The following is a 50,719-nucleotide window of genomic DNA, read 5'->3' on the forward strand; positions in this document are numbered from 1 at the left end:
TACGATCAACTAAAGAGCATGTTCCACAGCACTGTAACACGTACTGTTGTTGAACTTAATGTTGTTGCTGTATGGTTGGACATTTATATGGTTAAGTATTAAATGAGTTCTAATGAAGGCTGTAATTCAGTCTGTTTACAATGAGTAGTGTATATGTTACACCCCTAACATTCAAGCTGACTCAAGGGGTGAAATATTTTATAAATAATTTTTTTCTGAAAGAATATATGAAAAACACAATAGTGAGTCAGCTGATCCTCAGTGGCTTTATTGGTTCAGGTGTTAACTACCAACTACACTTTGTTGGGACAATACAAATGACTATAAAACAATAACAATATAACATCACAATCATAGTATTATATCAAATTATCTCAATATTTCAAAATATGCTAATAGACATACATTCACTAGATATTTCCATTTAAAATAGGCTAATAGAAATAAACACAATAAACATAAAATAGGCTATATATAACAGTAGGCTATTAAAAATGATCAGTTCTATATAAGGGTATTGAAAGTGACTAAATTTTTAATTTGACAACAACTACTCATCGTAAACAGCAAGCTAGTGCCATCTCATCCCAGTTTAGGATACCAAGCTAGCGCAAATAGCGCTAACAAACTACAAACTACATATGCTACAATGCATAACGCTTAATAGGAAGCCTCCGTTACTGACAAACTGTAGAAATGCTTATGTGACATTTACCCACGTAAAAGAATAAATGAAAAACACAGTTGTGAGTCGGCTGAACTTCACTGGTTCAGGTGTTACGTGCCAACTGAAGAACGCAGCACAAGTGAAGGTGATCTCATGCCTTTTATACTCAAAATAGAAATGTCTGAAATTGAATGGGGGGTGTCTGTAAACATGCAAGATAAAGTGCATACGTATAAAAAAACACATTTATGTAAGCAGAATGGGAGAAAATAGCCAGCAATAAATGAAATTAAATAAAAATGTGAAATGATGTGATAAATGTTATTACCAGTGGTGGAAGAAGTATGAAAGGCCCTAAAAACTTAATTTCTCAAATTGTTATGAATAATAGGATCCTACATGAAGACACAAATTTTCTGCAAAGTTAGAGCAGTTTGGTTATTTTACATGAGATATTTCTGCATTTCTTTATCTCCCTGTGCTTATCTCACTGGTTTGAAGTGGGTCTAATGACACTTATTGGGCTATTTGTTCACTGTCAATCAAATCTGATCAAACACAGTTCTGATGAAGGTGAGTTTCAGAGATGTTTCTCTTACTTGACTGCTGCTGATTAATCATAATGCTATAAAAAACTTTTATTTTTAAGTTTTCAGAAGCCTTAAGAGGTCTTACTTAAGCAGAGTTACAATACCACAGTGTAAAAGTACCCCATTACATTTACTTAGAGTCAAAATGTAAAATAATTCATTATCCAGAACAGCCTCTTGCAGTTGGAGTTTAGTTAACTAAAATTCTATTAGAAGCATATTCTGAAGTTACAAGTTGTCACCCTTCGTGGACAGAGGAGCTGCCTATCTGTCCAATGAAGTGAAAAATGAACTCAAACCAGGACTGTTTTCTCTCTGTGTGTCACAGCCATCATGGCTATGGTAATCGAGGCAGTTGCAGGACTGCTGCCCACACATCGTCAGTGCACAGTCTAGATTGAAAATGGATGTTCTACCTACACTCTCTGTAACCCCAGGTGATTGTATGTTTTCTGTCTTATATTTAATAAGTTCTCCTGAAATATATTCAGATCATAAGATTTTTTTCTGTTGCTCCTATGAACAGGTTTTACACTTCAAGTGGAAGCTGTACCGTACCTTTCCCACCTACTATTGCCTCTTGCACGTCTGGGAGTGCAATGTTCTCCAAGACTCCTCATGCAGCATGCGGAGCTGTTGGCGTCTTCACTTACGATCTCCTCAACAAATGTACAGAGAACTCCTCTAAGAAATTAGCTGTCATGTTCTCTGTGCCCTATGACTTCAACCTGTATTCCAACTGGTACGCAGTGGGGATCTTTGATAAGTACAAAGAGTGTAATTATGATCTTTATTGTCAGATGTATTATGACTCAGACAGAGCATTTGTTAGAGGGAAAGCAAATGGCCCCAGCCTCAATTATAGGGGTAATGAAGTTACCATCATGGCTACAATGTCAGACACTTACCAACCTGTCATCAAGGTGCAAGTGAGCAAAAACTGAAGTGAGTGAGTCAGGACTAGCTGTCAATAACAGCTCAGTAGGAGTGGAAGTGACAATTTAAAAGGATATATCTAACGCTACTCTCCTTACTGTAACAAAGGATTTGTGCTTTTTTGAGAACTTTAAAAGTCAGTAATCTTACTTATACAGGTTTTTTCTTCTAGTATTGTACTTTGCAGAGCTTTATGTTACAGAGTATGGAAATGTCACATGAAAAAGTTTGCTCAACTGTGAGAGAACGAAACAAAAGAAAGGTACTGTTGTGGCCTGCAGGAGGACAGCGTGTGCACATCCTGGCACTGAGCTGTCTTTCTGTTAAAAAATGGAGGAAACCCACTCTGTGGTAGGGATGAAACAATATACCAATATCATATAATCATTGCAAAGACTGGTTTTCCACTGAAAAGTCTCTAGCTTATTCTACTATGATATTTCGCCTTGGCTTCAATTACTTTTAGGGGTATTACTGTTGCAAAATGAGCTGCTAGATTGTGAAGCGGTTGGCATGGCATGAACACACATGCATGCAATAAATGACAAATAAATAATTGACAGGGATCTGATGCCTCACTGTGTGTGCCTGGATTACTTTAGAGGGAAACTGCACATGTGATTTGTAAATACAGACATATGATCAAGGCGTTGCTTGACGGCGTTCCTGTCGACTTCCACAAAAAAAACCCAAACAATCTTCCACAATCAACTAGAAATACCCTTTAGGCTTTATGTACAAATGGGGAACTACCAACCTTGCATCAGAGCAATGAGCAAAGTGACGACTGCTAGACTAACAGAGTTTAAACCATCAGACATTTGAAATAAAAATTAGGCTGAAGAATAAATTCTAGGAAGCAAATACAATTCAACATACAGTATATAGTACATTTTATAGTTGGTGTTATCTAATGTAACTTACAACAGTCTACCGAGGAATTGAAACTCTAACTCTACTTCTGCAAACAAGCTAGAAGTAGAGGTCACACTGCTGATAATGAGAAAAATGTAAGAAACATCTGTTACCCAAACTCAACATCTTGACTCAATTAACAGACATTAAAGTTTAGAGTACCAAGGAAATCTAAAAATGAAACATGATGCTAAGGAAAACCTGATTACCACATTTTTAAAATTCTTTTATACAAAATCCGCTCTGTGATTCAAGACAACACACATGCACACATTCATACGTGTGCGCGTGTGTGTGTGTGCATGAATGACAGAGGAATGAACCTTAAAAAAGGAAGTGTTGGAACTTTACTTGTTGTGTAAAAGCAATGATGTTGAATGTGTGGTAAAATTTGGACTGTGCCTGTTTGCTGCTTTGTTGTAATAAACATGTGAGAGCATGTGTGAATATGTGTGTGTGTATACACATATACTGTACAGTATATACAGTGCCTCTAGAAAATCATTATAAACCATCAAAATCCTTACCTTTTGTTATATTAGGAAATTAAAATAAATCAAATATAACTTTTACCAGCTGTATTTAGACATTAAAACCCTCAACATCAAAGTGAGAATAGCGTTTTTAAAAATTAGTGAAATAACTGGTTTGGATGAGTGACCCCTTATGGAGTTACTGTAATTAACAGTTTGTAAATAACCTTCATGTTGACCTCCAAGTTGTAATGATGACTCTGATATATCCGACTTGGCACTTAACAATATGGAAACGCCAGAAAACCAAGCGAATATGGACGCCTCTCGTCAGCCGAAGTCTGTCGTTCAATGTAATTAAACCCAAAGTTAATGAATATAGTGTCTTTTTGTCAATGTACAGTATTTCAAATCCTCATACAACCAATTCAGTTATCATACAACCTTCCCGGGTTGTCAGATGACATGAACGCTCGCAAGTCCTTAAGATAGGAATCTTTCCAATCCATCCGTCATAGGATGAATGCAGCATTACCATTATAAACTTGCTCAGGTACAACCAATCACCTTCCTGATCACACATTAGGCTAATTTCCCCCTTCTTACATCAGTTGTGGTAGTTTTGATTACTTCAGAATAAAACCAGCTGTTCCTTAAGGACTAGTAGTCCATGGCAATGTAAATAATTCACTATGGTTGGAAAGGTGCTTTCAAAAAGGCTCTGGGATGAAATTGTGGAAAAGCACAAGTTAGGACAAGAATAAGATTTCAAAGGCTTTAACTATTCCTCTGAGAACCGTTCAGAACATTATTAAGAAATGGACCAGCAGTGCCTTGCCTAGATCGCGCTGTCCCTCAAAACTGGATGACCGAGCCAGGAGGATATTGATCAGGGATCAAGAGGCCAATGGCAACTTTGAAGGACTCATAAGTATTTATGGCTGAGATTGGTTGGTCTGTGGATGTGACAACAATCTCACAAAGCTGGCCTGTATGGCAGGGTGGAAAAAAGAAGGCTTTTGTGAATAAATGTTACATTTAGGCTATGTTCACATTACACGCTGAGGTGGCCCAAATCTGGTAATCTGATCATTCAAATCTGAATGGGAGTTAATATCCACTAACAGAGCAGCAGCTATGTCTTTTGCCTTTTGTTGCCTTCTCGTTTTTCATTCTCATCCTCATCATCTGTATTGTCTGCCGACTGTTGCATGTGGCTCACATTTCAGTTAAATCTACACATGCATGGCATTTAGGATCTCAATGATTTTCACACCAGAGCTGGATTCATGTCACTTACAAACATGAATGTGAACCATCAGCACAAAAAGACCAGATCTGAAAAAATGAGAATTGAACATTAAGGCCTGTAATGTGAACATAGCCTGAGTTTCATTTGCACTTTGCAAAGAAACCCCAAAAACTTGAAGATTCTCTTGCCATGTGGAAAAAGATTTTATGGTCAAATGAAACTAAGATTGAACTTTTTGCATTGAACTCCAAGTGCTGTTTGACAAAAAGAGCGCTGAAGCTTGGTGGCGGCAACATGTTGTGGCGGTGTTTCTCTTCAGGGGGGACTTGGCAATACACGCTTTTCACAGCAGACAATTTGAAGTGTCAAAACAGGACAATTAATGGACTGGCGCCATCATTCATTTTATTATTTACAGCTGTGCTTTGACAAGTAAAAATATAATATAGTTAAAAGGGTCTGGTCAGGATCAGGATTGAAGGAAAAATACAAAAACACACAGCCAACAAAACAGCACGAGGAGAAGAAGGTGAATGTCCTTGAGGGGCCAAGTCAGAGCCCTGACCTAAATCTGATTGAAAATCTGAGGGTGGACCTGAGGAGAGCAGTCCATCGCTGCTCACCACAAGATTTTGACTGAACAGCAACAATTCTGCAAGGAAGAATGGACAAATCCACCCCTGATCTGCACAAAACTGGTAGAGAAACAGACCGATGACTGTAATAAAAGCAAAAGGAAGTGTTAAATCAGGGGACTAATCACTTTTCCAACCCTGTTGTTCTAGTTTTTCATTTTTTTCAATTAATTTTCAGAAATGTTGCCTTTTTTGTTATTTGAATGCTGTAAATCACAATGTGTAAATAAAGCTGGAAAAATATTTATTTTAATGGGTTTTGATACCAGGCTGTAAGATAAAAAAGTGACTATTTCAAAGTGGCATAATGATTTCCTGTAGACACTGTATATACTGTGTATGTGTGTGTGTGTGTGTGTGTGTTTGTATGCGTGTGTGTGTGTGTGTATGAAACTTCATGGCTCTGGACTTTTTTCTACACTGAGAAAGATTTTAGTAAAGCTTGAAAATCTGATAAATCACAATGAAGCAACTTCGCTTCTTGCCAGCAGAGGGCAGTGTTAGCAGGAGAATCAGACACACACACACACACACACACACACATACACACGCATACACAAACACTTTTGCAAACATATCTATTTAATATTAGGAGAGATACTGGCTGCTGGAATCTATATTTCTATGTAACCCCAACTATAATATCTGTACTGATGTACTTGTCAGGGCTTTCACTGACATTCATTTGTCCTTAACATTATACTTTAACCATCATTATTAAATGCTTTATCCTCAACTTAATCAAAACTTTAATCTAACCTTACCCTTAAAACAGGTAAAAAGTATAACCACGCACATGCACTATAAACATGCACATGCTGCAAAGTGTATAATTTAACAAACAGTAATATTAAGTTAATATATTCCCTAGTGGTTGATTTCAAATTTTTAGTATCAGGAATTTACTTTTACAATTACTTGGGATTTAACCACAAATCTTAAAATATGAGACGCTTAAAAGTTTGGTGCTTTGGTTTGTCAGACAGATGTCTTTTCTCAGTGACTTCTGTCTGTGCGATGATGACATTTCTGTCATGACCTATTGCAACACCAGGAGGTCATGTTTACTGCTTCCTGACTGACCGAGGGGACAGCAAAAGAGAAAGAAGAAGGCAAAAGGAAGTGATCGCACACATTTGAATGTTTCTCAGAAACATTCAAAGAACAACAGTAAATCACCTGCTAAAGGTCGCAGTGACGATGTTGAAACAAACTTTTGGTTACACATAATACACTTGTAGAGTTGTAAATTTTTGTTTTCTTTCGTCATTTATTTGTGCAATTTTTCAGTCCAGAGTGTCATCAGATGCTCAGTGGCTCTTTTGCAGCTGCTTTCACTTTCAGTCTTTGCTCTCTATTGAAAGCCTTTCTGTGTCAACAGTGTTTCCCGTAAACAGCAGTTAACAGTTTACAATGTGTGATAAAATAAAATCACAGAAGTTTAAACCACTTTAACTTAGTTACATCTTTGTATTTTAAGTGATATTTTTGGTGGGAATAATATTTAAAAAAATGGAACCGTGAGACTAAACTGTGTAACAGAAATGTTTATTCAATGTGCATCAAGATGCGTCACTTGGACATGTTCTCCTTGTGGAATACAAAGTTATTCGTTGTACTAACACAAGGTCATCGGCCCCCTTTGGAGGAATCTGATTGGTTGAGGACACTGAGGATGAACGTTATAATGATAATGTTTGATTAAGACAAGATGGCCGTTCACTCTGTTTGTTTGTTTGTTTGTGTGTGTGTGTGTGTTAAATACAATGGCAGGGAAGCAAAGTGAGTGCAGCTGTGTGAGAAAAAGAGAAGAAGCCAGAAAGGAAGACAGAACCAGACACACATGACATAAAAAGAGTTTGAAAGAGGAAGGGTCTATGTGTGTGCGTGTTAGTGTGAGTGTGTGTGTGTTAGTTTCTGTGGGAGAGAGGACACACACACACACACACACATTCAGCTTTTGGCAATAAAACACTTGAAGTAACAGTGACACAGAGGAACTTCACTTTGCATGAACACACACACACACACACACACACACACACACACACACACACACACACACACACAGCTCATGAAGCGACTTCATTTCTGCCTCTGACCACCGAGACTGAAGCAGCTGACCTCATCGCTGCGATATCAGATAAACATCTGCAGGTAAGGATATTCACAGTTTTTTTGTTAGCATTTACTAACCTCTTATTTCTACACTTAGTGTGATTACACTGAGTTTTGCTACACATTTGGTGATGGTATTATGCACTTCTGTTGCTTTATATCTCCTACTTATATGTGAAACTGTTAGAGTAACTAAAATAACAGGTTTAAGTGTTTGTTTTCCAACCTTGTGTCCCAGAATTATGTATATACTTTTTATAAGGCAGGGATAGCGTAAAGGTCAGAAAAGCAAGCTTGTGACTGGAAGGTCGTCAGTTTAATCCCTGGACTGGCAGGATAAATCTGGGTGGAGTAAGTTAAAAAGCAGTGCTTGCCCCTCCTCATTACCACTAACTGGTTGTGCCCCTGACTATTTGAAAATTGCTTGCATACAACCACTCTTTAAAAAACCTGGTTTAGACCAATTCAATTTCAGCAACTATAGACTAATTTCTAAGCAGCCCTTTATAGCAAAACTCCTTGAAGTGACAGTGGCTCTACAACTCAAGGAGGCTCTGAAAGATAACCACATATATGAAAAAAATCAGTCATGTTTCAGAAAACACAATAGAACTGAGACTGCACTTGTTAGAGTAGCAAAATATCTATTAAGGACTGCTGATTCAGGTGATTTTTCAGTTATTATTTTACTAGACTTGCCGGCAGCCTTTGATCCAACTGATCACAACATTCTCATCAGTAGACTACAACACTGGGTTGGTTTATCTGGGACAGTCTTGGAGTGGTTCGCCTCCTTTTTGTCAAATTGCAAATGTTTTGTTTCTATCGGCAACTACTATATGTTTTATTCTCTTCCTTAGTACATTTTGGGGTGCCCCAGGGCTCTGTTTTGGGACCTATTCTTTTTTCATTATATATGCTACCACTAGGCAATATAATTGTAGTCATGGCATTGCCTACCATTTTTATGCAGATGATATGCAGCTATATGTCCTGGTGAAGCCTGAAAACCCCACTAGCTTGTCCACCATAAAATAGTGTCTAATTATGACATAATAATAATAATGACATTAAAAACTGGATCTGAAGTCTGCTAACTTTCCTCAGTTAAATCCAGATACAAGTGAGATCCTTATCATTGGCCCTGACAATCTGCATATGGCTTTAAAATCCTCACAATAACACTAAGTCCTCTGTCAGAAACCTAGACACCTTATTTGATTTCAACCTTAATTTTGAAATTCATGTCAGTAAGGTTGTCCAGTCCTGCTTTTATCATCTAAAGAACATGCCTGAGACACAGAAACCATTATACATGCTTTAATTTCCTCATGTTTAGATTATTGTAATGGTCTCCTAATTGGCATAAATCAGAGAACAATTCATAGACTCCAAATAGTAAAGAATGCAGCAGCCAGATTACTAACAAAAAACAAGAAAAGAGATCATATTACTTCCCTCTTAATGTCTCTACATTGGTTGCCGATTTATTACAGAATCGATTTTAAGATTATGACTTTTAAAGCACTTTATGGCCTAGACTACATTTCTGAATTACTTGCCCCTTATCAACTTGCATGTAGTTTGATACAGGAAATTGTTAGCAGTTCCTATGTCAAGATATAAGACTAAAGGGGACAGAGATTTTTTCGCTTTTAGGGCACCTCAACTTTTGAACAACCTGTCCGATAAAGTCATACTTTCAAAATCAGTGTCTTCTGTCTTTCAAAAGGCTTTTAAATAATCTCTTTTAAATACTCAAATTATTTTTACATATCTTATTTTTCATTTGTATTTTTATTGTTTTGCTTCTGAAGTTATATTTTCTTTACCATGTGAATTGTGCCCATCCAACTTGAGGGGACAAGTTGCTTTTCTATGTTTTATTTGTATTTAACTCTGCTTGCTACTCAAAGTCCCCCCTTCTCTGTTTAGGCTACTTGGTTCCTTCCATCTGGAGAGCATAATTACCAATCTCAGCTTAGGCCATGAAAACAATATGACTTGAATAAATTGTACATTTTTGGAAGAGTACATAGTGTGTGAGTAAAACAGTAGCTACATGTTGAGAATGTGAGCTTTCTTTACTTAACGTTGGCTGACGTTACCCCTGAGTTTGAAGCCTTTTCGCTAACATTTTCCTATTCAATGTTGCTATTAAATGCAATATTGAACAGAAATAATAATTGCAGTGTTAATAATTAAATTGTTATTCAATTATAGTTGTAGATAGCTACTGACAGGGGGGCAGTTTGATGATAAACATAGCAGCCATTGCAGATGATAACAATTTGATTTGATGTGAACATTAACATATGCTTTATACAACTGTGCCCCGTCAATAGAATCTAATGCACGACGCCCCTGCATTTCATGTATAGCCTACACCTAAAAACTTTCAAATTTCAAAGTTTTAACTTAGATGCCTTAATGTTCTTTTTTTTTTTTTTTTTTTTTTTAACCTGTAAATCACCAGATCAGGACATACTGTGTAGCCAGAATGGTTAAAATTCACTTATTTAAAACACGTGAGGAGCACTGTTTGGAGCTGTATTTGTGTGTACTGTAGTTAAACGTTTTTCTCTGTGGTGCATTGAAAGAGTGAAAGTTTGTACCTTTTTGGCTAAAGCTGTGACCTGTGGAGAACAAAAATCTGTGGCTCACTACAGTGAACAAAGTTAAAATTGTTCAGTACAGGAAAGCTTAAATAGGTTCAAGTTATTGTTGTCTACCACAAGACTGATGCTTCCGTATGCTGGGTTGTTTTCAGACTTTCAGAAGAATCTAAAAACTTGACTGTGAACTAACAGTGGGTAAGTTCAACTGTGGCACTTATATAGTTCACTTAGTGGTTTGCTTTGTGGTTGTATGACACAGAGCAAGACTTGTGTCGAAACTGTGTCTGTGGTGAACGAGCAGCAGTGGGCTCATGAATGTTTTTCTTCTGTAGCATTTTGATGTACTGACAAATGCCCACTTTGCCACAATCTAGTCCAACAATAACAGCAACTTTATTCAGCTCTTTAAAGCTTTTAAAATCCTGCTCTAAAAACTTAAATTTATGGTTTTTCATTTCTTCATACGGACAATCCTCTGCTACACAGGAGAGGATGTGTTAACAGTGTTTTAAATAGTAATTTGTCTCACACCAGATGAGCTGCTTGAGTAGTGAAAAGAGCACAAGGTCAAGTCTCCACCAGTTATTGGCTGAATATAGATTCATGAAACATTGATTGATTGTACCCTGAGAGCACAGAACATCAGCAAAAAGATTTGACACATTCTTACAAACGTTTAACTTGGAAGAGAAACAACAAATTATAAAATTGTTACTCAAGTAATCAGCTGTAAACATTCATTTCATTATGCAGAGAGACATCCCGGTTTAACATATACAGCAAATGTGCACCCACGTGTTATTCTACACAGGAGATGATGATAATCAAAATTTTGCATGGGTTCTTTTGGTAGAGGCTCACTGTTTAGACTACCAGCACGTCCTCTTTCGGTACATGACCAGGATTTTTTTTATTCCATACACACTAAAGAATTTACACACAACAAGCTTTAGCTAAAAACTGTCAGGCAAGTTTTAGTTTAGGTAAATAAGCCAACAGTGAAATAAAAAAATAACACTATAACTGGATCAAAACAACTGTTTGTCCTGAGTGGCGGTATTTTGTTGGTGTTATATTGACCCAAACTGAATCAAATTTTAACCCAGTGACTTTTAGTGAGTAGTGTATCACCTGGTGAACACTGGTAAAGTCTCTCTCTAGAAACAGAAGCACCTAAAAATGACCCTGTTGAAATGTCAAATGAAAAAAAAAACCCCAGAACTTCAATATTCGCTTAATCCGTTTGCAGTATCTGTACTGCAAATCACACCAAGACTGCAGGTGGTACTACCTTCATACACACACCAGATGACATTTCATTTGCCCGTACTGTTGTAAACAAAACCCTTTACTGGCAGTCTTTGTCATTGCAATAACTCTTTAGGCCACTTAATGATATATATCAGTACTGTTGGTTAGTCATGTTGAAGCCTGCTTGCAAAAATGTATTTGTGCACACTGGACCACTACATAAATCCTTATTGCACACTCCTGCAGCTGTGAAGGATTATTATTTCAAAAACAACAATCTTACACATGTATTACTGAAAGAGATTTCACATGGGATGTACAGTAGTCATATGTTATCGCAGATAAAAGCCACATGCCTTGCAGCTGCTGGTTGAAACACCTTTTTAGTTCCAATTCAAGCACTGGTTAGACAATCATACAGGTTGTAGACAAACCAGTTTTATTAAATTATTTGGAAGAGGAAACAAAGACAAACCATTAAATTACTGTTCAAACATTCCATAAATGTTAATTAGATTTGGCAGAATGGTGTCCTGGTTTAAATTTGATCTACTTCCTGCAGTTGTGCACGCACAATTATTTTATATAATGAATTATTATTAAGAGTCTGGGTGTATTCCCTCTCAGTTACAACCTGTTTGATCATCGTGCAAGTTCCCATGTTTATGTATAGGTCATGGTGAGTGAAATGTCTCACAACCAAGAGACATGTCGGCCAAAACAATGAAAAAAGACTCTTCCACACAACAATATGTTTTTGACTGCACGTTACTGAAATGGGAAATATCTGTGGCTAATGGCTGTAAGGGAAATGACAACTGTTTTCTGATCTGTGTTCAGAAGTTGAGCTTGTGGCTTGTGGTGTTTACCACATCACGTGTGCCAGGTGTGGAAACAAAGGGCTTGATTCAAAACAAATTGAAGTTAATTTTTAGGTTCTGTTTTTTTTCAACACAGACACACAATGGTGGCAGTTACTTGGATCGGCTTTTTTCTTTCTCACCTGTTTATGACCAATCTGATGGAAAATTTTCACCAAACTGAATGCATTAGCACAAGACAAAACTATAAGGAGGTTTTTTTTCACACGTTCCACTTTGAGAAATAAAAAAGGGCAAGATTTAAAGGGGACATATCATGCACATTTCTAGGTCTATTTTTTCATTCTAGGGCTCTACTGGAATATCTTGGGATGATTTACAGTTTAAAACTCCTTATTTTATACTGGTCCTTTATGCAGTACCTCAGTTCAGCCTATGTCTGAAACAAGTTTGCAAATGGAGAGTTCAGAGCAGGCTGAAGCCCTGATTTTTTTCAGGGAGCATTTTTACATACACTCATCTCAAGTTTTGGAACTTTGACTACGTTTAACATTGACATCTGACATAACAGTATATAAATGACAGAAAATCACAAACAGTATGTCCCCTTTAAAAAGTTGGACCTGTCAGTTATCATTAAACAGTGAAACGTGACAAATCACTTGGCCCTGCAATGGATATCAGAGTGTGCCATCATATATCTTCTGGGCCATGTGGATACTATTCTCTAACCCTGACCTAACATACCTTATATCTACATTGAACCAACTTAGGCAAAACTGGCCCAACTGGCCTGATATAATCAAATCAGCCTATTAGCATATAATACAAATGCCATAGCCCGCTCAGTAGTTCCAGTTCTACTAATCTTACCCACAGCCACTAGTTAACAACCCCTCTGGTTTGAGAAACTCCCATAAATCATGTCCCTTCACTTGTCTTTTCAAAGACAAGAGAAAGCTCAACAGTGTGTTAAAGCATCTTAAAACCATCCCCCAGCAGCATGTTGCTCAAACCACTACATAAATTGAGTACTGAGAGCTGGGCATCATTTCTGTTTTTCTGTCGAGTTAATGCAGAAGTTCGAACAGATTAACTTTCTGTTTAGCACTCTGAAACTCATGAACAGCACCCAGTCAGAGAGAAGACACGCTATTACTATTTGTTTGTTCTGCAGACACTGTTAGCTTGAATTCTGCAGATATAATGTGTCTCACAGACTTGTGCCTGATGGATGTAAAGTACCTAAGTACATTTACTTTAGTACTGGACTTAAGTGCTTACATGCTAATACTTAAATAATAATGATTCAATAATCAAATATACCACTGACAGGGGCCAATCTGCATAAAGAGTACTTTTGATACTTTAAGTACATTTCATAGGTAATACTTCTGTACTTTTACTTAAGTAAAGTGTTGAACACATGCCTTTTACTCAAATGGTGTATTTTAGAGTGGTATTGATACTGGTGGTGCCGCTAACGTGCTGCAGTAAGCATATTGTCTTATTTCCGGTTGCTGGCTGTGTTACTGATAGCATTTTTGCTGTTCTCAACTCAGTTAATTTCGCTATATTCTTCGTTACTGTGGATAATTACCCGCTATACGTATAAACTTACACTAGTTCTGCTCAAGCACTCTTAGATCTCTCTTTCTTTTAGTGACTTTATCACTAATCCCACAGTTGTTAGTTATTTTAGCTCAGCACGTAGCATAGCAGCTAACTTAGCTTAGCAGTTTCTTTGGATGGAGCTTCTCTCATATCTAGAAATATGGCTGAGTTTATTAGTAGACCAAAACCATGACAACCCAGAGTTGAGACCAGGAGGCAGAGTTCCAGTCCTACACGCTTCTCTGCGTTTCCATTAGCGCAATTACTCACCCAAAACTACATAGAAACTGTTTGCCCCCGACCACTTAAATCAATTAAATCTAAAGTAAACAAAAGAGGAATTCTACATAAAAATCTAATAAAAATGAATACCACCACTGCAATAGTACAACAAAATAGGAGAATTAAATGTGGATTCCTAAACATTAGATCTATGTCTGAAGCTGTATTAGTAAACTAATCTCAGATTATCATATTGATTTATTTTGTCTCACTGACACCTGACTGTGTCATGGAGAATATGTTAGGCTAAATGAATCCACTACCCCAATCACATTGATACTCATATTCCTTGAGTTGATTTGTCACATCACAGCAAGTCGTGTAGATAGTTAAGAAAATGTTTGAATATACAGATTTCTCTTGTTTGCTATTGTGTCATCATCCTGCACTTCTTGTAGTTCCTTCTTTAGTGCTGGAGCTGACCACTGTCCATACCTGTCATATCAGAAATTTACCAAATCCTGGAAACTTTTCAAAATACTCTTCATCATGCATCTACAGTTTGTGTTCTTTTTGTTTAAGGGATTCTTATCTGTTGCCCCCAGAAGTTCATGACACCTTACATTTTTGTTTGTCACATGATCTCTTGGGTTTATCACATTAGGGGGCAGTTGGGGCCATCTATGCTCTAAGCTGCTGCGGGGCACATAAGTTTTCTTTTCTGAGATTAAAGGAAGCAGTGCTGTTGCTGCACTGTCTTCTTCATTTCCCCTTTGAGGGCAGCAGCTTCCCCCTGCACCAATCCTTTTCTGCTTGCCTGCTGGATTCTTCTCCTTTCCTTTGAAGCCCAGCTGCATTTGCTACCAGTGGTAAGGTTGCTTTTAAATTATGAAATATGACATACTTGTTTTGTCAGCCTTTAACAGAATTTCTATACCTCGTTTGGCCAGCTAAGGCTTTCTTTGCCATGTTCATGCTTTAAAACACACTCCACTGTGGTGGTTTTTGGCTCAAAATGTTTTAGGTTTACATGTCAGATTTCACTATATGTGATTCTGTGTCTCTAGATCTGATACATATCCAATCTGTTACCACTGACCACAGTGTGATCTGTTATATTCATGGTTTTTGTAGGTCACACTTCACTGTACTTCTCTCTTACACCCATATAGCTTTAGCTAATAATACATCTACAACTTTGGAATTTGTTACCTTGTTGCTCTCATGCTCAACAGATGGTTTCCACAGCCCACAATCCTCGGCCTCACTGTTATTTAACTTATTTTCCATTATGAGCTTTTTAGCAAATCTGCCTTTTTTCATTTATGTGAGAATTCAGGGCATGGTTGTGACATTATTCACTCTTGCAGGGGCAAATCCGAAATCAGGGGCAAAGCAGATATGAGGAGAAATGTACAAAACAATGTTATGGTTGCTTGATGATATGGTGGACAGTACACTATACAAGCAAGCTACCTCAGAGATGATCTAACGTTAGCTGTTAGCTAGTTAATAAAGTTAACGTCTGAAACTACAGTTAACATTGTGGCTTGTTCTGAAATGCCAGTATCTGATAAAGTCTTCACTTATAAGCCTTATGTGAAAACGTTGCCAAATGCATCAAATCAACTGCACAGTAACAACGACCAATTTGACTCAACGTTCTCTGTCAGAACATTCAGCGAGTTTATTTGCAACTTGCTTGTTTTTCTGCACCATGAAATCCTAAAATCACTACCTAGCTACATCTTGAATGCTCAGTTTGAAACTAGGGGCGTGTAGCAAGTGAAGAACAGTGCTGATTTTCAATTTACAAGCATTTAAGCCTTCAGACAAGTTAGCAAAAATTAACGTTACAGGGCTAAAAATGATTTTACAAAATAATGGGGGGGTGAGATGAAATCTAGGTGTGCTTGAACACTGCAAAATAGTCTAAAATCACAAATGTGCTCTTGTAAATGTACACATGCAGTTCTTTCTCTTGGTTATGAATCACTTCCAAACATATGTGTAGGATCAAGATCTAAAGTCAAGATCTGAGCGTTACAAGAATAACCTGCAAATTGAGGAAATGTTGCTTATTTGCTGATTTATCAGGAGTAAAATAATGAGACAGATAAAGATTTAACCTCTAGAGGTACAGCTCTAGATAGCTTGATTTGCTAGCCTGTCAGTATAATTTCTGAGATGATGACTGCTCTTGGTCAAGAGATAACTGCAATGTTTAAGCTAACAGCAAGTTACACCATGTTTTGGTTTTCTTTCTACTCACATTTAAATATGTGCCTATAGTTTCATATTCAGATTAAGATTCATTCTTTATTGAGGAAATTTGCTTTCACAGTCTGTACATAAGTAACACTCAAAACATGCTATAAACAAACAAAGAACATCGCAATAACACAAGTCTCTTACAGTGTGTCCAGGCTAATTAAGGCTGTGATGACTGAGGGCACAAAACTCCTCCGTTTTTTGGAAGAGTGGTTGTTTGTGTCTGCAGACAGAGGGGAGGAAGGTGAAACCTCCTACTTCCACTTCTTGTGTTAAACTGGGTTAAACATGTCACAAAGATTAGTGGATAGATTTAGAAAGAGGAATAAAAACAGAATAAGGCCTATACATCTTTACTGAACAAAGAGAGAAGAAACTGATATTGATCTCATCTCTATGCTGGCCCCTAAGGACAAAACACATACGAAAATAAAAGCAAAAACATTAAGGCTCCAAATGTCTCAAAAATAAATGCAACACATACTAAACATATACAAAAGAAAAAACACAAACATTAAGACAAATGGAATTCACTTGGGTATGTGTTTTACAATTTGTTCCATTTCTTTTTTTTGTATTTACTTAATGTTTGTGCCTTTTTCTTTGTATGTGTTTTGTCCTAAAGAGGTTCCGTACAGTACCTCTAACTCTCACTAAGACAGAAAATTAGTAAATTTAAGACATATAATATGAACATAGATACACATTTTATACATGTCTGTGGTGATTTTTCATTGGCAGCCGTGTTTATCTACTGTCAGTTGTTGAAGGCAGGATTGTATGAATTTTTGAAATTTTCTTTTTTGATAATTTTGACATTTTCTCCAGGGATTCAAATCTCACACAGAAACACACACACACACACACACACACACACTCAAGCTTCTAGTTGTATTTTAAAGACAGCACACATACTGGACAGACATGCAAATACATATGTATACAGACACCTGGCACATTCTCAGACACTGAGGCACAATGACTCAGCTGGCTGCATCTGACTTGTCAACATCATGCACCTCACACACACACACACACACACACACACACACACACACACATACACACTCCAAATACGTCCTCCTTTTATCTTTATTCACAATCTCGTGTTCATTCATACAATATCTATTTTCATGGCATCATATGCCAATTGAGGCTTGTGATCAGAAAAGATTACTCCTTTGAGAGACACTTTTTATAACTCACAACTTATTTTCCTCGATCATGACTGTCTGGCTACAGATTTTTATTCATTTATTTACTTATTTTTGGCACAGTATGTCTCAGTATGAGCAGTGTTTTTACTTTTAGGATGAATTGTTTTTAGCATGAAAGTAAAAGAGGAAGTAACCCAAAACCACACAGCATTCATGAGTTTAAAGACCAGTGTCTAATTTAGAAACCATCTTTTGTTGAACAAACTTTAGTCTCTTCAGTTGCTGCTGTGCTGAAAAATAAAAGAAAACAGAAAACAGGAAGGAAGCTGTCTTTGTTATCACCATGTATTACATTTGCTGTTAAGGAATTAAGAAGTAGAGTATTTTACCACACAAATAGGATGTTTTGAATAAAGTAGATCCTTTAAGTGATGTTTGTCTACCTGCCTGCAGACAAATGGACCTGCATTCTCTACAGCTGTTTTCACTTTTGAGAAACAAAATTCACTTTAAAACAGGAGCAGCTGGGCAAAACAAGCTTTTTGGGTGCAACATGTGAAGTTGTGGTTGAAAGTATTTGTTTCAGCTGACACAACTTACACAAGTGACTGCTCAGTTAATGTAAGCCATTCTGGGCAAAAGAAAACCTCTTCCAGCACTGCATTACCTGCAGAGAGCCAATGTCGCTGCAGTCAGCTGCTTTACTTCTTTATATTTTAGCTGCATTTCTGAGGAGTACCACACCTTTTTCTATACCATCATTGGGTGAATGCTGCATTGAACAAACATAAGTGTTTTGGTCAAGGTTGGCCGTGTGTTATCTTTGAAATTCAGTTGCATATTAGACATGAGCATCTTTGTATAGCCGCTATATTGGATGGTCAGCTTTTATGCCTGGTGTTTTCTCATTTTTTGTATGTTTGGAACAGGTGTAAAATGAAGGGTTACATTTTGATTTTCTCGTATTCTCTCTTTTCCAGCTGCATCATGTCTCCCAATGCCTCTTTGCCTCTCCACGACCTCAAATCTTCCAAGAATGAACAGGCGACAACGGTGGACATCGACGCCATCATGGACAACGTCAGCATCGTCCTCTACACGCTGACTGTTGTGCTTGGCATCACGGGGAACTCCATGGTGATCTGGGTGGCTGGATTCAAACTCAAGGTGGATAATGAATGTGTTAGAAAAATGCACAGTATTCTGTAATATTTTTTATTAGCTAAAGCAAAAAATAATCCAAATGCTTCATAAGTACATTGCTGTACAGTATACACACGTTGTCTTTTTAAATAGAAATAACTCAGTTATACTGTACAACAACATATTGATGTTAATTAATGTGTGATGCCCCTCATAAAGCAAAGTCTCTCCATTTCCTGATTTATATTTGAAATGTTGTCGACCAGTCTATGGTCCATTTGTATATGTAGTACTTGTAGTAGGAAGTTTGGACATGCTGGTTTGAAAATAACTGTCAAACTATTTGTTTTCAGAAAAAGAAGAAGAAAGATTTTTAGAAGGAGTGTGGTGCTCAAAACGTAACAGACAGAATACAGATTATTTCCATTTCTGTATTTTGAAAACAACACTTGTATTATATTAAGAGCACAGAATCTCCTTTGTATCTAAGTGATAAAGGATGAAGTCTATTAATTCAAGCAATCTGCTTTCATGTATGTTGCTGATGGAAGAATAAACACACTGATGGTCTCATGTTTACTGCTAAATTGTGGATAATTCATCTTGTAGAAACTGTTCATAAAATAGCAGGACTACTGTGTACAGATATAAAATATACCAGATATGTTACGGCTGCTGTTCTTTGATAGCCAGTGTGTTTTACTGTAGACTTTTTTGGCCAAAACATATTTATTTCTATGTACATGTACATATGAGAGTTAACTGCTAATATAAAACAAGTCTACCTTATTCTCTCCCCATGTCTTCTTCTCTTTTCTTAATTTATTTTCTTCTTCTCTTCTTCCTCCTCAGCCAAAGGTTACCAACGTGTGGCTGGTGAATCTGGCAATCGCAGACCTGATCTTCTGCTTCACACGGGCCTTCTCACTCATTAAGAAGCTCTTCTTTGACTACTGGCCCTTTGGCATCTTCCTCTGCAAGTTCAATGGCTTTTTCAAATATGCCAACATGTTCTGCTCCGTGTTCCTGTTAGCTGTGATCAGCCTGGACCGAGCACTGTGCGTCTGGCTACCAGTCTTCGCCAAGCGCCGGCGCACCCTATGGGCTGCAAGGGTGGTGGCTGTCTGCGTCTGGACTGTTGCGACTGCCTTCAGCACTCCGTATTTCGTCTACCGCCATGTCTACCTAGGGAAGAACAACTTAAGTAAGTGCTCTGTGGATTCAAAGGATGCGACGGTGGGGGATAACAGTGCCAAAGTGGCTCTCTACTTCATCCGCTTCCTGTGTGGCTTTATGTTGCCCTTCATGGTCATCCTCATCTGTTACATTCTGGCCGGACTTGGCATCCGACGCACCCGCCTTTCAGGCAAGTCCCGCCCCCTACGCATATTAGCATCACTGGTCATCGCTTTCTTCCTGTGCTGGGCGCCATATCACTGCCTCCTGCTGGTGAAGATGGTGGACAGTAAGAACAAGGTGGTGAAGATCTGGCACCCTCTGGCAAAGGGCATGGCCTATTTCAACAGCTGTGTTAACCCACTGCTGTACTTCTGCATGGGGCTGGACGTGAGGGGGAGGTTCAGGCAGAGTCTGGCGGGGGTGTACAAGAGAGCTCTAGCGGACGATGTGGAGGGACAGACGACTCAGTCCAACGAACGCTCTTTGGATGACAGTAGTGGGTCGAAACACAGTACTGTTGTGGTGTCAGGAAGGATTCAGCCTCCAGAGGGTGTAGCTAAATTTTAAGTCTTTCCCAATGATTCATGAGCCTTAAAGGACCATGCAGGTGTTTTTTTGTGTCAACTCATTGAAGGATAAGGCCGCCAATTTTCTATTTTTTTATCTTATTGTCAATAAACTTCTTCTGCAAAGCCAAACCAACAATTAATTGATTTACTTACAGGTATTGTATCTGTGTATCTTATTCCTCTATGTTGTAGACCTCTGTTTTTGTTCAAAAAATATTAAAAACACTTCAATGAGCGACACCAACGCACCAGATGACATGTTCCTTCGCCACAATGAGTTTGGTCGTGTTAGTTTGTTTAGAAACAGCTCAAAAGACTAATAACAGTGATCACCTATTCAGTCTCCGCAGATATGCTGGAATGTGGTTCTGATTACAGTGCTTCGCTAGCTGCTTGTGCTACATATCACAACCTCTTGACTTTGTAGTACATTGTCAATTTGTCAAGAACTTCAGAACTTCCGCTTCTAGTTGGAGCCATTTCTAAACAAACTATCGTCATCGTAATCTTCATAATGAAGGAACAGATCACCCAGTGCAATGGTGTGACATGTTGTCAATAGTTTTTGGACAACAATGGAGATCTATGGCACAGATGAATAAGATATGTCAGGCTTTGGATACACACACAATACTTGTTAGTAGTTATTTTTAGTTTGGTTCTGCACATGAGATTTGCTGGCAATAAGAAAAATACAGAAAACCTCCAGCCAAATCCTTTAACTACAATTACAGGTGACCATTTTCTGTTGGCCTGGTTCCAAACCTCTGAATCACAGGTTTTCTCAGTGATTCAAATAGATCTGGTGTTGTGCTTGTGGGCTAACCAGAGCTTTATAGGAAGGATTAAGAATGGGGGAAACTGTCCTCCCAAGTAAATCAAATGGATCAGTTGTTTATGTAAGTGCCCTTTAAACAACTTAGTTCAAGTGACTGAAACCCTTTTAGCAGCCATACCAAATATGACAGGAGCAAGGGAGGAAATCAAATGAAGAACAACAATCTCCCGGTTAAAGTTCAAGGTTTTGTCATCATGGTTACAATAATAACCAACATCAGACTTTGACACAGAAGATCGCTGTTTGTTTCCCGTTTCCGACTCACTCACTCTATATGACGATGGTCTCCTAACCTCAAGGAAGTAGCAGTTTTAACCCAAACTTTTCCTAAACCTAACCAAGTCATTTTTGTGCCTAAACCTAACTATACCTTAACCTCAGTATTGTCACATCATAAAACATATTTATTTCTAACAGTGATTTGTAACGGTTTTGGAAAGTACAGGCAAATGATGTTGTCCTGCTGATTACTGCCAATAGGGGCGTCAAATCAGAAAACACCTCTATGTGTCACACTGGAGAGCATTGACCAACAATGTGTTCGGTCATTTAATTTGGAGGAGTTGTTGGAATGGGGATGTTATCTTTCTTTTATCTCTTCCAAACATCTAGGCTATATCTCAGAACTGCTTGCTTTTACTTTTGGGTTACCAGGGAAGACAGTCAGTCACTACTGACTGGTTAGGAAAATATGGCATAGGGTCCTTTAAGTGCTGAGACTACCTTCTTAAACCAGTGTAAGTGTAATTTCCCTCTCAGACAGCTGTGAATTCTTGCAGGTAAATTTGAGAAAATTGCTCTCATCCAAAAGATGAGCAAGGTGCTGTGTGATTTTAGGAAATAAAGATCTAATTTATAAAATGTGGTTTTGTTGAGCAGTGTAGACAATTTGTTGTATATATCTAAATTCATTTTGAATTTTATTTGACCTCAAAGCTGGATAAATGTTAAAAATATGAACATATGTATGTATGTATGTAGGTCAGATATAAAGTTCACACTTGAAAAGTGGAACTGTGGAGAGTCTGAGGAGACGAGAGGGAAGGCTGAGGGAAGTGAAACTAAAGCCAGTAATAACTTAAGTCTTGACGATTTCTTGTCTTCAGGGTCAAACTGAGATTGAAACTGTACAGTACCTAAAATCTGTTCTGTCCATTGTGTTTCAAAAAGTCTGTCACTCGGTTTCTATGTATACTTTAATTTTTAACTCATCATATCAGAAATCAAATGGCATTTCGTCAGCTGTATGTGTGACTGAGTTGTTTTAACTAAATTACCAAAATCTAAGTACAGAACAGGATAAAGTATTTATGGCTTTTATGGCAGATATGCATACAGACAATAAAAGAGTGGACAGCTGGTCAACTGTTAGCAACTAGCGAAGCAACCTGCTCATAAAACCCAGCTGTACTTGCCCTGCAGATTACTTTCACATCACTAGGAAACGTCTGTGCATTCAGACTGTTTAGCTTGAACTCACTGTTCTTTAAAGGTTTAATGGCTTTTCTGCTCGGCTGTGTAGCAGCGGTAACATGTTGAATTGCATGGCCTTGAGCTCACAGTATTACACTTTGACACTTTTACTATAATACTTTTTTTTGTAAATGTAACATTCTGTAAAATGTAATGATATTACTTTGTAAATACTGCTTTAAGAAAGATAGATATATAGACAAACTGTAATGTTAAGACAAAAGCTTTTCAAGGTTTAGGAAACTACATCTGTGTTTAAACTGTTTAAGTGCTCAAAGTTGTCAACACATGTCAAAAGTCGCAACAAATCCACCAGTGTTGGTGGTCTAGTAAAAATAAATGTTATGTGTTTGATGTGTTTTTCAATGGTTGAAAAGCTGATAAATAAAGATGAATTCTTGGATGTCTGTGTTCCTCAGCCTAACATGAATTATGTTTATGTTGACGATTGCCTACCAATTTACATCCAATGCCAATTAACCAAGTGTACTTGCCATCTATTGAGAACTGTAGTGCAGCCATCCATATTAGCTAGAAGAGCTGACTTAAGTTCAAGCCGTGATAGTCTTTCTCTGCCCTGGTGAACTAGCAACTAGTTATGCAATTGTCCAAGATAATGAGTGGCATGGTCACAGTGATAAAGACTTTAAGAAAGTACTAGATTTCAGTACTCTGATATGATTGCTAATGTGTTCTACAAAACAGCTGTCTTGTCTCTGCCAAGTGAGGCTCAACTGAAAGAAATTAGGTTACTTTAATTAAAACCAATACGCCTGATCAATGCCGATGAATATAAAAAAAACATCCCATCACATATAACGATTGTATTTCAGTGTGCAAGTTGGTGTAACTTAGCTCCTCATCTGATCAAGAGAAAGGATGTAAACTGAAAGATGAAAAAGTGAAGATAGGATATGATCTTTTCCCCCTTGTAACTGGACTCAAGTCGTCTTCTCGCTTCAGTCAAGCAACAATACCACAATTCAAAACTATTTTTGGCAGCTTTTGTTTGCAACGTACATTGAAACAGACATGCAGTACATGAGAAGACTGACATACAGTATGACAATGAAAGGTACTCTATCTCCTTACATTAAGATACACACAGCCACCTCTGAGTGGATTACGACCAGTTCCCATTCATGGAAAGCATGAGCACACACATTTACACCTCACATGTAAAACTTAGGCCCTGTTTACACCCTGTATTAACATCCGTCTCGGGTGATCCAATCACAAGTGGGCAGCTCTAAGTACAGGTGTAAACACACTCAAGACGCATTGAGGACGCAGACCACATTCAGAGGTGGTCTGGGCCACATGTGGCCACATTCATTTAGCAGTGTAAACGCAATGCGTCCTGGGCCATATTGAAGGACCACCTACTCAACTAACGTCCTCTATTTTCCGGCAGACTAAGCACAGGACCCTCCATCCAAAGCTGTTACAGGATAAACAAATTATTTCTTTTTCCATGTGGATTAAAAACGTAACCCCCGTCCTGTTTTTTTTTGCTGTTTTTCCCGTTTCCCTAACCGATTTTCCTCTTCAAATCGACAATTAGAATAGATATTAAACCATTAATTTTCCGCTTGTCTATCTAAAAAAATATTTCAGAAGCTAAAAGTTGCTGGGTAGTTTCCTCTGTCCTGTCAAGGTGATAACTACAGTTTTCAGTTTTGCTGCGCTGCTCGACATAATGGAGCTCAGGATTTATCAGGAGAACGACTGCTTTTGATGTGTAGAAGAACACAAAACATTAATTAACATTAGATTCTGACCGATGCTGTTGGTGTGTCGGAGATTTAAATAATCAATGAAGTTATGCTGACGTACTTAAATCTGTCCACTTGTGATCGGATCACATGAGACACATGTTAATACCAGGTGTATACAAGGCCTTAATTTACTTGCAGCAAAACAACTGTGAGTATACATCTAATTATGTTAATAAAATGACCAAAAGATATAATCTCTGACACATATAAAAACAAGATTTCCACAATTCATGTTTAAAATACCTCCTGTTCACTGCAGTTTATATTAACAGAGTTTCTGTTGCTATCCATCCAATTTAGCCTGCTTTATATTCAAATTAAATACCAAACATTTGTGGGATGTTTTTTTTAAATTAGAAACTGAAAATAATGAGCAAAAGCTGTCAGACATTAACAGTATTTGATTTACTCCCTTAGTGTTGCCTGGTGATTTCACTTAAAAAGAATAACCAACATTCCTGGTGTGCACCATAATGAGACATAAATACCTCTTTAATTAGCATTTGACAGATCATTACCCAAAGTGGTTTCGTAACCAGGAAATTACATCAAACGGAAGTTTCATAAGAGTCAGGCTTGAAGGTCAGGCTGAAACTGTGCCTAAACTTCTACTATCACAGCAATTAATCTGATGGCGCTTGCGGGGGTTCCTGTAAATTCAAAATTGTCCAAATTCATCAGCAGAAACTAGCTCTCAATCGTTGAATAGAACAATTGAACTTGTTAGCAAACAAGTTGCTTATTTCTAGATCGAGCAGGAGCAACATTATCATTCATTTGGAGTCGTGTTTCTGTCCACCTGGTGAATGTAAGTCTAATATTCACACTCTTTTAGCTCTGTTTTGCTCTCTACTCCTGAGGGAAGCTGAGGGGAGCTGCAGAGTTGCTCATAATTCTGTAGGTTCATCACTTCGAGCCACACACATTGTACATTGTAATTTAATACACTGTTACTATAAAAAAAAAATCGATTATAGCTGCTGTGAAGCCCCGTTATTAAAGAGAAACTCACTACACATCAAAGTCTGTTTACAGGTCTTGGAGTATTCTTTTAACTAAATGTACAGCCTCCGCTGGTCTTGCTGTAGTGAATATTTACCACTGATCGACCACTGAATGCTAATAACTGGTAAATTCAATGGGGATGATATTTCCCAACCAGCACTGAATCCTGAGAGTCTCAAATGATATTTTGATGTATGCTGATGAAAGGTGACTGTTCTTATCGATATTATTCTGGTTTTGCTGGCTTTGGAGCTTAGTAGCACTTGGTCTAGAAATGTAGGACATGAAACTCCTACTACTACAGAACCGTATAATCTGATGACACTGCATTTGTCTCTTCTCTTCAAACATGCTGGTTTTTCTTTTAATATAACATGCTTTTAAAAGTCAACACCAGCAATGTTTTCCATCTCTCAGTGCTTTCTGACCTACTGACTACTGAAAATGCACATTTTAACAACAGATTACTCAAACACAGCGTTACTCATAGAGGAGTAAATTGAGTTTGTTGCAGTCTATTTCAGCAGTGGATTAATGCACATTTGGTACTCTGAGTATTTCCAGCAGCACGATGATGTGTGTCAGACTGACTCAAAATAAACTACAGTGTGTTCATTTTAAAGAGGGGAACATGCCACCCAGTGCAACAGTGTGGCTCAGTGTTTTTAAAGGGGTCATATTATGTACATTTCCAGGTCTATATTTTTTTATTTTGGAGATTTACTGGAATATTTTTGCATGATTTACAGTTTAAAAAATCCCTTATTCATCTTATACTGGCCCTTTATGCAGCCCCTCAGTTCAGCCTCTGTCTGAAATAGGCCGTTTTACCTCTTGCGTCTTTAAGGCCCTCCTCCTGATGGGCTCACTCAGCCAACTTCTGGCCACTCGGGAGGCCATGTCAACAAACTATGAAACAAAAAGTAGCAGTAGGATTTCACTACTTTTTCTTGTTCATTACTCAAAATGTCAGTTTCTCAAATACATCTGTACATGTTCGAGCTGAAATTCGATCCAAAATATGAGAGTGGACAATGCAAACAACACATGGAAAAAACAGAATCACAAAAAGCATAATATGGCACCTTTAATAGTTTTTGAACAATGGGGCTCAGTGTAATAGCCTTTCTTACGGTTGGGCACAGAAGTACCGACATGATATTTGATAGATTTTCATCCAGCTCTGTCCATTAGTGTCAAAAGTCAGAGTGCCATATGTGATGTCAGATATTGGCTGTCTAGTGTACTTGCTCTGTTCTTATGTGTGTCTGTATGTACAGTTTTGTTCTGACTGTTTCATGTGATTCTATGTGTCTGTTCTGAATTTATTTATGCTATATCCTCTTACATGTTGTTTTGTCTGCTTTTTGTATGTCTTGTTTGTTTATTTATGATGTAGGGCTAAAAAATATAGATGTGTCATGTTTTAGTCTTTTTGCATTTGCCAAAGAAAAAAAATCCAGGAATAACAACAACAACAACAACAACAACAACAACAACAACAACAACAACAACAACAACAACGATAATAATAATAATAATAATAATAATAATAATAATAATAATAATAATAATAATAAATTATAACCAGGAAATGTGTTGACAATTCCACCTGTAATGTTCAAGGAAACAAAAGTGTTGCTCACTGAATCAAGAATCGAAACAAACTTAATCAATCACCATCAAGAGCAGGCATTGTTAAAATCAATATATGTATATCAGAGGTTTAATAACATATATTATATATATATTCTATTCTATTCTATAAACCAGAAGAACTCTCAGAGCTTTATGAAAAAAACATGAAGACAGACTTACGTCATTACTATTTTAGTCTGCATGGTTCAATTTTAAGGTTTATTTTGTTTGTTTTCATTTTGTCATTTTTCCAGGGTGTACATGTTTCATATCCATTTATTATGATTTCTGTATCAGATGAAGTTGTAATATTTTTCTCTACTCATTATTTCATTTCATCAGGTTCCCCCATCAGTCTAATCTTCTTTATCTCTCTGGTTGTTTGTGTTTATCAGTGCTGAAGATAGTCTAGAAGACCTCACAGAGGAAAACAGAGTAAGAACGTAAAAATGTGGGACCAAGTGTCAGCTGGGACAAAAAACCGCTCATGCACACACTGTGAATGCATTTATGCAGGAGCTACACATAAAAAAAACAACTGTGGAAAGAGCCACATGAAAAACAACAAGTGAAAGGAGGTCAGGTGATAACAACCAACATGACAAAAAAACTAAAATGTCTAAAATACTCAAAAATTCCTACATACATAAAAAACACCCCCACAAAATCCACACTATAAAAGCAACAAAACATTGTGAGATTAGATTAAATCATGCATATAGCAACAAAACACAGCAACACATGCTAGGATTTACAAATTATTGTAGGCGATTGCAGAAAGAAAAAATAAATAGTTCCAAAATGAGTAAAAAGCAGCCAAAATCTGCTAAGTTTTTGGCTGTAATATGAATTTTAGATGAATTTTCTGATGTTCTGGTAGTTTATGCAGATCTGTGGTGCATAGAAACCAAAGTCTGCTTCACTATGTTGTATTCTAACCATTAGAACAGAAAGCAAACTACACTCTGACAACCTGAGAGGTATTGCACTGAAGCACATCAGAGATGTATTTCAGCTTTAAACCATTTATTGCTCTATAAACCTGTAATAAAACTTTACATCCTTTGACACAGTGTGCAGTGATTTTGTTCTAGAGACTGGATTTGATGCAGTCCACAATGACTTAACAAGCAGTGCAATGTAGAAACTGGTGTTCTAGTGTTTATAATAGCACACAGTATGTTTGTACATTATTTTGATTTGCTGTGGCATCATAAAGAAACACCTCTTGAGGCTAAAACTAACAACCCGAGGCCCCTTCAGTTTGTTTGTATAGAGGGTGTGTTGATGTACCAGAGCATCAAAGCACAAACACCGATTCAAGTTTTCTAAGACACCAGCATGCGTCAGAGGTTGCGTCTTCGCTTCATGGGTGGTTTAAGTGTGTGAGTGTGTCTGCGGGAGTGTTCACCTGATTATCATTTCTTTAATGTGCTTTTGCTGCTCTCCAGTGGCATACTGATATTTCTGCTTTCATACAATCCCCAAATTTATATTATTTATACTAATCCCCAATCAAAGGATTTTTTTTCACAACCTGGAAATCCAAACCTTCCAAAAATGGCTTATTGTGTAAAAAGAAAAAAAAAATTCTTAACTCATTTTGAAGTATGCCTTATGAGAAAGTGTCACTGTGACACAAATGTGACTTTTTGTCTGTGTCTCAACACAGACAAAAAAGTGATATTGTAGGTGTTTTCGAATCAATATTAATGGGCTTGTTTTTAAGACAGCAGGTTGTCTATTCTAGTAGAATTGGGATCAGGATGTTGCACGATCCATTGCTAAACCTTTGTTTTTTGGGGCACATTGCTTTTCAAAAGCATCCCACTGCACTCTGTTTAAATAGGAAAACCAAGGTATGGTGAGCAAATGAACCACAGAATTAAAAAAAACAAGGGGCCATCAGTTTAAAGGGTCACTCCACCAATTTTACATTTTATGAAGTTGAGTTTATGTTTAAGATGAATAGTACTACTCACCTTTTGACAGCAGTGGTTCAATGTCTTTTGTAGCTCTGGAGGAGTGTTGCTAAGTTTGAAAAAAATAACACTGATGATGTCATCAGGGCTTCAGACTTAAAATGTTTGACAGAAAGCCTGCGTTACAAACTGAAGGTATGAGGCTTGAAAGATGTGGGCATTTTGGAAGAAGGTAGGATCTAGTGACGTGTAGGGTAATGTTTCAAAGGCAGACAGCACAAGCCTCAAACAACAGACCAGCTCTTTCTTCAATACCCCAGGAATGCTGGCCAATAATATATAACTGAGAGTCCCAAACTCTTCACTGACCAGACCAACTAAACAACCTCCTGCAAACAGAAAGGATCAGATAAGGAACCCCTATCTCCTGCATGGTCACCTGACCCAAACCACCTTTGATCCTTCAAGCTACAAGAGCCAGCAAGATGGGAAGACCAATTCACACCCAGTGTTAATTGATAGTACCATTTAGATAAATGACCCCCACCATTGGCTATCATAACTCACCTCTGAGAGCTAGTCACACACAGAGACTAGCTGGCACCAACTTTAATCCCACTGTGGATTTTGATTTTCAGGACTTGAGTGAGGACCAACCCAAGAACTGATCACTGGGCAAACCAGCATAAGGCACAAGACATGCTGCACTATATGCCATGCCAAAGTGATACGTACGCACACACACATACACACACACCCTCAAATGGCATAGACCCCTGTCATTTGCAGTCAGATCAAGAAGAACAGAGAACTGTACAATACATGGACTTAAAAATGTAGTTTTAGATTTTGTCTAAGGATTATTATTGTTGTATGTTGATATGTGTGTATATCATATGTGTGTCGTTGTGTGCTTTAGTTAGACTTTCATTCTACTACCTTGAAGCCAAGAAATGTACCACTAACATAATCCCATCATCCTTGATAACACTATCATGCTTGTTTCACTTTCAGAACGCTAAAGCTACTATCGAAATTGCAAAATAAGGAATCATGCAATTGTTAAACTGTAAATACTTTGATTAATGGAGTAACCGTATTCAGGAACTGTACCCGCCCGACTTACTCATCATTACAAGATCCAGACTCCAGCTTCTCACCCCGGCACATCGGACTCCATTCTCTGCAAGAAGCCACCCCAGGGAGCAAGCAAGAATTTGCACAAAATCTTCATCAACTTGCTTGAACCCTGGTGCTTTCATGATTTGTAATTGCAATTGGCAATTCAGAACTAAGCTGTTGTACCGTTGATTTGACTCGCTGCTTCTCAGGTAACAGTCATCTCATCTGTTAATCACGTCTCTCATACCAACTACACAATAGATAACTCTGCATCATGCATTTGAATCATTCACTAGCCATAGCCTTGTGTAACAGTTTCCCTTTCCCTCTTGTGTCTTGTCCATAAAATGTTGTAGTGTTTAGTACTTGTACCTGTAGCATTAGTAATAAATGTGTATGTAACTAAAGCGGACTTGTTTGTGTTTTCTTGTGCTTGCATCTCAGTCACTTAACCTTAAAAGACCTTATACTCTTGCAAAATCATAATTACAATTAATAACAATCATAATTCTAATTGACCTCTCTTGTGTATCCAACAAGGAGGACTATTTCCCTATTGTTATACTTACTCTAGTATGAGTTATGTCACTGGACGAATAATTTCATGTTGGAGTTGTGCACAATAATAATTCATAATTCCCCCATAAAATCATAAAGATATTTGAGTGCACAAATTCCTGCAGACACGGCCATATCATTCCATAATGATCAAAATTAATTCATGTCTAAATGTTCCTGCTACAGCAGATTAACACTGACTCTCCTTATTTCCATACAAAATGCTGTAGGAAAACAGTAAAGGCATTTAGATGTCAGACATGAAAAAAATACAATCTACTGTATATAGACTTAAATTTAACAGCACTGGAAATGTTCTTATAATAAATGTACAGTATGTTGTGATATTTTGCCAGTTTGAGATGAATAAAGTCACATTTTCACAAATATTTCCTGACTCACAGTAGAAAAGAAAAAAGTGATTCTATCAGTGTACCATGTGAAATAATTTGTTTACTTCTCCTTTCTCCTACAAATGTCTAAACAATATTCAGCCATTTTACTATTGCCCATTTACTACTACAAAATGAGCAACATTTATTTTTGTGCAGTATTTGGAATAAACCAGCTCAAAAACATCTGTTTAGTCATTTAAAAAACTTCAGCATAAAGTGCTTTATTGAGGAACAAGGACGCAATACAAAGACCAACAAAACAAACAAAATTCTTACAGTAGTATTGCATAAAATGGTGAAATTACACATGTAGCGTAAAAATATAATTTGACTTTGGTTGGTTTGATTTTTGTCGCCATTTAAAAATAAATACAAACAAAGATCAGGATCTAATATTAGCTTGTGCTTGTTACAGTTTTGGTGGCCATTGTGCCTCCTCTGATACACATGACATCACAGCGAACTGTCCAGGCACTCACAGCTTTACATATTTAGTATTTAGCTTAAATGCATATCCACATATTTTAACGACAGTGGCAATACAACAAACTACTCTAATAACTACCAATTAAATCTTACATCTCCCATTTTAAGCTGATGATAAGGGCACAACACAGCAGCTATGGTATTTAACATTTCATTTATTGACTGTCTAGGGAGAAATCGCATGCAATCTAGTGGAATACACAAAAAACTTTCAGAAAACCATAAAAATTTGTTGCTTAAAGCCCAACACTTTTTTTTTTTTTAATATTTGGGATCCAAGATTATTTAAAAACATAGATAACATAGATAGTGCAAATAGTGCATTCCTTGTGCTGTTCTCATCATACAATGCAGCATTTAATTCTCAAAAAGTCTGACAGTTTATCAGTGACTTTTTTTCAAATCCCTAATTTTTGACATACTCACACAGTCATGATTCAAGTTATGTTTTGCCCAACATCCTGCCACATTTTCCTGTTTTTATTCACCACCAGTTTCATCCTTTTTCAGATTTTCTACACTTTTTCTAAACTTCATTCATACCACGGTGCAGTAAACACTTTAATGTGAACACACAATCAGCAAACTCAAAGAAAATTCTAAAAGATTTACAATATATAAGGTAACTTCATGTCCTTCATAAATAGCCATTGTCACACCATGATTCATGTTCAGTTTAGTGACGTGATGTTCATTTTGTTTCATTTTAATGTGTCACTTGTTTCCTCTGAAGCACTTTGTGACAAACTGGTTCAATAAAAGCTTTTTTTATGGATAAATATGACTCAATTAAACATAAACATAAATAATATACAGTACGTAATAAGGACATTTTTTGGTAAAATCTCACATGCAGTTGATATTTCAAAGTGCTAAAAAGTTTGGGTGGTGCACAGAAAGTCTATGTTTACACCAAAGTGCCACTGCCGTGACGTCTGTACAACACTGCGGGGAACTCATCATTACTGTCTTCTGGCTCAGAGTCGGAGTTGGAGTTGGAGACAGACTTGACCTGGGAGGAATTTGAACGAACATCAGTACACGTAAATGCCACCACACATGCTACTGTCATTAGACTAGAACAAATGGTTTAGTCACCTGCTTGAAGTATTCCAGGTGTGGTATGTGGTATAAGGGTGCAGTTTGACGTATGTCAGTACATTAAGTCTCCACTGGAGAGAATTGAATGCTCTCTACTGTTATTAGTGTCTTACGTAGCACAGGCCTGGATAATTGGTGAGTTGTAAATCCTAATCATGTTATCCTTTGTGGAGATTAAAATCAAGGACACGCCCACTGTGTTTCTACCAAAACTATGTTGGAATGTGGTTTACAATCATTTATGACTGTGAACTCACTGTTTGGATTTTGTTAGTTTAGTTAGTTCTGCTCCTGCTTTTCAAACTCAACAAGACTTTCAAAAATGTTGTTTTCAAAAGTTGGAAGCTCATTCAATCAGACAGGTGTCTTCGTTTGTGCCAAAAGTGGTCACAAATCAAGTAAGGGGTTGATTGACTGTATTTTGCTCAGCTGCTCGCTGTGCAAATGCAGATAGAGTTACCAGTAGAAAGCATGATTGGTGACCCTTGTTGAATTGCTAGAAAACAAAGATGTGTATGATTATTCTGTCAGTTTCCTGTTTTGTTTTGTTTTTATAATTTTTTTGAACATTTTTTATTGTTGCTTTGAGGCCTAAATGATTGCTTTACTGGACTTCATTTGCAGTTTCTCAATAGTCAAGTTAATTATTTGGAACAACATTTAAATATGACCTGAGTTGAAAATGTATGTCTGAATCTTATCTTTAAATAACTGAATAGTAGAGAAAATCACAGAAAAGTTTTCTGACACAGCTTTGTGCCATTTGCCAGCAGTACTATAAAACCAAAGACTGATAATTACTGGTAATTCTAGTATCAGTACAAGTGTTTGTAGTAGTAACTGTAGTAACTGTGAGTGTTGAGTAGAAGTGAAAAAAGTAGCAACAGTAGTAGCAGTAGTAACAGTAACACTTTTTATAGTTATAATATCAGTAGTAGTTTACCTTTTTGCCTGGTAGGTATGAATCTTGGCTCTCAGGCTTTGATTCTCTGGGCTCTGTGTCCATAAAGGCTACATAATGGATCAGGGTGTATATTCTGGATAAAAACAGAACAGAAAAGTTATATTTTTAACATTTTTAACATTGTGAGCATCAAAAACATGTTGAGAGGAGAACAGTGATTTGGTGTTTTGTACCTTTCGTACAGCATGGCAAGGAACTGAATCACAACTGACATAGCGAAGCCCAGAATGAACATGAAGGCAATGGGATCGATCACAACGTTTTCTCCGGTGTATTGCAGTTGGAGGTCGAATTTGGGGATCTGGATGGACAAGGACATGTTGAAGATCTGGAGGGTAAAGGTCGCCACCAGCCACATGGCATTCACGGTGAAGAAGGCGAAGTTTATCTGTGTGTTATGACAAAGATAAGATTCATTTAATTACATTGCACATTGATTTCCTGTTAAGTATGTAACAGTTCCTCACACTGACTGTACCTTGTTTCTCAGCTCTCTCAGGTCACTGGCAATTTTTTTCTGTCTCTCTTTGTCATCAGGCAGAGGTTTCAGGTACTTTTCCTGCAGCTCTTTCCAGAATGCCTCCTCTTCCTGCAGAGAAACACACAGCTCAAATCATTATTCTGAACATACATCATGTTTAAGCTGCGTACTCATATAGGTAGGGCAGGGAACTAGCTTTGTGTATTTATTTACTGGTATTCCCAAAGATATATTATCACTGTCACTGTTTGAGTTTAGCAGCAACAGTATAAAATACGCGTCAAATGAATGAAGCATACCACAGAAGAATAAAATAAGGCAGTTGGGGTATTTTTTAATATTTTTACATGCTTAGACACAGAAAATTACAAAAAACTTTAGACATTAGACAAAGGTGATTAAAATATAATTTGAGGCAGATAATCATACTAAAATGATAAAACAAGACATGCGCACCTGGCTGAGTGTGTCCTCCTGCAGGTGCATGTCATCAGACAAAGTCTGTAAGTCTGTGACCCAACCTGAAGAGAAGAGCAACACAGGAGAATATTAGACAACATGACATCTGAGAGTGTGTTTGAAATCAACATTTTTGCGGCAGATTCAGACTGATTTTTGCCAAATCCTCAGGACTTACACTGGGCAGGACAATCGAAAGAAGGCTCCTCTTGCCTGAAACACAATCAGAAAGATTATCAGTATGATCTCATACTTTTTATAGGTGACACATTATATTTCAATTGGTGTTACAACTTAAGAAAAATACCTCTGGTCTTCCTCAAAGATCTTTATGTCCTCCACAATAGTGTTTTGGGGATGAGGTTCAGGCTGTGTGGGCTCTGGGACCAGGTTGTCCTGGCTGACAGTGAGCTGTTCTCCATTAGTTCTGCAGCTGGATTTTTTACAACATTTGGACCATGAGAAGAAACGTTTGAAGGTATTTTTGGCTGCAGGGATGAAACTTGGTTTAAGTTCAGTCAGCTCAAGCATGAATACTTGTTTGGTGTTACTCTTTGAATGGAATAAAGTCATGTGTCTCTATTTTTTATGTTATCTTAATTTAATCTGCTATCTACCTTTCTGGGCTGTTGTTTGTGGCTTGGTGGTTGTAGGAGGGGCGGCTCCAGCGACAGGCTTTGTCTCCCTGGTGCCCCAGGACACGTTGTTCATATTGACCATGGAGTAAATAGTGAGCAGGAGGTAGGAGCTGGGTATGCAGATGATGTAGAGAAAGCCGTGGAACAACAGTAGAAATTCCTGTGGATGCATTATCGCAGTAATGATGTAAATGATCGCCATGGACACGATGAAGATGCTGCTGGGTGTCAAGATGGTTTTGTCCTTCACCATTGAGCCTGATGGAAAGTAAAAGGGGTGAGCAATCTTAGGATTAAAGGAGCTTTAAGCAGGTCTTTATGTGCAACTAATGTCCAAAGTAGGTACGTTAATGTCTGCATAGTCATACCTGTTTACATTTAACTCACCTATAATGGACATTGACACCACCAACATTAGAAATGCATATATGACACTCATGACTTCTGCAATAATGATCTGAGTGTCTGTTTTGAGCTTGAAGCAAAGACCCAGGTAGATGGCAGGAGGTATCACAGACAGGACCAGAGCGCTGCTCGAATTGATGTTGAAGATGATAGCCAAACTTCCTGAAATACACAATAGATGGGCCTGAGTTTTACATATTCTACTAGCATTTTATTTGAATACATTTCAATAAAAGTCCAGTTGATCTCAAAATTATAGTTCACAAAGTATTATGTCCTCATCTACAAAAATGAGCCTAACCTGCGATCAAAAGGCAGATGGTCGCGGGCGACAGTACAGCTGATGTCATGGCAAAGAGCTGGTAGAACATGAAGACTTTGGATATGGATTGGTTCCTCTTGGAAATCAGGCTGGTGGCTCCCAGCAGATCCACAACGTTGGCCATTGTGGACGGTCCCCAACGTCGACGCTGATGGTGCAAAGAGCTATTAGCATGACTAATATGATAATGTGATTAAATGAGGTGAAAAATACAAGCACTGCAGAGGGGCACAGTTTTTCTGGCTAAATAATGAATTTAAACTAGTGAGATCTACAGCCTGAAATCTAAATGATTTGGATATGTAGATTTTAGAAAGAAATGTGTTATTTTTTTTTCCAAGTCTTCGTGTGTAATCTATGGCTTGCTGCATCACAGCTAGTGAGATTTTGATCAGTCCCTCTACCTGGTTGTACAGTTCTTTGAAGTCCTCCGGGGCATTAGTGTAGGCATCAGATGCTGCATTGTACTCCACTCTCCATCCCTGCTTCAGCAGCAGCGTACACAGCCAGCGGTCCTCACCTGCAAGGTACAGAGAATTAGTTTAAATAAAGGAAGGAGAGACGAATCATGAGGGATGTCATCAAGACTGAGTTCCGAGACAGGAAGTCTAAGAAACGGCATCCATTACCTTGGTCATACTGAATGTAGTGGCTCGCCTCCATGGACTTGGTAGAGTATCTCTTCATCACATTGTCGTCCATAAGTGCCTCTGCTCTGAACAAGCTGAAGCAGCCGGGGCTGCATAGCACGCAGCCAATAACATGCTCCGCCGTCTTCTGTAGCCAGTGGCTGACGGCATACTCAAACTTCTGAAACCATACTGCAGGACCTGCCCAGGAAATACAGAAGCTTTATTAACCTCAGTGCAACAATGCTAGTGAAGTGATTGTTGGTTTTTCAGGTACAATGGTTGCTAAGAGGTATTTGTTATTCATGCCTAAAGCTTTACCTTAACCCCTCTCTGTTAAACCTCTCAACTGTTTTTTGTTTTATTGTACTATGTACCAACCTGAACCAGTGGGGTGAATCCTGCCACATGCTACCCCAACACGTGGGTACATTTTCAGACGATCGATGAGGAACATAACAGCAGCCGGCTGGAAGTCTGTGTCCCCGTCCAAAGCAAGGAGGTAGGTGTTGTGCTTCTCTTTCTGAAGGAAAAGGCACAGTTTGCTCTGTCTTACATTTATGCTGCAGCCATTTCATTGAGAAATACTGTAAATGCTCATTAAAAAGTCCACAAAATATATATACAACATTTACAGTGTGTGAAAAGTTGGCTGTGTGTTCTTGCATGTTCCTTTCTTCTTTTCTCACCTGGACCTCTGCTTGCAGTTCTTTCTCGTCCTCTCCTTTCTGCCAACGTCTGTAGTATTTGGTCATGAGCTTCCAGCCCAAAAGATAGTAAAGGTACATGACCTAGGAAATATTAAATAACAGTTAAAACAAATACGTCTAACGGTGCATTGTTGAGTACAAAAGATTTCATAAAGGTATGAGTCTCCAGCAAGTCAGTTTCCTACCTGAGACCACCTCTTCTTGTGGCGGATGAGCTCTTTGTCCTTGAAGTGGACCACAATGATGTTGCCATGAGGCATGGTGACCACAAGACGACCTCCATACGGCGTCCTTATGATCTTCCGATCAGGGATCTGCTGCTGCTCTCTGAAGAATTTCTCATCAATGTTCATGAAGATGCTGATAACGGAGAACAGGTAATAGTGATTTGTACTTCATGAAAAATACTTTTGTTAAGCTACAATCTATAACCTGTGGTAATCTTTAAGACTTAAAGCTTAATGCACCATCATTGTAGATAATTTGTAAGATGGTTCGTACCCGTAAACTTCTGTGAGGATTTTCACAAGGTTTATTGCATATTCATTGAGTTCAGACCCGTGATGCCCTTCAACAGCATTGAATGCGTCATCAAAGTAGATATGAGCCTCGAAGGTGAAATCATTGACCTTTTGCTCTTTCTTTGGTCTGTACTTGTCCAGTCTGCAGTGATCAGAAAATGACAAAGAGGAACTGTGAGGAAATCCACTGTGAGGAAGTCAGTGATGAAGTTGTTGACAATGTAATGCTGAAACTGGCTGAGCTGAGACCTTAACCCTTAGCAGATGAAATCTGTGACAAAAATATCTTTGATATCCAAAATGGTAGGTTAACTCATTTAACAGACTTTTCCTGCTTTTACATTAGATAACCATTTTTGAATTTCTCACTACAAGTAGCATTTCTTCAACTGAACTACAGGACTCAAACTCTCTTGGTAATATCCTTAAGTGTTCTAAATCATGAAACTGTATACATGTAATCTCTAGAAGTTTATTCTCTTCTCTTACATCTCTTTGGTGTGAGGGAATTCGAAGAATAATTTACCTCAAGGAATCAACAAAGAAAGAAACTGATGAAAATGAAGGTAATATTAGATAACAGCAAAATGACAGAGTGTAGAGTCTGCATAACTCACCTGAAGATTGAAATAATGATTTTAATCATCTCATCGTAGGTCTCGTGCCACATGGTTGCACACAGATATACCATTACTGGCTCAAAGGCTGCATAGCCTCTGAAATTAAAAGATTTGCAAATTTGAGATTTTTTTGTTTAGAGGACACACAATTCAATCCCATCTCGATAAATGTCTTCAAGGTCCAAACACACCTTGGAGACTGAAAGATCTGACTTTTGATGATTGTTGTGAGGACCAATAGTGGAGGATTACTCCTATGCAGACACCATACACTTACCTCTTCATTCTGTCTTTGGTCTGAATGTCAAATCGGGTGTTGAAGAGTAGGGACTGCTCGATAAAGGTTCCTTCATATAGCCTCCTGATGAACAGGTCCTGGGTCCTCTGGATACGATACACGTTGAGGTACCACAAGTGGAGGGTGGCCAACACAAGACCCAGCCACCAAGCCACTGCTGAACCTGAGGGAAGATCAACAAAACATTTAAGGAAAATTTCAACTTCTGACATGATGAAATATTTTAGCATATTTAGAAAAGTGCAGAGCTTTCTAACATATCAGTGGTAATTTTAATTTCAGATCTGTGAAAATTGTGAACATGCAGCACTAAATAACAAAATAAGCCTGCAGGGTTACTTGGTGATAGGTCATTTCCATTTCTGTTTAAAAATAACTTCATCATGATACAAAGATACTGAGGCTAGATTTTTTTCTTTAAAGCAATGGTTCCTGCACACACCTGAGCACTGTGGCCGACAGGTATGTAGAACAAGGTGTGGTGGCCTTAAGAAACTCCACATTGAGCCACATGTAAATTTAAAAAAATGTTTTGGTCTTGTGACCCTCCTATGTGACCCTCATGTTTATAATTTGTGCTCAATTACATTGTAGGTAATACCAGGCTCTAGTTTACCTGATAGTAGGCCGATGTCAGTTATACTGGACATGTCCAGGAAGCACAGAGTGTGTGTAACATCTAAAACCAGATGTGGGAACACATTGCCATTCAGGCTTTGGTTTCTTGCATACACAACTTCAGTGCAGTAGCCTGTGAAGTTGATGCTTTCAGTCCCGTTCAGACTTATTCTGTAGTCCTGATAGTAAACAATAACAGGGATGATCAGCAGAGCCATCACAGCCAGAGAAGCCAGGTACAGAGGCAGGATGAAGCATCGTCGCAGGGCGTGCATCTTGCAGGCTGCAACTGCAAACCAGTGGCACAGTGCTGAGGAGATGAGCTGGACCCCGATGATTATGGCTATAATCCTTGTCTCACGAGTCGGGATGGAGGTCACTATGCCCCAGTCCATCTTGGACAGAGGGACGTAGGCACCAAGCACACAGGTAGTCACCACGATTCTGAGCAGGCTGGAGAGGATGTGCAGCATGTTCTGACACTTTGTCATGTCTCTGCAAAGCATCTTGAGGGAGACAGAGCCACTGTTCTCACTGATCAATCTGAAGTAGTTATCCCACCAGTTGAAAGACACCAAGAATGACCCACCAACAGCTAGACCGACCCAAATTGCCATCTTGGTATAATTTGGATCCTTCATAATGTATAAGACAAGGAACAGGATGTAACCAAGCAAAATGAGGATGAAGGCAGTGATGGATGGCAGCAGAAGGCGGGTTCTTTCTTTGGCAGTGCACTGGGCTACCACCTGCAGGAGTGCAGACAGGACACCTACACCGTTCAGTATGGTTACATTGGTCACAATGTCCAGGTGTGGCATGGCCACTATGGTGAGAACTGCTGCACCCAGAGACACCAGGAACTCAAAGAACAGAACCTGAAGAAGAGGCAGAAGAAAGTGGTAAAGAAAAGGGTCAATATATCTGCCAGGCTCTGTCTTTGGCATCAGCTAAAGAGAAAAATGAGTTAGGAAAAGTAGTTGGACTTTGTCTCACCAGGGCAGCAGTTGCTTTATTTGGCAGCTTTGATGTTTTGTAGCATGCTTTCCAGAAGCTTTTGAGGAAAAGAAGGACACTGGAAGTGATGAGAGAGCAGCCGATACACAGCAGAGCGACAGGTTTCTGGTCTGCTGGGAGGGTCTTAGTGCCTTCATTGGATAAGGTGATCAGGAGGAGGAAAGAAGTCTAAAAAAAAGAGTAAATGAAAAAGTTGTTATGATTTAATCAATTAATTAATACTGCAATGTGAAATGAGTTGCTGCTACATAGACAATGACTGGGTATAGTACTTTGTGGAATTGAGTTATTAGGACAAAATTAAGTTTATATTCTAGGCTTGAAAACAGGTACGGACAACAATTTATTTATTTATAAGCATCTTAGAGTACCTTGAAAAGCACTTTTTAAATAAAATGTATAATAATAATAATAATAATAATAATTATCATCATCATCATCATCATCATCATCATAATAATCATAATAATCATAAAAATACATATATTTTAAAGAAAAATATATTAATGAAAATAACAAACCTTGCTACATAGCGCCAATCCGAAGACAAGCACAGCGACTACACATAATGAGATTAACTTCAGCAGCTTTATTAGTTTCCAGGGCGTATGTTCATCTTCGATGACTGGGACCTCTCGACAGGTATCCCACGGCCTCCTGATTAAAGATACCAAAATGTCAAAGTCTGAGGTAGGAGGGTAGGTAGAAAATTAGTAAGATAACAAATATAGATATAATTAAAAATAATAATACATTATGTAATAAATAGTTAAATACAGATACATACAGTATAAAAATATTGATAGATATAGATAAACATAGAGATATAGATATAGATGTAGATATAGATAGATATGAAGTGGAAACCATAGTAATGTTAAAAAATAGCCTATACAGTTTTTAAAAAAGTGTATTATTTGAAAATACTGCAAATGATTTGTATGTATAAACGTAATCCAATAAATTTTGCTTTCCATATCTGTAATCACTTTTTTCCAATTGTGAATTCCTCAAAATAATAAAAATCTAAAGTAAAAAGGAATGAATATCTTTTGACATTTTCTGCTTTAAAAGTGCATAACTTTTTTACATTATATTAAAATTTAAATAATTGCAACTAATAAAAAATATAAAATTACAACAATTTTACAACATTAAAGGAATGAAGTGAATTAGGTGTTAGTTAACTATAAACAACGAAAATTAATAATATTCCATTATTTTTATATGTTTAAAATTTCATTGTTATTTTTATGATTATTAATTAAATAAACTGCTTTTTGGCAAGTTTATTTAATTTTAAAAAAGTTTTGAGCATATACTTACTTGGGCATATCTCTGTCTTCCTCCATGATGATTGTTGCAAATGGAATACCTTTGATTGAAAGGCAGCTTATTAAGGTTAGCGCCTGTAGCTATAACTCATCACACCTGAGCAGGTTTATAGCCAGGCTCGTCATCAAATGACAACACCCAGAGTAGTGGGTGCAGTCGATCCAGGTGAACAGAATCACTCTGTCCCAGCATATGAAAGTGGTTAAACTTAGATTCCTATTAGCCAATTAGGTTAAGAAAAACTACAATTAATACACTATTAACCAGGAAATGTAAATAAAAAAGTAACCATTCCTGTTTGCAGCAGTCAAATATGTGTATTAGATGTGTTGTTTCTGTGGAGGCATACATAGTATGCAAACTTGAGGTTTTAATTTTGGGAAAGTGTGAGAAAACAGGGAGACACTCTCCAGGTCTGACTGAGGTGGGAACAGTATTCCACCCATGTGGAGTCAGAAAAGAGATGTGAAGGTGATGAGCAAGTTGTTGGAAATGAGGGAGGGACAAACAAATGGCATAAGTCACATAGAACAGAGGTTGAATAATGACCTGGATGTGTGCCTGAGGTAATTATGCCACCACAAATGACTGGGACTGGACTGTAATATAGACCTGGGAGTCTTCATGCAGCGTCAGCATCATTACGCAAGGAGTATACCCAACTTGGTACATCATTAGAAAGATTTTTTCATTAATCAAACTCTTGAGAGTTATAGTAAGTCTAGTGGTCCCTAGAGGCTGCAACAGTCGTTACTTCCCCCAATGTTGTAGTGTTCCACCATGTCTACACTGAACGCATTTCAGCAATGTTTCTCAGTTGTCCATCAGTCTAGGATGAAAAGCTTTACCAGTTGTGAGGTGAAAAAAATTAAAATATCCTAAGGAAGTTCAAAGCTCATGGAGAGTCTAAAAAAAAGGTTCATCCTCTGAGGAGCGATCTGCACATAAGATTGTAACATTACTCGTCTTAGTTTATTGGGGTACTGTACGGGCAATATTTTTGTAAATGTCTTGCCAAAGTGTTGGCCAAAGATGGCTTTTAATTGAACTTATAGCTGCAATTAATCAATTCTTTTTTTATGCTGCCTGTTTAATGCTCTTTATGCTGCCTTTTGCATCAGCTTGTCTCAATGAACAAAGAGCAAACCTAATCTATTAAAGTTTCAGAAGGAACAGAGAAGTGATCTGTGATTGGTCAATGTATCAGCTTATATGACTACAGCCAATGGCACACAGCCACAAGACATATATGTACATACACATTTATGTTAGACAAGAGTCACACCTCCCCAGGACTCAGGAAACCAAGAGCCCCAAGCCTTATATGGCCTTTGCACCTTTAACATGTTCCGCTTACACCAAGACCCAGAATGTCACCTTATTTGGGCCTAAGCCAGGATGGAAGAAAAGGACTGGGCAAGTGACATGCACACAGAAAAAAAAGCAAAGTAGCAGTGATCTTACTTCCACAGTTCTGTACACTAAAATTATTAGGGCCTGAGCCCCAAAGGGGCGAAGACCCTATTGTATTTCCTGTGTTTGTTTGTTTGTTTCTTCTTTATTATTCCGCCACTTCAACCCTAAATTTGACCCCCTAAACATGCTAAAAAACTCACCAAATTTGGCAGCCACATCAGGTCTGGTGAAAAATTTGATAAAATGTAAAAATTAACCCCCAAAGTGCCAAAATGTGCTCGAGAGCACCACCTATGTATCTAATATGGCCACCATGGCCATATGGCCATAGGAATGTCGTAGAGAGATCAAACCAAAACTCAATTATTTGTCTCATCAAGACCTACAAATCATATGCTGACACCCCTCACCTAAATGCAACAGGAAGTCTGCAATATGCTCATCAAAATACCAATTTTGGACCCCCAAGAAATGCTATCTCCTCCTAGGGCGTTAATGGTATCAACTTCAAACTTGAATTCATGACTTATGACACTGTGCTGAACAAAAGTTGTTAAAAACTTTGTAATAACTCGAACGATTTAGATATTATAAGCCCTGAAAGTTGTAGTGCCACATCACACCTTACAATGTAAACCAAAGGGGAGGCAATCTCTGGGCATGGACTTTGTGTCAAACAAATGGTTCTGATGTCTAAACTATAACTCTGACCACTTTGAAACCTGTATCAATGGATTCGCGATGAAATTTCCTACAAAAAATGTAATTTTTAATGTAGGATTTGGCCAAAGTCATGGGATTTATGAGGATATTTCACAAGAAGAGTGACATTCTCCTCTCCAACTGAGAGAGAGAGGGAGAGAATGGGGGAGGGATGGTTGTGGGGGTTGAATGGAGCTCATTGAGTGAGAGTGACAGTTTAGTGATAACATGCTGCAGAAAAATAAAATCAAAACTAAAATTTGTAGCTCTGTACTGCAGTTTTTCCTTTATTAGGGCCCAAGCACCTAGCGGTTCGCTCACACTCTCCATTTAAATATATGAATATTTTTCTGTGTCCAGCTGCAGTTACTTATTGTCTCTACATACCTGACAGTACACATTTCAATCAAACTTTGACCAGGTCATGTGGGTTAAAAGTCTTTACTTTTCTAAAAATAAACTCGATGAAAATTAGGAAATTAATTTGTTTTACACACAAACTCATCAAGAGTTTTCCTTACTAATTGAAATTCAAGTGAATGGGCCCAAAACTTGCATAATTTTGATGCCACAGGTGTGAGCAAGACAGACATGTCTCACCCTGCAGAAAATTCTCATCCTTGCACCATTGAGATCTAATGCTTCTCCATGACAGAGAAAGTTGCTATAACTTTATTGTACATGCTCCAGTCTGCACCAAACTTTACATGTTTGATAAGAGTCACGGCCTGAACACATCTACATAACAATATTACATCAGTGATGCAAACTGGCTGAATAGCACCCCCCATGAAATTTCAGCGAAGCAGCCCCAGCAGCAGGCAAAACAGTGGACAAAGGAAGTGATGTTTATCTCCTTCTTGCATTGCCTGAAAACAGCCCGGGTCTGAAGACATCTACATGCCTGTGACAGAAGACCTTTGATTGCGTCGTGGCCCGAAGTGCGCAAAGGCGCGAGGGCCTGTTCAACGCTGCTTGCAGCTTTAATCAAGATTATCATCTGATCATCTCAACACTTTTAACCATTATAGCAGACAATATTTATTATCCATAAGATATTTCATGGAAATCTAGTCAGTAGTGTCCAGATATCTTGCTCTGGATCAAAGTGTTCAGGTGAAACAATGAAAAAACACATCAGTTTCCTGATAAGAGTGTATATTCACCGGAGCATGTTTGGGGCCTAAGTCCAGCAGAAAACTTGTGGCTTCTGGAAGAACTCGACAGCAACAAGGAAATTTCACTGGAAAAATCCAGGAATGAGTTTAAATAGTAATTTGAAGAGAGGAAAAGCCTGAAACCAACTGTAAATAATAATAATAATGTCAAGAATAACAGCATTAACCCTCAGGCTAACTCTATCTTTTACATCATTCAGAGTTACTCATTGTTTAGCTCAACTATGAGGCATTTTTCATTTCCTGATTATCTGGGCCTTGAAAAGTGCCTCAACCTGAAGAATAAAATGTGAAATATAGCTGCAATATTAAAGCAACCAAAACAGGAGCTGAATCAAATTTAGCAAGTATGCCACTGTAATTTTACAAGATGTAAAATTACTCAAAGACTAACCACTAACCACTGACTAACCACTGTCTTGACAAAATGATTTTGTGAAGTGTAGATTTTGCAGTTAACTTGTTTTTTATTCTATATTGTTGCATTCAAATGTGTTTACTGCTAGTTTACTCCTGTTCTTATCCTCTTGCCTTTTTATCTTTATGTTTTATTTGCAGTTTTAATGTTTGTCTAAATGTTTAGCTTTTGCTTTTGTGACACTTGTTTTTATTGTCCTGTGTACAGAGGGCACCCATACAAAAGGGAGCGATTCTGCTCTCATTGGGCCTCCCTGTATGAATAAAGGTTGAATGAATGAATGTACAAAGATATGAAACCTCACATACTGTATACTGTATATATGTAAATGCCACGTTTTTACAGTCTGTATACTTTGTGTTTTAATTTTAGTTATTCATGAGCCACATCAAAGACAAACCTACATCACATTGTTTGAACAATGTGCTGTTTCAAGTTTATTTTGTCATTTCAGGCGATCACGAGGAGGCACATCCACATCCATAAATTATTATTATGTGAACAAGATTATGAAAAAATGCATGCAGATTGCTGTCTTGTTCCTATTTCTTCTTTAATTCTACATGGACATGACTATGATTTGACCAAAAATGGTCTTCCTCAGGTAAAGGTGAAGATTTTAGTACACCAGGGCTACAGCTAGAGATTATTTTCATCATTGAATAATCTGGCAATGATTTTCTCAATCATTTTGTCTATAAAATGTCAGAAAATAGTGTTATAGTTATAGTTATATAACTTATACTTATACTTTACTAATAGTTATATATAGTTATAATTTTCTAGAGTCAAAGGTTCAAACGTCAGTTCAAAACCCCAAAATATTGAGTTTACTAAAGTTTGAGAAAGAGAGCATTAATCATCACATTTGAGACACTGAAACCATTTTTTTTATGCTGATACAGCACATCTCATGCAAATTTGTGATGTTTTGGCTGGGTGTTTGGGAGACGTTGTTGGCAGTGATTGTTTCAAGGTCTGCTGCACTTAATCCAATCCCTGCACTTCCTTTTCCAACATTGATGAGTGTATTTCTGTCATAAGTAATACGTGCTTCAGTAATAAAGGTGAAAAAATAGCAAATTAAAACAAAAATGTGTCAAAGTTTTAGTTAGCTACTGGTCGCTGTATCTACATGTGCTGTTGTTGCCATGTATTTCAGTTTTAAGCCATTTATTGTTCTATAAATCTGTAATAAAACTTTAAATCCTTTTGACACGTTGTGCGGTGATCCTGTTCTAGAGACTGGATTTGATTCAGTTGACACATGCGGTGTAATGTTGAAACTGATGTTCTAGTGTTTATAATAGCACACAGTATGTTTTTACATTGTTTTGATTTGTTGCGGTATCATAAAGAAACACCTCTTGAGGCTAAAACTAACAACCCGTGGCCTCTTCAGTTTGTTTGTATAGAGGGTGTGTTGATGTACCAGAGCATCAAAGCATAAACACCGTTTCAGGTTTTCTAAGACACCAGCATGCGTCAGAGGTTATGTCTTCGCTTCATGTGTGGTTTAAGTGTGTAGGTATGTCTACAGTTTTCACCTAATTATCATTTCTTTAATATGCTTTTGCTGCTCTCCAGTGGCATACCGAAGTTTCTGCTTGTATGCAAATGTGTGTATCTTTGGAGCTCAACTCCATATTTCTTCATATATGTATACATGCTGTATGTTTATTGAATGTGTGTTTGTGTGTGTGTGTGCAGACTTTTATTTGGATGGCAACTTATTAAAATCTCATGAAAATTCAGATGTGCAGATGAAAAGTTTTCTGGGATGGAGCATATCCAGAAGATGTCCGCAGATGATTACGGTGTTAATTCACTGTTAACTTTTAAAGATCTTACTGTTCTCCACAGCACACGACATAGGTTCCAGGCTTGTGGTTAATACTGCGTACATACATATATCAAATAAAGAGACATATATTGCAGCATTCTTAATGGAAATGTAGTTAATTACAAGTTGGGTCTTGGGTCTACTTTGGCCATCGTCTCTACTGGGTATGAACATTGTGCACTGAGTAAATTGTTGAGAGTCAGATAGATAGATATATTGCATAATTACAATCTTAAAATTGTTAAAAATTCCCTCATTGAGTCTCAACGGACAGTGTTTTTCTGTTCAGCTGCAGTGGAAAGTGAAAAGAGGGAAACAGTAACTTGTAACTTGTGGTCTTTCTGATGAATTAAAGAGCTAAAAAAAAAAAAAAAAAAAACAGAAAATCATCAGATAATACTAATCCAGTCAAAGGATGTTTTTTCATAACCTGGAAATCCAAACCTTCTAAAAAATGGTTTATCACAAGGAACAAAACGTCTTAACCCATTTTGAAGTATGACTCATGAGAAAGTGTCACTGTCACAAATGACATGACTAATGTCATGACTATTTCTGAATGTCAGTCACATTTATTATGGCCAAACATGCTCACACAAGTATAGATGCATGCGATTGTATGTGTGTGCAAAACTAAATATACCCTTTAATTATATATACTGCGTGTTCTGATGAATTATGACTATACCTATAATTTGCAGTCACATAGGAACTTCACCTGTCTCATATGTCACTCCTTTGTTGTTATGGCTGTTTTTTAAGAATAATTAAAAATAATGTTGCGGGACTAGAGGGTGTAATTAACAGCACTTATTCCAGTTTTGCAAGTTTGGCAGCCAGAGGAATTCGTTTAAAGTGAAAGAGAGAACAAAACGTCTTAACCCATTTTGAAGTATGCCTCGTGAGAAAGTGTCACTGTCACAAATGTGACTTTTCCTCTGTGTTGAGAGAAGATATTGTAGCAGTCTTCAAATCAATGTCAATGGACTTGTTTTTTAAGTCAGCAGTTGTCTATTGCAGTAAGAATAGGATCGGGACCTTGCCCGATCCATTGCTGAACCTTTGTTTTTTTGGGCACATGGCTTTTCAAAACATCCCACTGCACTCTGTTTAAATAGGAAAACAACAGTATGGTGAGCAAATGAACCACTGAGTTAATAAATGAAGAGTAGCTACCAGTTTGAAGGGCCAATCCACTGATTTTACACTTTATGAAGTTGAGTTTATGTTTAATTTGAAGAGTACTACTCACCTTTGACAGCAGTTGTACAATTTCTTTTGTAGCTCTGTTTGAAGTTTGCTAAGTTTGAAAAACAAAACAAAAAAAAACCCCAAAACAAACAGAAAAGAAAAAAAAAAATGTATATATGTGCTGGTTTTTCATTGCATAACCTTTTTGTTGTGGATAACACGGGTAAGTGTTGCTTTGCATTCATGACTAATATCTATTTCTGAATGTCAGTCACGTTTATTATGGCCAAACATGCTCACACAAGTATAGATGCATGCAAATGTATGTGTGTGCAAAACTAAATATACCTTTTAATTGTATATGCCGCGTGTTCTGATTAATTATGACTACACCTATAATTTGCGGTCACATAGGAACTTCACCTATACTCATATGTCACTCCTTTGTTGTTGTGGCTGTTTTTTAAGAATAATTAAAAATAATGTTGCCAGACTAGAGGGTGTAATTAACAGCACTTATTCCAGTTTTGCAAGTTTGGCAGCCAGAGGAATTTGTTTAAAGTTAAAGTGAGAAGGTGTCAACACTAAGATGATCTAATAAAACACAATAAAGGGTCTGATGGGGCACAGAGGGTCGGATGAATACCTTACAGATTGATTCATCACTGAAATTTTATTTCATGCCACCATCAATTATGTTGTTGAGAAATATGTATTTACTGCAGTTTACAATCTACAGTAAATACACTGGAAATGTTCTTGTAATAAAAGTATAGTACATTGTGATATTTTGCTAATCATTGACTGTATATAAGTATGGACGACGCGCTTCCACTTCCTGCCACTATGCAAAAGTTAAGACATAATATCTCCTTTCCAGGAGTTGCCATCTTGCTTGTGTGATGTCATTTGGAGCAGGGGTCTGCGCAGTAGAGTCGGGTGGTCCTCCAGCCACCTGACGGAGGTTTGAGAGTGGCTGTCACAGCTGTCAATCATGACGTCAGACCCCCATTCTATATGGTCAGATAAGTAATTACAAATACACTTATCAGAAAAATGATTACTTTGAAAAACATCAGCATGATAAGAACTACCTAAAACCATCTTTGGGAAAAATGTATTTGACGGGTACTTTGATTTCTTAGTTTGGCTCAAGTCCCATCCACTAACATGGAGGGGGCAGGACTTATGACCTATACTGCAGCCAGCCACCAGGGGGCAGTCCAAATGGTTTGGCTTCACTTTTGGGGAGCTGTCATGACGTCCATCTTTATATACAGTCTATGTTTGAGATGAATAAAGTCACATTCTCACAAATATTTCTTGATTCACAATAAAAAAGAAAAAAGTTCCTAACAGTGTGTTTATACCATGTGAAACAATTTGTTTACTTCTCCTTTCTCTCACAAATGTCTAAACAATATTCAGCCATTTTACCGTCGCCCATTTACTACTACAAAATGATGAGCATTTATTTGTGTGCAGTTTTTGGAATAAACCAGCTCAAAAACATTTGTTTAGTTATTTAAAAAAAAAAAGAAACTTTGCAAAGTGCTTTATTGAGGAACAAGGACACAATACAAAGCACAACAAAAAAACAAAAAAACAAAATTCTTACAGTAGTATTGCATAAAATGGTAAAATTACAAATGTAGCATAAAAATATAATTTGACTTTGGTTAGTTTGATTGTTTTGTCTCCTTCATTCAAAAATAAATACAAACAAAGATCAGGATCTAATATTAGCTTGAGCTCATTACAGTTTTGGTGGCCATTGTGCCTCCTCTGATACACATGACATCACAGTGAACCATCCAGGCACTCAAAGCTTTACATATTTAGTATTTAGCTTAAATGCATATCCACATATTATAAGGGCAATAGCAGTTCAACGAACTACTCTACTAACTACCAATTAAATCTTAAATCTCCCATGTTAAGCAACCGATGATAAGGACTAGGGCTGTGCCCAAATACAAATACATTATTCAGCAAAGCATTTCATACAAATATCTTTTAAATATTTTTTTTTAAACGTTTTTGGGAAGAAAAAAAAAAAGTCAAATATTAGCGTGCAGGTCGGTCACATCGCTATATCAGTCTCTCTCCTCTGCTACGCTATTACGTCTGTCAGTAGGTTTCAACAAGGGGAGTCACATCCACCTGCTACATGACGCACATTTCCTAATTTGGACATCACTCCTGGA

General features: G+C 37.6%; 2 protein-coding genes across 4 annotated transcripts; one reads left to right on the top strand and one right to left on the bottom strand.

Moving 5' to 3' along the window:
* The first annotated feature begins 7,578 nt into the window (after positions 1–7,578).
* On the top strand, positions 7,579–20,958 carry LOC121913402 (C3a anaphylatoxin chemotactic receptor-like). Of its 3 annotated transcripts, none has more exons than XM_042436107.1 (3): positions 7,579–7,625; positions 18,521–18,707; positions 19,536–20,958. In XM_042436107.1, the coding sequence occupies exons 2-3, from the start codon at positions 18,528–18,530 to the stop codon at positions 20,427–20,429; spliced, it is 1,074 nt and encodes a 357-aa protein (XP_042292041.1). In that variant the 5' UTR covers positions 7,579–7,625; positions 18,521–18,527; the 3' UTR covers positions 20,430–20,958. The 3 variants fall into 3 exon arrangements, with proteins under 3 accessions (XP_042292041.1, XP_042292040.1, XP_042292039.1); XM_042436106.1 differs by lacking the exon at positions 7,579–7,625 and adding an exon at positions 14,905–14,981; XM_042436105.1 differs by lacking the exon at positions 7,579–7,625 and having other exon boundaries at positions 18,292–18,707.
* Positions 20,959–32,515: 11,557 nt separating this feature from the next.
* LOC121913476 (chitin synthase chs-2-like) lies at positions 32,516–41,781 on the bottom strand. The gene is made up of 22 exons (XM_042436130.1): positions 41,756–41,781; positions 40,951–41,086; positions 40,409–40,597; positions 39,411–40,290; positions 38,774–38,957; positions 38,494–38,592; positions 37,857–38,018; positions 37,541–37,715; positions 37,335–37,436; positions 37,027–37,168; positions 36,646–36,846; positions 36,421–36,536; positions 35,996–36,164; positions 35,677–35,856; positions 35,269–35,547; positions 34,959–35,139; positions 34,830–34,864; positions 34,649–34,713; positions 34,190–34,300; positions 33,885–34,099; positions 33,691–33,784; positions 32,516–32,658 (listed from the first exon to the last, which is right to left on the bottom strand). Exons 1-22 carry the CDS (start codon positions 41,779–41,781, stop codon positions 32,554–32,556), a joined length of 3,846 nt encoding a protein of 1,281 aa, XP_042292064.1. The 3' UTR covers positions 32,516–32,553.
* Positions 41,782–50,719: the final 8,938 nt, after the last annotated feature.

Source organism: Thunnus maccoyii, chromosome 15 (assembly GCF_910596095.1).
Source record: "Thunnus maccoyii chromosome 15, fThuMac1.1, whole genome shotgun sequence".
Classification (NCBI taxonomy): Eukaryota; Metazoa; Chordata; class Actinopteri; order Scombriformes; family Scombridae; genus Thunnus; species Thunnus maccoyii.

Excerpts from the sequence above, each read along its gene's own strand:
- LOC121913402 (XM_042436105.1), top strand. The coding sequence starts at position 18,477 with ATGAAGGGTTACATTTTGATTTTCTCGTATTCTCTCTTTTCCAGCTGC. Across the intron at positions 18,708-19,535 it reads TGGCTGGATTCAAACTCAAG|CCAAAGGTTACCAACGTGTG; the intron begins GTGGATAATGAA and ends CTTCCTCCTCAG.
- LOC121913476 (XM_042436130.1), bottom strand. The coding sequence starts at position 41,781 with ATGGAGGAAGACAGAGATATGCCCAA. Across the intron at positions 34,865-34,958 it reads ATCTTTGAGGAAGACCAGAG|GCAAGAGGAGCCTTCTTTCG; the intron begins GTATTTTTCTTA and ends ATTGTGTTTCAG. Across the intron at positions 34,301-34,648 it reads AGGAGGACACACTCAGCCAG|GAAGAGGAGGCATTCTGGAA; the intron begins GTGCGCATGTCT and ends GTTTCTCTGCAG.